Source organism: Leopardus geoffroyi, chromosome D3 (assembly GCF_018350155.1).
Source record: "Leopardus geoffroyi isolate Oge1 chromosome D3, O.geoffroyi_Oge1_pat1.0, whole genome shotgun sequence".
In the NCBI taxonomy this organism is placed as follows: Eukaryota; Metazoa; Chordata; class Mammalia; order Carnivora; family Felidae; genus Leopardus; species Leopardus geoffroyi.
The window spans coordinates 52,384,506-52,456,594 of record NC_059339.1 but is presented as its reverse complement, the minus strand read 5'-3'; the positions used below and the strand labels follow the sequence as shown (position 1 = coordinate 52,456,594).

At 37.0% G+C, this 72,089-nt stretch overlaps 1 pseudogene; it reads right to left on the bottom strand.

Moving 5' to 3' along the window:
• Window positions 1-24,110: 24,110 nt before the first annotated feature.
• On the bottom strand, window positions 24,111-50,905 carry LOC123587483 (annotated as a pseudogene).
• Window positions 50,906-72,089: the final 21,184 nt, after the last annotated feature.

Genomic DNA, 72,089 nt, shown 5'->3' with positions numbered 1-72,089 from the left:
AATGTGAAATTTACCCTTTTAAGAAAGATGTTTATATTTCAGGCTTGTACTTCTGCATCTCCTAGAAATTATTGACCTTTGATAGATGTTAGTCTTTCATATTTAATACATTCTAACTGTGTCACAGATGTCAGCGCCTTGAGAAATACATACATATGAGGAATACGTGACATAACATATACACATAGTAACACGTCTATGATGTGTATATGAATACATACACATGCTAATTTTAGTAACTATCTTAATCTACATATTCTTTCCCTACTGTGGCATACCCAAGGAAGGCAGATGGGTGTGGTCTATCCTTGATATAGGCATTGTCTTTAGATAATTAAAAAAAATAATAAAACCAATTCAAAATCGATATTTTTATCGACATACGTCAATAATTCTAAATACTGTCAATAATAAAACATCTCCTCCCTGAAAATATCTTTGGTCTGAGTAATAAACAAGTGCTAGAGTCACTGCCAAATTTAATTAATTAAACACACACGTATGTGTGTATTTGTGTGTGCATATGTATGTGTGTGTGTTTCAGATTAGTACAATTTATTACTTAGCCTCTAACTACCAACTGTCTCATTTTCTGTGAGGCATTTTCTGTATATCCACTGCCTCATTTTCTCTGCTTTCTATCTAACCAGCTATGGAATATCAACCCATTTTTAACCTCCAAAATAAATAAATAAATAAAATTTACATGCAAATATTTGTGGGTGGGCTTTTCTACTGTTATGCCCAGAATTCGTGATCCCCAAAGACCACCAGGGAGCCGAGTCCGATGCAAAAGCAAAAGAGCCTTTATTCGAGCTAGCTCGAGCTCAGTCCCCTACCTGCACTGACGCAGTGGTGAGATACCGGAGAGAGAGTGAGTTTCAAAAGCCCAAAGGTTTTATTGGGGTCTGGGGGCAGTTGGTGAGGTAATGGCTGTGGCCTCAGCCTATTGGCTGGGGAAGGGTCGTGGCCTCGGCCGATTGGCTGGGGAAGGGTCGGAGTCCTGTTACGCAGGTCGCTGGGCGTGTTTTGATCGGGAAGTTTGAACGGGTGAGCGGGAGGTTACTCAAGGGGAGGAGGTGGGGTCTGAGGTTTCTGCGACTTTCCCGGAAAGGGGTCATGTCGGGACATAGTCACTCAAGGTGGAGGACACAGAACAAGTGGAGTCGGCCGGCGTAGGTCCACCCTTTCACTACCAAAGAGTAAGTTTCTTGCAAACTCCATTCCATTTGCTCTAACATACAAAGAAGTTTAGTTCTTTACTCCCTCTGATTCTACCTTTCCCTAAAGAAGGATCATTAATGTGCTCTGCTCAAAAACAGATAAATTATCTGCTTTAGGTCCCATGATTTAGCGGCACAGAAGAAATAGAAGCAGTTTGGGCATTTGCAGAATAAAGATGAATTCCCAGCTCACATGAGCTGTACTACTGCCCTGCCATTTTGTTATAAATAATATTTCCGCTCCACTATATAGCAATTTAAAGATATTTCATGTTCATAAGAGCAGATTTCAGGACTCTGTGCCTTTGAGAGTAAAGTCAGCCTTGAGAAAAATCATTTAGCTCACTAATATTTAATTTCATTACCTGTAAAAAGGCGAGCTTATTTCAGAATTCCTTGTAAGTTTAAATACCGATGTTGAGGAATCTTGAATGGGACTTCTTATGGCTGCCGTAGTCACGCGCATAAATCATGTTTTATTTTAAGAGTTTTATAGCTACCCAAACAGCCAATGTGATAGTGCTAACAACAACAAAAAGGACATTAATTAAACATTTCCACGCTTTATGTTAAATGCTCTGTATGCATTTCTTCAATTGATCTTGGCCTTTCCAAGTTTTCGGAGGGAATGGAACCACCCTCCTTTGACTTGTTCAAGCCCTTGAACACTTGATTCTTCTATGTCCTTTACCCCTACATGCAATCTCTCAGCGCCTCCTATCAAGCTCTTGTTGGGACGCCAGCAGTAACCTTGTAATGGTTTTCTGCTATTTCCCCTCCTACAATCCATTTTCTGTAGAGCAGTCAGAGTATCAGAGTGAACTTTTAAAAATGCCAATTAGATCATGTTATTGACCTGTTTTAACCTTCCAATGGCTACAGAGTTGCACTAAAATCCATTTTCCTTAGCTGCATTGACCGGAGCCACCCAACGAGAGCCTGCTTGTCCGACCATCTCTGTCACTTCTCTGTACCTCCACTGTAGCCAGCAACCGGTCCTTGTTCTATTTTTCATGAATTCCATGTTCGTTCTCACCTCAGGGGCTTGGCATTTACTGTTCCTTCTTGCCAAGAAAGCTCTGGCCTGAGTGCTTCACACTGTTAGCTCTTTCTTGTTAAATGACACCTCCTCAAAGCCACCTGCTCATGAACGCTTCCTGGAGTATTTTCACAAGGATTCATTGGTTGCTTTTACTACATTATATCTTTTTGGTTTCAAAACCACCTCTCAGATGACATCAGTCCTCCTCAGGTGGATGCCCCGGAGCCATCTGTCATTAGTGCAAAGGACCATGTTGTGTGATTGTGTAAAAAGTGCCGGTTGGAAACAGACGGGTGAATAGATAGCCCTGTATAGTGGGGGGATTTCTCCCAGGGCCTGCTGTACTGTGCAGGGAGAAAATCTGTCACATACATATTTTAGATAAGATATTTTGTTATGCAAAAATCTGGAAATTCAGGATAACTTTCCTTCAGGAGCTCACAAAATATATATTTGAATATGCATCCTTTTACACACATAAAAATACAAAACCATGAATGTGTATCTTGGTCGGTTTTTATTGCGTCTGCATACCCGTGAACCGGTATCCATATTAAGAAACAGAGCGTTGCCGGCTCCTGAGAAACCACACTGTTTTGCACTTCCAGCTACTATTACCTCTCTCCCACTCCCAGGGATAACCATTATCCTCACTTGTAGGAGATTAGGTTAATTTTTCTGGCTTTGAACTTTTTGTAAACAGAATTGTGCTGTGTGTACTCATTTGCTTATGGCCTTTCTTTCCCCCCTCAATTGTATGTTTTTCAAGATTTGTCCATGTTGTGTATAGCTACCTATTTGGGGGGATTGCTCCATAGTATTCCACTAATTGAATAGAGCAAGTGTATTCCATTTGGACCATTTCCAGGTTTTGGGCGTATTAAGAATAGGTTGCTATGGACATTCTTGGACTTGCCATTTGGCAACCATGTTAGGAGTAGAATTGCTTGGCTGCAGAGTGTGCATTTGTTCACCTCAAGTAAATGTTGACAGATTTTCAAAGTGACCGTACCAACTTTACTTCCAAAAGAAGTGTAGCCTCCTTGGAATATTATTATTTTTTTCACTTTTTATGGAAATAGGTAGGCACAGAATACAACATGTATTTAACTGCAGTCATCTTCTTCAAATTATGGTCATTCTACTATATCAACTAAGTAAGAACTTCAAAAAAAGGGGAATGTTTCCTCTCTGCAGTCATTTCCCAAGGGTTATTGGTTTCAAAACAAGATAGAACTCCAAATCTGATAAGTCAGCAGAATCTTGAGAGACAGGAAACGTGACATATGGGAAGACCATAGGGCTCAGGGCTAAAAGGCTCACACTCCAATTTTGGCTTTTCCTTCTACTGACTCTGGATTGTTCACATCATTCTGTCTCTCTATTTTTTTAGTTACTCATCCACAAAATGGGAATTAAAGAAATATTTTATATAGCTAAGTTTTTGTGAAGCTTCAAGAAAGCAATGTGTGGGATTATCTCTCCTTACAAAGAAGTAGAATAATCCCTACTTTAGTCAAGAAAAGATTAACAATGTGGATGGAACTAGAGTGTATTATGCTAAGTGAAATAACTCAGTCAGAAAAAGACAAATATATGATTTCACTCATATGTGGAATTTAAGAAACAAAACACATAAACATAGGGGAAGGGAAGGAAAAATAAGATAAAAACACAGGGGAGGTGAACTGTAAGAGACTCCTAAATACAGAGAACAAACTGAGGGTTGCTGTAAGGGAGGTGTGAGTGAGGGGGTGGGCTAAATGGGTGATGGGCATTAAGGAGGGCACTTGTTGGGATGAGCACTGGGTGTTCTATGTAAGTGATGAATCACTAAATTCTACTCCTGAAACCAATACTACACGATATGTTAACTAACTTGAATTTAAATAAAAAAAGAAAAAATTAATAAAAAGAAAAAAACGACTACTATATTTGATAATACTTACAAATGCCTCAATAGCATGATTTACCCCCCATTCTCTCCTTTCACAAACTCCTGAATTGCCTTTGGAGATCTGTGTGGTTCTTTAGAAACTGATTCTATCCCTGGTCTTATGCATAGATTTGCAATATGTAGGCTTTGCCAACCCATGCTGTTATTTTCCCGACCACAGGAATTATTTTAGCAGGGAGCACTCCAATTACCTCTCAGATCTCTTCCAAGATTGTGGGAAGCCTTTTCTTCATTTTCATTTTTTATAACAGCTTTATTGAAATATAATTCAGCTATGATATAATTTACCCATTTAGAATGTACAATTCTATGTTTTTTAATGTTTTCAAGGAATTATGGAACCATCTTCACTACCTAATTTCACAGGACTATTTCATCACCCCCAGAGGAACCCATTGGTGATCACTCCTCATTTTTTTCTAATCCCAGTCCCTTACAGACCAAGGCAGTCGCTAGATTTGCCCATTTTTGATCCTTCATATAAATGAAAAAAATATAATACGTGGTCTTTTGTGACTGGTTTCTTTCACTCAGCATAATGTTTTCAAAGTTAATTCATGGTGTAGTTTGATTTTTGGTCTGAACAGTCGATGGATACTTTGTAATTACTGCTGAGTGATCTGAGAATGCCTCCTAAGTTAGTATGGTTGAAGATCTCCTAGTAGTCTCCTCTCTTATTGGATTATGCTACACTGTTATAAATCATGCCCTTGTACCCAGCTCTGTAGACGGAGATTTTCCCTCTGTCCTAAACATTTATTTCCTGAGCTGCTGGTGGCCTAAAACTATACTGGCCTTTCTTCTTTGCCCTTCTTCTCAAGCTCATTGGATATTTATGTAAATCTGAATTTTTGTAGCTTTTTCTTCATGCTGACCTTTTAACTTTGATCACTGAGTTGGTCACAAGTGTTACCGTGAATTCACAAATTTATCACAGTGTTAATGATTATTGTAGACTCCCTAAGTTACAAAATGTTAACTTTATGTTTTCCCAAACTCTTTCATTTCAATAGTTTAAAGACTACGATGGCATGTATTTATTTCATGTTTTTAAATTTCCAAAAGATAGGAATAAACCTGGCAGTGTCAGTGTGTTCATTGTTTAAGCTTGTGCAATAATTCGAATGCCTTTCTAGACAGCAGCATCCAAGTACTCCCACTTATGGATCATATATATATATATATGTACATATATATACGTGTATATATATATATACATATATATGTGTATATATATATATATTTGTGGCTGCTCTTGTTATTCAAAACTGATGGTCATTTAATTCACAATGATTTTATTAGCTTTCTACTACTTATACTTACTACTTGTTCAATGGTCTAAAAAGTTTCAATTTGTAATATGAGCTCCCCCAAACTCCACCCTTCAAAAAAACCCCATAACAACGAAGGAGGAGAGGGTGAAAACAATCTACTAGACAGAATGAAAAGGACAAAAAAAAAAAAACAATTATCTCTTTAATTAGATAAGTGTAGAAAATCACTTCAGATATTGCAATATAAATAAATGTCCCTTCTTCTCCATGATTTATATGGTGTTGGTATGAATTTGGTCAAGACTCATTCAACAAAACACATATAAAGTGTTTACTATAGTCATGGCGTGAATGGGCAATAACAAACCAAACAAAACAGAGGGCTTGTTTCCAAGAATGTTACATTTAGAAGTTTGGACAGTTGCCTGTTGTTCTAATTCACTTTGCCAAGACTAAGAAAAGCTGAATTTAACAACATACAATTCACTAAAAACTTTCATCCCCTCAAAATTAGAGTTAATGTTAAAAATCTCACTTCAACTAAAATTTTCCTTGGATATTGTTTTTTTGTTCTAATTTGATGACAGTAATAATCCCATTTAAGGGCATTTGGATTTGATACAAAAGGCAATATTTGAAAGGACAGGCAACATTTTTATTAGAAGCAAACACCACCAAACATACAACAAAAGGCTAAGTATTTCTCATAGTTTGGGGGTAGCTACTTAAAGGTAACATATCATTCAACTGGGATCATTACTTGAAGATCTCCAGCCAATAGCACAGAATGCTTGAGACCCATTCCAGTCGTTGAACACATGCTGGGCACTGTGCTAAGCAACGTTAACATAGTATTTAATCTAACCCTCAAAGCAACTTCAAGAGTTGCTTTTTATTTTTAACCCCATTGCTTAGATTAGAAAACTGAAGTTTAAAGGGATGAGTAATTTATCTGATTGAGGTCATACAATTTGGAAGCTATAGTATTACAGTATCATAATTCAAATTCAGGTCGATTTCCATCATATGGTGACCATGCTGTTGTAGCATGTATTACATCTGGGCAGGAAATGTTTCCAGTTCATATTTCGTTTCTTTCTACTTCTTCCAATGCTTTCTTTGATGTGGGTTTCTTTTCGTACACTAGGTTTCCACAGAAATAACTGTGGTGTCTATTCAGGTGAAGGTAAATTTGTTGTCAAAGTGTTTTACTTCATCATATAGAATAGTGTCATTACTTTAAAGAAAAAAAAAGAATTGTCAGATAATTTGTAGAAGTATATAAAATTAGGAAATAAATAGTGTAATAATTCATTGTTTAAACTTATTTTATCATAGAGCCATAGAACAGTGGAAAAGAGTGAGTGTGTACAAATAGTTTTACTTTTTCCCACTCATTTGTTTTTGGGAAAGGTTGAGATCCAAAGATTTAAAAGTTGTTTGGAGTCAAGATGCAAATAACCCACAACAGAACCAGGTCTCAATTCTTTTGACTCGAATTTCAATGATTTTTAGAAAATTAATTTAATTTAATTCGACATTTAAAAATATTTTCCGGGGCACCTGGGTGGCTCAGTCGGTTGAACATCTAACTTCAGCTCAGGTCATGATCTCACAGTCCGTGAGTTCAAGCCCTGTGTCAGGCTCTATGCTGTTGGCTCAGAGCCTAGAGCCTGCTTCAGATTCTGTGTCTCCCTCTGTCTCTGACCCTTCCCTGCTCACACTCTGTCTCTGTCTCTCAAAAATAAATAAACATTGCCAATTTTGATGCCTTTGATTTCCTTTTGTTGTCTGATTGCTGATGCTAGAACTTCCAACACTATGTTAAACAACAGTGGTGAGAGTGGACATCCCTGTCGTGTTCCTGATCTCAGGGGAAAGCTCTCAGTTTTTCCCCATTGAGGATGATATTAGCTGTGGACTTTTCATAAATGGCTTTTATGATGTTTAAGTATGTTCCTTCTATCCCGAATTTCTTGGGTTTTTATGAATAAAGGATGCTGAGTTTTGTCAAATGCTTTTTCTACATCGATCGACAGGATCATATGTTTCTTATCTTTTCTTTTATTAATGTGATGTATCACATGGATTGATTTGCAAATGTTGAACCAGCCCTGCAGCCCAGGAATGAATCCCACTTGTTCATGGTGAATAATTCTTTTTATATGCTGTTGAATTCGGTTTGCTAGTATCTTACTGAGAATTTCTGCATCCATATTCACTTTTTGCAGATGACATGATATTATACATGGAAAACCTGACAGACTCCACTAAAGTCTGCTAGAACTGATACATGAATTCAGCAAAGTCGCAGGATACAAAATCAATGTAGAGAAATCAGCTGCATTCTTATACACTAATAATGAGGCAACAGAAAGACAAATAAAGAAACTGATCTCATTCACAACTGCACCAAGAATCATAAAATATCTAGGAATAAACCTAACCAGAGATGTAAAAGATCTGTATGCTGAAAACTATAGAAAGCTTATGAAGGAAATTAAAGAAGATACAAAGAAATGGAAAAACATTCTGTGCTCATGGATTGGAAGACTGAATGTTGTTAAAATGTCAATACTACCCAAAGCTATGTACACATTCAATGCAATCCCAATCAAAATTGCACCAGCAATCTTCTCGAAGCTAGGACAAGCAATCCTAAAATTTGTATAGAACCACAAAAGACCCCGAAAAGCCAAAGTAATATTGAAGAAGAAGACCAAAGCAGGAGGCATCATAATCCCAGACTTTAGCCTCTACTACAAAGCTGTGATCACCAAGACAGCATGGTATTGGCACAAAAACAGACACATAGACCAATGGAATAGAGAAGAGACTCCAGAATTGGACCCACAAAAGTATGTCCAACTAATCCTTGACAAAGCAGGAAAGAACATTCAATGGAAAAAAGACAGTCTCTTTAATAAATGGTGCTGGGAGAACTGGACAGCAACATGCAGAAGAATGAAACTAGATCACTTTCTCACACCATTTACAAAAATAAACTCAAAATAGATGAAGGACCTGAATGTGAGACAGGAAACCATCAAAACCTTAGAGGAGAAAGCAGGAAAAAACCTCTTTGACCTCAGCCACAACAATTTCTTACTTGACACATCTCCAAAGGCAAGGGAATTAAAAGCAAATATGAACTATTGGGACCTCATGAAGATAAAAAGCTTCTGCACTGCAAAGGAAACAGTCAACAAAACTAAAAGGCGACCAACGGAATGGGAAAAGATATTTGCAAATGACATATACGACAAAGGGCTAGTATCCAAATCTATAAAGAACTCACCAAACTCCACACCCGAAAAACAAATAATCCAGTGAAGAAATGGGCAGAAAACATGAATAGACGCTTCTCTAAAGAAGACATCCAGATGGCCAACAGGCACATGAAAAGATGTCTTCTCATCAGGGAAATACAAACCAAAACCACACTGAGATATCACCTCACGCCAGTCAGAGTGGCCAAAATGAAAAATCAGGAGACTATAGATGCTGGAGAGGATGTGGAGAAACAGGAACTGTTGCACTGTTGGTGGGAATGCAAACTGGTGCCGCTGCTCTGGAATACAGTGTGGAGGTTCCTCAAAAAATTAAAAATAGATCTACCCTGTGACCCAGCAATAGCACTGCTAGGAATTTAGCCAAGGGATACAGGAGTGCTGATGCATAGGGGCACTTGTACCCCAATGTTTATAGCAGCACTCTCAACAATAGCCAAATTATGGAAAGAGCCTAAATGTTCATCAACTGATGAATGGATAAAGAAATTGTGGTTTATATACACAATGGAGTACTACATGGCAGTGAGAAAGAATGAAATATGGCCTTTTGTAGCAACGTGGATGGAACTGGAGAGTGTGATGCTAAGTGAAATAAGCCATACAGAGGAAGACAGATACCATATGTTTTCACTCTTATGTGGATCCTGAGAAACTTAACAGAGGACCATGGGGGAGGGGAAGGAAAAAAAAAGTTAGAGGGGAAGGGAGCCAAAGCATAAGAGACTCTTAAAAACTGAGAATAAACTGAGGGTTGATGGGGGAGTGGGAGGGTGGGGAGGGTGGGTAATGGATATTGAGGAGGGCACCTGTTGGGATGAGCACTGAGTGTTGTATGGATACCAATTTGACAATAAATTTCATATTAACAAAAAATAAAATAAAAAATAAAACTCTTTAAGAAAGTTTAAATAAATAAATAAATAAATAAATAAATGAATATTAAAAACATTTAAAAAATAAATAAAAATAAAAATATTTTCCTCTTCTGAGCATGTCCTACATACAGAGAAAATGTGAAAATATTTTCATAATAAGGTAGATAAATTGAGACCTAAAAGTTCTATTTAACATCATCATTTAGATCATTTTTATTACATCACCCAGAAAACTTGTTTCATAAAGTCAAGGGATGAAATTATATGCTAAATGTAAACATCTTAATGGAGACTTTTTGAATGATGCTTTAAAAATACACTATTTGCATGTCTCAGCATAATTGACATGTTAGAATTTAATAATAAATCTTTACTCCTTTTCTTCTAAATTCTTAACATGGATTAGAATGATTGTCTTTGTTCCTGCTGTTTTAGAAAAATGCTTCAGTTGTTGTTTGGGGTAAGTGCTTTAATTCTAAAAGAACAATTTACATTTCTAACTCTAACGTTTAAAAATGATGTGTAAAATGGCAGATATTAAGAATAGAAATTCAGTTTTGACAGCCTTTCTTTAATTAAGGTCCATTAAATGAATCTACTTATAAGAATGTTTAATCAGCTGTTTCTCCTGACTTAAAAGCCACGTGCTTAGGAAATATCAAGTTAGAACAAAAGAGAAAATTCTGCATGCCCTTTTGGTTGGACTTATATCAATACTTTAAAAGCTTTTTCCTGCTTTGAAACACAGCATTGGTTTCCTGACAATGATTTATGTACTAATATCCCCAGCATACTGCCTCTTTTTCATAATCATAAAACTGTTCAAGTTCGGATACTAGAGGTAAACATGACAATATAAAACATGCTGACCCTAAGAGAGGTGTTCTCTCACATCCAAACATAGAATAGATAATAATAAATGGTAGAGGTTAAAAAAAATGGAAAGACAAAATCTTTGAGCCCTTTATTTTTTTATTTTTATTTTTTTTGTGCAGAGTTTAAAAACGTGTTTATTTATTTATTTTTATTTTTTATTTTTTTTTAATATATGAAATTTATTGCCAAATTGGTTTCCATACAACACCCAGTGCTCATCCCCAAAGGTGCCCTCCTCAATACCTATCACCCACCCTCCCCTTCCTCCCCCCCCCCCCCCCCATCAACCCTCAGTTTGTTCTCAGCTTTTAACAGTCTCTTATGCTTTGGCTCCCTTCCCCTCTAACTTTTTTTTTCCTTCCCCTCCCCCATGGGTTTCTGTTAAGTTTCTCAGGATCCACATAAGAGTGAAAACATATGGTATCTGTCTTTCTCTGCATGGCTTATTTCACTTAGCATCACACTCTCCAGTTCCATCCACGTTGCTATAAAAGGCCATATTTCATTTTTTCTCATTGCCACGTAGTATTCCATGTATATATAAACCACAATTTCTTTATCCATTCATCAGTTGATGGACATTTAGGCTCTTTCCATAATTTGGCTATTGTTGAGAGTGCTGCTATAAACATTAGGGTACAAGTGCCCCTATGCATCAGTACTCCTGTATCCCTTGGATAAATTCCTAGCAGTGCTATTGCTGGGTCATAGGGTAGGTCTATTTTTAATTTTCTGAGGAACCTCCACACTGCTTTCCAGAGCGGCTGCACCAATTTGCATTCCCACCAACAGTGCAAGAGGGTTCCCGTTTCTCCACATCCTCTCCAGCATCTATGGTCTCCTGATTTGTTCATTTTGGCCACTCTGACTGGCGTGAGGTGATACCTGAGTGTGGTTTTGATTTGTATTTCCCTGATAAGGAGCGACGCTGAACATCTTTTCATGTGCCTGTTGGCCATCCGGATGTCTTCTTAAATTTTTTTTTTTTTCAACGTTTATTTATTTTTGGGACAGAGAGAGACAGAGCATGAACGGGGGAGGGGCAGAGAGAGAGGGAGACACAGAATCGGAAACAGGCTCCAGGCTCTGAGCCATCAGCCCAGAGCCCGACGCGGGGCTCGAACTCACGGACCGCGAGATCGTGACCTGGCTGAAGTCGGACGCTTAACCGACTGCGCCACCCAGGCGCCCCCGGATGTCTTCTTTAGAGAAGAGTCTATTCATGTTTTCTGCCCATTTCTTCACTGGGTTATTTGTTTTTCGGGTGTGGAGTTTGGTGAGCTCTTTATAGATTTTGGGTACTAGCCCTTTGTCCGATATGTCATTTGCAAATATCTTTTCCCATTCCGTTGGTTGCCTTTTAGTTTTGTTGGTTGTTTCCTTTGCTGTGCAGAAGCTTTTTATCTTCATAAGGTCCCAGTAATTCACTTTTGCTTTTAATTCCCTTGCCTTTGGGGATGTGTCGAGTAAGAGATTGCTACGGCTGAGGTCAGAGAGGTCTTTTCCTGCTTTCTCCTCTAAGGTTTTGATGGTTTCCTGTCTCACATTCAGGTCCTTTATCCATTTTGAGTTTATTTTTGTGAATGGTGTCAGAAAGTGGTCTAGTTTCAACCTTCTGCATGTTGCTGTCCAGTTCTCCCAGCACCATTTATTAAAGAGACTGTCTTTTTTCCATTGGATGTTCTTTCCTGCTTTGTCAAAGATGAGTTGGCCATACGTTTGTGGGTCTAGTTCTGGGGTTTCTATTCTATTCCATTGGTCTATGTGTCTGTTTTTGTGCCAATATCATGCTGTCTTGATGATGACAGCTTTGTAGTAGAGGCTAAAGTCTGGGATTGTGATGCCTCCTGCTTTGGTCTTCTTCTTCAAAATTCCTTTGGCTATTCGGGGCCTTTTGTGGTTCCATATGAATTTTAGGATTGCTTGTTCTAGTTTCGAGAAGAATGCTGGTGCAATTTTGATTGGGATTGCATTGAATGTGTAGATAGCTTTGGGTAGTATTGACATTTTGACAATATTTATTCTTCCAATCCATGAGCAGGGAATGTCTTTCCATTTCTTTAAATCTTCTTCAATTACCTTCATAAGCTTTCTATAGTTTTCAGCATACAGATCTTTTACATCTTTGGTTAGATTTATTCCTAGGTATTTTATGCTTCTTGGTGCAATTGTGAATGGGATCAGTTTCTTTATTTGTCTTTCTGTTGCTTCATTGTTAGTGTATAAGAATGCAACTGATTTCTGTACATTGATTGTGTATCCTGCAACTTTGCTGAATTCATGTATCAGTTCTAGCAGACTTTTGGTGGAGTCTATCGGATTTGCCATGTATAATATCATGTCATCTGCAAAAAGTGAAAGCTTGACTTCATCTTTGCCAATTTTGATGCCTTTGATTTCCTTTTTTGTCTGATTGCTGATGCTAGAACTTCCAGCACTATGTTAAACAACAGCGGTGAGAGTGGGCATCCCTGTCGTGTTCCTGATCTCAGGGAAAAAGCTCTCAGTTTTTCTCCATTGAGGATGATGTTAGCCGTGGGCTTTTCATAAATGGCTTTTATGATCTTTAAGTATGTTCCTTCTATCCCGACTTTCTCAAGGGTTTTTATTAAGAAAGAGTGCTGGATTTTGTCAAAGGCCTTTTCTGCATCGATTGACAGGATCATATGGTTCTTCTCTTTTTTTTTGTTAATGTGATGTATCACGTTGATTGATTTGCAAATGTTGAACCAGCCCTGCATCCCAGGAATGAGTCCCACTTGATCATGGTGAATAATTCTTTTTATATGCCGTTGAATTCGATTTGCTAGTCTTATTGAGAATTTTTGCATCCATATTCATCAGGGATATTGGCCTGTAGTTCTCTTTTTTTACTGGGTCTCTGTCTGGTTTAGGAATCAAAGTAATACTGGCTTCATAGAATGAGTCTGGAAGTTTTTCTTCCCTTTTTATTTCTTGGAATAGCTTGAGAAGGATAGGTATTACCTCTGCTTTAAACGTCTGGTAGAACTTTCCTGGGAAGCCATCTGGTCCTGGACTCTTATTTGTTGGGAGATTTTTGAGAACCGATTCAATTTCTTCGCTGGTTATGGGTCTGTTCAAGCTTTCTATTTCCTCCTGATTGAGTTTTGGAAGAGTGTGGGTGTTTAGGAATTTGTCCGTTTCTTCCAGGTTGTCCAATTTGTTGGCATATAATTTTTCATAGTATTCCCTGATAATTGTTTGTATCTCTGAGGGATTGGTTGTAATAATTCCATTTTCATTCATGATATTATCTATTTGGGTCATCTCCCTTTTCTTTTTGAGAAGCCTGGCTAGAGGTTTGTCAATTTTGTTTATTTTTTCAAAAAACCAACTCTTGGTTTCGTTGATCTGCTCTACAGTTTTTTTAGACTCTATATTGTTTATTTCTGCTCTGATCTTTATTATTTCTCTTCTTCTGCTGGGTTTAGGCTGCCTTTGCTGTTCTGCTTCTATTTCCTTTAGGTGTGCTGTTAGATTTTGTATTTGGGATTTTTCTTGTTTCTTGAGATAGGCCTGGATTGCAATGTATTTTCCTCTCAGGACTGCCTTTGCTGCGTCCCAAAGCGTTTGGATTGTTGTATTTTCATTTTTGTTTGTTTCCATATATTTTTTAATTTCTTCTCTAATTGCCTGGTTGACCCACTCATTCGTTAGTAGGGTGTGCTGTAACCTTCATGCTTTTGGAAGTTTTCCAGACTTTTTCCTGTGGTTGATTTCAAGCTTCATAGCATTGTGGTCTGAAAGTATGCATGGTATAATTTCAATTCTGGTAAACTTATGAAGGGCTGTTTTGTGACCCAGTATATGATCTATCTTGGAGAATGTTCCATGTGCACTCGAGAAGAAAGTATATTCTGTTGCTTTGGGATGCAGAGTTCTAAATATATCTGTCAAGTCCATCTGATCCAATGTCTCATTCAGGGCCCTTGTTTCTTTATTGACCATGTGTCTAGATGATCTATCCATTTATGTAAGTGGGGTGTTAAAGTCCCCTGCAATTACCACATTCTTATCAATAAGGTTGCTTATGTTTATGAGTAATTGTTTTATATATTTGGGGGCTCTGGTATTTGGCGCATAGACATTTATAATTGTTAGCTCTTCCTGATGGATAGACCCTGTAATTATTATATAATGTCCTTCTTCATCTCTTGTTACAGCCTTTAATTTAAAGTCTAGTTTGTCTGATATAAGTATGGCTACTCCAGCTTTCTTTTGGCTTCCAGTAGCATGATAAATAGTTCTCCATCCCCTCACTCTCAATCTAAAGGTGTCCTCAGGTCTAAAATGAGTCTCTTGTAGACAGCAAATAGATGGGTCTTGTTTTTTTATCCATTCTGATACCCTGTGTCTTTTGGTTGGCGCATTTAATCCATTTACATTCAGTGTTATTATAGAAAGATACGGTTTAGAGTCAATGTGATGTCTGTATGTTTTATGCTTGTAGCGATGTCCCTGGTACTTTGTCTCACAGGACCCCCCTTAGGATCTCTTGTAGGGCTGGTTTAGTGGTGACAAATTCCTTCAGTTTTTGTTTGTTTGGGAAGACCTTTATCTCTCCTTCTATTCTAAATGACAGACTTGCTGGATAAAGGATTCTCGGCTGCATATTTTTGCTGTGTAGCATACTGAAAATCTCGTGCCAATCCTTTCTGGCCTGCCAAGTTTCAAAAGAGAGATCAGTCACGAGTCTTATAGGTCTCCCTTTATATGTGAGGGCACGTTTACCCCTTGCTGCTTTCAGAATTTTCTCTTTATCCTTGTATTTTGCCAGTTTCACTATGATATGTCGTGCAGAGGATCAACTCAAGTTACGTCTGAAGGGAGTTCTCTGTGCCTCTTGGATTTCAATGCCTTTTTCCTTCCCCAGTTCAGGGAAGTTCTCAGCTATTATTTCTTCAAGTACCCCTTCAGCACCTTTCCCTCTCTCTTCCTCCTCTGGGATACCAATTATGCGTATATTATTTGTTTTTAGTGTATCACTTAGTTCTCTAATTTTCCCCTCATTCTCCTGGATTTTTTTCTCTCTCTTTTTCTCAGCTTCCTCTTTTTCCATAATTTTATCTTCTAGTTCACCTATTCTCTCCTCTGCCTCTTCAATCCGAGCCGTGGTCATTTCCATTTTTTTTTTTGTATCTCATTTAAAGCGTTTTTCAGCTCCTCCTGACTGTTCCTTAGTCCCTTGATCTCTGTAGCAATAGATTCTCTGCTGTCCTCTGTACTGTTTTCAAGCCCAGCAATTAATTTTATGACTATTATTCTAAATTCATTTTCTGTTATATTATTTAAATCCTTTTTGATCAGTTCATTAGCTGTTGTTATTTCCTGGAGATTCTTTTGAGGGGAATTCTTCCGTTTGGTCATTATGGATAGTCCCTGGAGTAGTGCGGACTTGCAGGGCACTTCCCCTGTGCTGTGGTGTATAACTGGAGTTGGTGGGCGGGGTCGTAGTCAGACCTGATGTCTGCCCCCAGCCCACCACTGGGGCCACAGTCAGACTGGTGTGTGCCTTCTCTTCCCCTCTCCCAGGGGCAGGATTCACTGTGGGGTGGCATGGCCCGTCTGGGCTACTTGCATACTGCCAGGCTTGTGGTGCTGGGGATCTGGCGTATTAGCTGGGGTGGGTAGGCAAGGTGCACGGGGGCGGGAGGGGCAGGCTTCGCTCACTTCTCCTTCCGTGATCCACTTCAGGAGGGGCCCTGTGGCAGAGGGAGGGAGTCATACCTGCTTCCGGAGGGGTGGCTCTGCAGAAGCACAGTGTTGGGTGTTTGTGCCAAGCAAGCAAGTTCCCTGGCAGGAACTGGTTCCCTTTGGGATTTTGGCTGGGGTTGGGCAAGGGAGATGGCGCTGGCTAGCACCTTTGTTCCCCGCCAAACTGAGCTCTGTCGTCCCGGGGCTCAGCAACTCTCCCTCCCTTTGTCCTCCAGCCTTCCTGCTTCACGAGCAGAGCTGTTAACTTATGACCTCCCAAATGCTAAGTCCCACTTGCTGTCGGAACACACTCCGTCTGGCCCCTCCGCTTTTGCCAGCCAGACTCGGGGGCTCTGCTTGGCCAGCAGGCTGCCGCTCCACCCCGGCTCCCTCCCGCCAGTCCATGTAGCATGCACTGCCTCTCCGCCCTTCCTACCCTCTTCCGTGGGCCTCTCGTCTGCGCTTGGCTCCGGAGACTCCGTTCTGCTAATCCTCTGGCGGTTTTCTGGATTATTTAGGCAGGTGTAGGTGGAATCTAAGTGATCAGCAGGACGCCCGGTGAGCCCAGAGTCCTCCTACGCCGCCATCTTCCTCGAGCCTCTCTTTGAGCCCTTTAAAGGCTTTTTTTGTGGGGGTAGGAAATAAGAATATTTTAAATTAATATTTTTGGACTAAGGGGATTAAATGTATGGGCGCTTCAGGAATATTAATAATTGGGTGCTTCACGCAAGCCAGGTAAGATGCCATCCTTCTAAACACAAGTTAGACTGTTTTTGTCCTAGAGGCTGAGGCCAAGGCAGAATGGCAGGACCCATGGAGATAGAATCAATGGTTTCCTATATTGTAACTAAGAAATTAGTTCTGTCTGAGAAGTTGCATGCTTTCTTTCAAGAAAGAACTTGAATATAATGGGACTCATCTTTCTCGAAAGACCGTTTAGTGTCCATCTGTTATTGTTCAAGAATAGTCCATGGGATTCTCATTAACCTCCACTCTGACGCTACATGATTTATCAATATCTTCCTTTCAGCTACATCCAATATTCTGCTTAAGATGAGTTTTGGTAAGCACACTGTTGTCCATCCTACTACACTCCAGGGTCTGTGTCCATTTCCTTCCAGCTTGGTATAATTTGGTGGAAGGGGTGACACTCTTATTATCACTGAATTTTCTCACTTTTACCCACCTTTGACTCCAGTGGAAAGTGTGAAAAGGTACATTAGGGGAGCCTTGTTCAAAAATATTTGAGAAGCAAAGCCTTGGAGAATGATACTACAAAGGTCATCTTGGAATTAATAGTCTTTTTCAAGGCATAGGGAATCACTACTTTACATTTTCTTTAAACTATGTAGTTCTAAGACAGCTTCTGGTTCAATTACCTTAATATCTGTGATTTAAATATTAACATTTGACACCAACCTTATTTAATCATCCGTAGTAATTTCATGAAAATCTCCAATAATGTAAAACAGAGAGAAAAATAGACTTAAAAATATTTTTTATTCCACAATGGGAAAATCCATAAAGCTTTTCATAGGAACTTCCAATTCAGTATAACTTTCTTTCCCTCAAACTCTCACTAAAACTCAAACCAAACTTATATCCATTTTATATTTCTAATCTTGTTAACATTGTCCTTTCATTAGTTCTTCCTCACCAGAAGAACTTGATCCTAGATTTCTCCTCTTCGTTACCTTCCAGAGTCAGTAACTTGGCACTTTCTCAGTCTTAAAAATCTCTCTTCTTGGTCCCCTCCTCTTCATCCTCACTGTACCTACCTACCCTAATTCTCTTCCTTTATTCTTCTCAGTTGATTAATTGTATTGCTCTCCTTAATTATCTTCTTTTTCTCAGGGCGCCTGGGTGGCTTAGTTGGTTAAGTATCCAACTTTGGCTCAGGTCATGATTTCATGGTTCATGAGTTTAAGCCCTTTGTCGGGCTCTGTGCTGACAGCTCAGAGCCTGGAGCCCGCTTCGGATTCTGTGTCTCCCCCTCTCTCTGCTCTGCTCATGCTCTCTCTTCCTAAAAAATAAATTTAAAAAACACTAAAAAATTTTAAATTATCTTTCTTTCCCTATGCTTATATTTCTCTAGTCCATGCTCGATATCATCTCCAAGATGATCTCTCCAACACAGATATCTGACTGGTCAACTAAGAATGGAAATATAATTTTGGAAAACTTAATTAGAGAATAATCTGATGTTTTGCAAAATATATCAAATTTTTTCTTAGCGTGAGGCTTCCTTAAATGTTTTATCTCAACTGATTCAGCGTTCCATTTTCCCCTTCTGAATTACTTAGTGTTCACAGACCTTGTCAAACTCATGCTTTCATACCTGATACTCCTTTCATCTGTCATGTCGGCTGCTGATTGTCACCCAAGTGCCTCTTCATCCTGTCAGTCTTAGCTCAAGGCTCCTCTGCTCCTTAAATACATCTTGGATTCTCTCAGATAACAATCAGCAATCTGCCTTAAGTTCTTCCTGCATCTGGCATATAACTTTAATATAGCAAGAATACATTGCATAATAATTTTGGTCAGTGTGCCTATACTTTCTATCTCCATTCTATAAAGTCCTAGAAGGTAGAGGCCAATCTTGCCCCCCATATTTGGGTCCTGAGTACCTAATATACAGCTTGAATGGAGTAGAACAGGTACAAATTTGTACAAATAAGACAAACTTGTACAGTACAAATAAATTTGCCAAATAATCTCTTGTATGGCTGCAAAAATATAAAAAGACATTATAGGTTTTCCAAATTGTGATTAATATTAAATAATTCCTCATTCATAACTGCATTATGATCCCTAGCTCTTAAAATGATTTGTTTGTTTTTTTTTTCCCAAGAAACAAAGTACAACAGAATGCTGAGATTTCCACAATTTTTGCCAATGGTGATAAACAGTAATAAGGGAATTGCTTCCCACTGGTTGTGAGACCATCAGGTAGAAAATCTTATCTCTTAAAATGTAGAAATCCTAAATTCAAATATTTATACTTGTTCTGTGACACCCAAATTGTAGTAGAAACGTACATTTATCTCCCTAAGGCATTAAATGAATGATAAGATACGCATCTCTGTTTTCCCCTGCAAGGAATAGGACAAGATATGTATCAATTTCAAAAACATAGATTTTGATTATAGCAGGTGGATAGTGAATTTCCTGATGAGATAACATAGAGTTAGGTGGTTGTTAGGGATGTAAAAGTGAGCATCGTTTTATGCATCCTTATATTAGTTTTGTTAATACATATGAAACTTGAATTTCTTTTATTTGAAGTGGCAAATTTCACCAACATTTTAATACAAAGTGATAGTGTCAACTAACTATGACTTGAAGATTCCTCACCTGACAAATTGCCTCTTTTGCTAATTGTTATCATCCTCCTGATAAACTAAATCTATGCATACATAAGAGAAATATCATTAAAATAATTTACTCTTGGATCTTTCCTGATCCAGAGAATATTTAAAAAAATTTCTTATGTACCACCCAATGCAAAAAACAAAGTTAAGTTAGTTTTAAAAAGCCTAAAGACATCACATATCTTTAATATACACATATCTTTAAGTATAGACACATAAATGTAATTATAGTCAAGATTAAAATAAGAGGATGGGTGTTTGAGAAGTAGTATAAGATTAAATTGGATACTAAATTTTTACAAAAACTTTCAGAGTTCAAGCACACATGCTGGCTTAGGTGTAATCATATGTGAAAATGATTCTCCCAAACAGTTGCATTTGGTTTATGTGTTTAGAGATTCCCCTTCCTTGTCTAGGCACTGACATCACCAGCCATGTTCACTCTTATGCTTCTCCCCAGTGTTTCACATTGACAAATTAGAAGGAAACATATACTATATTTCCCATTCAATAGTCATTTGGAGTGACATGAAGTATGTTGGAGGGACCAGAACGCCTAGATAGGAGACATATTTCCCAGGAAGTGGGAGGGAATCCATGGACAACTTACCATATTCTCACAGTAGACAGAAGTAAGACTCTCCTGACCCCTTGCTTCTTCTAGCTTGAAGGAGGAAGAGGGAGAAGGAGGAGAAGAAGAAAGAGAAGTGTCAAAGAGCCCCCCCCCCATCCCCTTCTGCCTTCAGCAGACCCAAGGAGAAGGAGGGAGTAATTGTGCATTTTAGAAAAATGTGGAGTTTGGTTATTACTCTGCCTGAACACAACAGTTACTGAAATGGATCATTTGCATCCATTGGAGCCATTAATGTGACAGGAGGCTTTTATAAAGCAGATAATGGCTGGAAAAGTTATGGGCTCTGCTTGAGGATTCATCCAGAAAAGGAGAAAATTAAACCTCACTGAAAGGGTGTGTACGAAGAGCGGAAGAAAAGTAAATAAATTTCATGATGGCATCAGAGAGTCAGACTTGTGTGGTGCTCCAGGTGGAAACTATGGCTGGCAGCAGCCTCAGACATGGCTGCAGTGAGGAAGAAGGGAATTTCGTTTTTACCCGAGTTTATGCAATTCTCTGCATGTGGAGCAAACTAGTAGTTACGAAAACAATTCCAAGCATTGGTTTTATTTATTTATTTTCCCCCAAGCATTGGTTTTCAATGCGGATAAACAATTTACTGTTGTACATAGGAGATGCTAATGTGGTCCTTTTATTCGTCCGGCTCTTTAGTGAGGTAAATTGTAAGATTGGTACATTTTTGAAATCTGTGTTTCAGCTAATATTTACAATGCATTTTAAAATGCAACATTTCGTCCCTAAGATGTTTATATTTGTGGAATATAGGGGATTTGGGGGTAATTTCCATTAAAATTTTATTATATTCATCTATAATTTATAGGGCTGTTATGAAGCTCAAATAAGATAATAATGTACAGTACAAGCCCTTGACAACTTAAAAAATGTTGGATATTATAAATACTATTATTACATTAGTACTAACAATTACTTTACATTTATGACACAAAATACTTTAATTTTATGCCTTTTTAGCATTAAGAATATTAAGACATAAAGTTATAAAAGCATCAATTTATTAGGCTGTATTATTCTGTTTTGAATTTTAAAAGCCATTTGGTAATAGCTTTTATATTTGAATAAGTATAGAAATCGAAATCTAACCATAACACAAAAGGTTACTAGTTTTACCACACTGCTTGACATCTTTTATTTAAATACTTCACAATTTTAAATGGTCTATTGAAAAAGTGGTAATAATGTTTCAGTACATGATAAGATAATGGCACACAGAGAAAGATACAGAAGGTACATTATATGAATAATGGTGAAAAAAAAGTCAGTCTTTATGATTATTGCTTCCCTTTCCCACAATTAGTCAGTTTTGTATGATAGAAACATGGCTTATAAATAACTTAATTTATACAATAGAATCATTCTTAACCTACCATTCTGTGATTGGTCCTTCATTTTATGTTTACTGGTCACTTATTACAATCAGCTTTTTGTGCCATTTCATGTCAATTTACCATATTTTTCTTAATCCCTTGCATAATACTCCATTGTACAGCTTTATAGTAGTTTACTAGATCTGTCTCCTACGTCTTGATATTAACATTGTCAGTTGAATTTTCAAATATTTTTATCTTTGAGAAAGCTGTTGGGTATTTCCTTATAGTGGGCTTGTGGATGTGTTGATTTGCAATATGAATTTTTGTATCTATACTTCTAAATTGCTTTCCAAAAATAGACATTTCCATCTATAAAAATGACAATACCTATTCTGTCATAGCTTCACTAACATAAGATCTTATAAAATATTTTGTCTGGTATCATTTTGGCAGTTTGGAAAATGGGCATTGTTGCTGTTTGATAGTATATATTTTTTTGTGTGTGTATGTGTGTGAATGATCCGACCGTTTCTAAATTTATTCCCATCTTGTTTTCATTTTTTGTGAAATTGTTATTCATATAATTTGTATTTTCTTTAAATGAGATTTAAGAAATATTATTGATTAGTAAGAGTAGTTTAATACTAGATTAGTCCTATGACTCTAGCTCTCCTTTTGTATAGGCAAGAGTTGTCAACATTGCAAAACTATACATAATTTTCTACATTAGAATAATTTTTTACTGAAATATGCTCATATTCAAAATATCTCCTTACATGAAATGACCATAAAAAATAAGAAATAAACATGTGAATTCAGGAGAACAGAGAGAATGGTACTAGGTAATTAAAACAGAATGCTAAAAAATAAAATGACAGAGAGGCACTTGGGTGGCTCAGTCAGTTAAGCGTCCGACTTCAGTTTAGGTCATGATCTTGTGGTTTGTGAGTTCGAGCACCACGTTGCGCTCTCTGCTGACGGCTCAGAGCCTAGAGCCTGCTTTGGACTCTGTTTCTCCCTCTCTTTCTCTGCCCCTTCCCCACTCACACTCGCGTGCGTGCTCTCTCTCTCTCTCAAAAATAAATTAAACATTAAAAGAAGTTAAAAAAATAAAATGAGAGATCAAGAGATTAGGATACAAAGCCCAGGAGTAGCCTATGTTTATCATAATATTGGATAAGTGTGTCATTTGGAGTCAATAAGGATATTATGGGCTCTTTTTATTTTATTTTATTTTATTTTATTTTATTTTATTTTGTTTCATTTTGTTTTGTTTTGTTTTGCTTCATTTCATTTCATTTCATTTTACTTTATTTTATATTTTATTACATCTAAACTAGTTAACATATAGTGTAGTCGTTTCAGAAGTAGAATTTAGTGATTCATCATTTACATACAACACCCAGTGCTCATCCCAAGTGCCCTCTGTAGTGCCCATCATTCATTTAGCCCATTCCCTACACAGCACCCCTCCAGTAACCCTCTGTTCTCTGTATTTAAGAGTTGCTTATGATTTGCTTCCCTCTCTGTTTTTGTCTTATTTTCCTTCCCTTCCCCTACGTTCATCTGTTTTGTTTCTTAGATTCCACATATGAGTAAAATCATATGACATTTATCTTTCTCTGACTGGCTTAATTTACTTAGCAAATACACTCTAGTTCCATCCACGTTGTTGCAAATGGCAAAGATTTCATTCTTTATGATTGCTGAGTAATATTCCATTGTACATATATACCACATCTTCTTTATCTTCATCAGTCGTTGGACATTTGGGCTCTTTCCATAATTTGGCTATTGTTGATAGCACCATTATAAACATTGGGGTGCATGTGGTCCTTTGAATCAGAGTTTTTGTATCCTTTGCATAAATACCTAGTAGTGTAATTGCTGGATCATAGCATAGCTCTATTTTTAATTTTTTGAAGAACGTCCATACTGTTCTCCAGAGTGACTGCACCATTTTGCATTCCCACCAGCAGTGAAAAAGTTTCCCTTTTCCCGCATCCTCGCCAACATCTGTTGTTTCCTGAGTTGTTAATTTTAGCCATTCTGACAGGTGTAAAGTGACATCTCGTTGAGGTTTTGGTTTGTATTTCCCTGATGATGAATGATGTTGAGCATCTTTTAATGTGTCTGTTAGCCATCTGGATGTCTTCCTTAGAAAAGTGTCTGTTCATGTCTTTGTGGATTATTTCTTTACTGGATTATGTGTTTTTTGGGTGTTGAGTTTCATAAGTTTATTTTATAGATTTTGGATACTAACCCTTTATCTGCTATGTCATTTGCAAATATCTTCTCCAATTTATGGGCAATTAAATAACAGATTAAAAGCTATAACCCAAATATGTTGCTACTTGCATCAGAATTAACTCTGTATCAATTTACATGTATAAGTAAACAATAGAAATGCTAGAAGAAAACATAATTTAGTTTCCCATTTTTTGAGTGCTGGTTATCATTTTAAAGATACTATAAAACAAAAAATTCCTACAGAAAGAATATATGACAATAAAATAGACATGCCATTACTGAAACACATCAGAAAATGAGAAAGAGACAACAAACTCCAAAAATATTTGTAACACATAAACAATATTTAAAGAACATATAGAAATGAATTTGCTAAAATAGCAAATGGAGTCATCATTTTAATAAAATCATTTTTATTTTTTTGAACATTGCATTTTGATTAGTCGGGGAAAAAAACCACGTTCTGTAAGCAGATCGTCACCAGAAAATAGAGAACACTGCATTTTATGTAATTTACCTTTTGGAAACCGGGCTGAAGGGTTCTGTGAGCATGAGCTGTAGAGAAACAGCCCTTTCTGCATCATCTCATGGAGTTTCTGCCTAAACTCCAAGCAGATGAAGGAGGTTCTTCTCTCTGACCTTTTCAATGGCTTACCGTCAACCAGCCCCACGTCCCATGTCAGAAGGGGAGCTATACAGCTAAAATGGCAGGCCACTGGGGCAGGCTACAATCTTGCAATGAAAAAGGACAATGGGGCTCCACTGATAAACAGAGATGTGTCTGTGAGAGAATGCTTTATGAAAAAACACTGCAGGCAGGCACACCAGCTGTACATGAGAGGGAACTTGGAAGCATGGAAGGAGGTGAACAACCAGCAGTCTTTTCCTTCTGGAGATTGGTGGTGGTGGTGTGGCTATAATTACTGAAACTTTTTCAAAGGTTTTGCTCTAAATTCTGCATCTATTTGAAATGTACATTTGAAGTGTTTGTAACTTCTGATTTTTTTTCTAAGATATTTGTAATATGTGTTTCTTTGAACTAGGCTTCTCCTCTAGTGTGGGTTTCCTTGGAAGTAAATTTAGTTTCCCATCATTAATCAGCAAATGAGTTGTTTTTTTCCTATAGCTTCCTTGATTAAATGCAAGGACATTGGAATGATGAGTATCCCAGGAGAGAGGAGGAGTGGGAGAGAAGGAAGGAGGGAGAGAAAAAGTGAGGAAGGAAGGAGAAAACACAAAATAGTAGAATATGAAGTTGCTTGCTTTAAGAAATTCAAATCCAAGCCTACAAAAGGAGAAATGTCTGCTGTTTTCTCCCACTTTGTGGTCACGGAAGAGCTGAGTCGGCTCTCATCTAACTGGCAGGAGGAGACCTAAGCTCAGAAGAAACTCATGTGAAGAGGGTTAGTTTGTTGGTCCACAGGGGAAAGTTAGCAGCCAGGGAATGCACCGAGAGGGTCCAGACTCTGGGGTGCTTCACTCAACCTTACGCAAGTTGTGAAAGTTCTGCATGGTCCTTTCTATGGCTTCATCCATGGTGACCAGTGGCTGGTGGCCCATGACCTTTTTGGCTCTCACAGCTGTAATAGTGGAATGTACTGGCCAATGCGACTGGCATTGGTATGAAAGTGGGCTGGAGCTGGATGACAGGACTGATCGCCATCACCAGGAGGGAAAGCAGGGGGGCCAGGTAGCAGGCCACCCAGTAGGGGATGTGGTACTTGGGGGCCTTATAGTTGAGGCCTGTCAGGATGTGGGACAGGAATGTCCAGAAAGGGGTGACTTCATGGTTGATGATGTGAAGTGCCTTCTCACTCAGCCACATCTCAGGAGAGGTACTCTGCAGCCAAGATATGTCTGTGCACCGGGTTCTCCACAAAAGTGAGGTCCACCAAGTTCTCTCCATTTCCAATCACAAACTTCACCTTGCCTTTCCCAGCCATCTTGATGAGGATGGGGACCAACTGGGGGTCTCTTGGGCTGAAAATGCCATGACAGCAGGTGGCCATGGCTAAGAAATGCCTCTCAGGATTGTTGATGCCCAGGACTGCTCTCTCCTGTAAGATTTGGTCTTTGTGTAGTGGTCTGCGGGTTCCATGGGAAAAGGGAGATCTTCAGTTCCATTTTTGATGTTGACACCCTCAAAGATGACACTGGTACTTCTGGTTAAAATGAGTTTTGAACCCCAGCCTCTGTGCAAGTTTCAATGGCATTCTTCGTGCCAACGCAATTCACTCTATAAAAGAGTTTTTGTTGTTACTGGTTGGTGGGGGTGACACACAGTGGACAACTGTCCTATACCTTTAAGAGTTGAGTACAGATCCTATTAGCTACAGGGGTCGCCCAGAAAGAACTGCACCCAGGGATTGTGAAACCCTTGCTGCATATCAAATACATTGATAGAGTAGCTGGCTAGAAACTGCTCCACCACGTGCTGCCCCAGAAATCCAGAGCCTCCTATCACTGTGCACTTATTGGCCCTTCAAATAATGGTTATTCACTTCCCAGTCTCCCACCCATGAGAGCTCCTCTGGCCAGCCTCAGAGTGCTTTCAGCTTGCACCCAAAGACCTCCAGCTGCCAGTGCCACCCTTTACTCTGATGCAGTCATTTTGATGTCAAGGACCTTATTTTTCCATAAACAATTACCTTGTTAATTAATTCTATTTTTCCAGAATAGAAATGTCTTTATTAGCTTGTTCTTCTGACATTGAACCTAATGCACCTTCATTGTAAGCTATTAAATAAAATTTTTAAATAAAAATTTTAATGCAGAAGATTATAATTACCCACAATCCAGGAGTAATCGTTTTCAATATATTTGCAGAATGTCTTTCTAGTTTCTGTTGTTTTTCTCTTTCTCCACTTCTTTTCCTGCCCCATCCCTTTCTCTTTCCCTCCTCTTCACCTTCTAAAACAAAAATAACCTTCATATGTTGCATTTTTTTAGGACTTTCATTTTTCACTTACTATAGTTTGAACACATCCAAAAGCCAACTACATAATCATTTTTAATTCCCACAGAGTACTTTTTTATTGTATGTATCTAGACTATGTGTCTAAATACTGTTGATGACCATTTAAGCTAATGTTATTTTGCACTACTCTAAACAACTCAGGTGTACAAATCCTTGCACCCTTTCCTTATAATATGTCTGATTATTTAGGTTAAATTTTCAGAAGTGACATTTATAGGTCAAAGTATCCACACATTAAATACCATGATGCCTATTGTTAAACTGCCCTCCAAAATGTTGCGCCTGGCATTGGGGTGCTATCATTTTTACTATCATTTTTATTATGTCTTTTTGTTTTTTATTATCAATTTTTTATTTGCCAATCTTATTTTCAGAAAAAACTAATTTAATTTGCACTTATTGAATGGCTAGTGAAGTTGTATATTACTCATATTTTAATGACTATATTTTTTAAATGATCTCATAATTATGTCCTAGACATTCTCATTATCTATTTTCTCCCCTCTTTCTCTCTCTCTTTTTAATTTTATATTTCTCTATTTGACTTAAAAGATTTATTACAATAATCTTTTGTCCTATGCACACAATAATTTTCTCTATTTGAAGTCTACCTTTCAATTACTTATTTTATTATATAACCTAAAATATTTCTCTTAATGATATCTGTATTGGTTTCATGTTTTAGAAAATTCACCCTTCACCATGATTTAAAAAATAGTAACCTAACACATTCTTCTAGAGCCCTGAAAAACCATAATACATGTAGTTTAAGTCAGATGCCTGGACAGAATTCCCTCTCTTGGGAGCACTTGTCTTTACTAGTATCTTTTTCCTTCCCAAATGTAATTTACCTGTTATTCTTTAAATGGAACAAGTAGATCATATAACAAATATGATGGCAAAATAATTAGTGAATTTCCAATGCATTTGGAAATATTGAGTAAGATATAGGGAAGCATTAGTTTTATAGCTTTCTTCCTTCTACTCTTCCTTCCTTCCTTCCTTCCTTCCTTCCTTCCTTCCTTCCTTCCTGTATGTTTATTGAGTGCCAATTTAATGCCATAGGCCCAATTCAAGATTTCAGAGTTATAACAAGGACAAGTAAATTGAATAAAAGACTAGACTAGATTTTTTCAAAGACAACCGAAGAGAATCATGGAAAGCTCACAAAAAGAAAGACGTATGTAGTATGAACACAGTTCCAGGCTATGAGTCAAATGTGCTCAATGGTGACATTTTTGTTTTTCAATAGAAATGTTCCCATTCAATTTGATGAGAGAAAACATAATATTTTTTAGTCAATTCATATAAACTTAGTCAATTTGAGATTTAAAAAAATGAATTTAGGTTCTTCCTCAATTTTGCATTTTTGGGGGAGACATTTTTCCTGGATGTACCAAAAATATCATCATATCTGAAGGAGTGGGAGGCACCCAGTCACTGCTATTGACATCTTTCCCATTAGCTTGTGCTGAGAGACCTCTCATCTGATTCATTCTCCATGGCCACCAACGCATGTCTTTGTAACCACTGCAAATCTTTTTCAGCCAACCAGCTTCGGGTGTCGCACCTGGACACTCCCAGCCAAGGAGCATAGAAGGGTCTGAGGGACTGCGTGCTCCTTATGTCCTATCAGAGCATGTGAGGACTCTCCTGACACTGCCTCAGATTGCTTCCTGACATGCAAGAAACATGTCTCCTCCTGAAGCATCAGTGAGATCAATCTACCCCTCATGTGTGCATACATGGTGAACTTAACATTAGGTAGGGCAAGATTCAGTGCTCCTTCAATGACCCACTCCCTGACTCTTCTGACTTCTTCCCAACTTGCAGTTTCAAGTGTCTGGAGATATCACTTACTGATCAATTATCTATTCACTCTATGCCTATATTGATAGCAAGAACTTGGCTTTTGATGCTGTAAGGATCTAGCTTCTTGTGACTTAAGAAGCTAAATAATCTGCCAAAAGTTTGATTTTTAAACTTTTTATACCAAAGCTAAACATTCATTATTTCTATCTTCATTTCTGCAGTTATGATGGTTACCTAAAAGAGACCAGCCTGCCCAAGCCTGATCTTTTTCTGGTTCTTTTTATTCTGTTTCACTCTTTTTCTCTGTTTACTCTCTTTTTACTTCACACACACACACACACACACACACACACACACACACACATTATAAATGGACAAACTAAATCATATATAATATCCTCCCTCAAAGATCTTAGGCTTGATAACAGGAAGAGCTTAGGTAACACTTAAGTGTTGTGTAAAATCTTTCACTATAAAGAGATACCAAGAGTAAAGAATTTATAAAATTTAATACGCTTTATACTCATTTTCAAGATTAACATATCTTGGGGAGATATTTACAGTGAACTCCTTATATGTTTTGCTTGTTATTTATACTTACAGTTATTTATACTCACAAAATTTTAATTCTGTAAAACATGCTTTGTAGATTTTGCTTCATTAGTTATTAAGTGGGAAAGAAAGGTCAACCAAAGAATGAAACATAGTGTTCCAGCCTCTAGACATGAAAAAATGGGAAGGAAGGACTAAAATCTTTTTAGGAAGGGCGTTTTATTTATCTTTTTATATTTTTCTTATTCTCTTTCATCATCCTGCTTTCACATCTCCTGCAATTAAGCATCAGCAAATTAAATATACTCAACCAGTTTGCAGTTCTGCCCTTTGAAGATGCTCTTAGTAAGATTTTTTTCTGTGTATACAAATGTACTAAAATTAATAAATGCAGAATATATAAAAAAAGCGTATGATGAATTGTTGTCAACTTGTCCAGTTTATATAGAAATGTACCTTTCTTTGTTGCATTTAATGATTGATTTTCTAAGTTAATGTAACTGTAGGTGATAAAATGCCAGAGAGATTAGTATTGGATCACATTTGAGATTTTTTTTTTGGTATTTACCCACAAAATATTTATTGAGCACCCACTATGTGCCAGGTACAGCTGTAAGTGCTTGGGATACTTCAATGAACAAAAGACACACAAATTTCTACAAATCCTGGTCTTCCTCAAGCTTACATTCTAAGGGAGACAGACAATTAGTATCAACAACCAGTCAATTCTGTGTAATTGGAGGGGATAAGTCCTATCAAAAGAGCAGAGCAGGGTAAAGGGGGACAGAAGTTCAGAAGTGGAAAGAAGGTTGAAATTTAATATGAATATGCAAAACATATTTGCAATTATATATACAGCATATGTAATTGCATACATAGTATATGCAATTGTACACACACACATGCATGCATATATATATATATATATATATATATATATATATACACATACATGAAACAAACAAATGATTTTGCCATCTTTGCTTAGGAAGGATCACATTTGAGTTTAAATGTTAGAATTAGATTTAAGTCCACCACCTCCTGTTACTGCTTTATCCCAAATCCAGTTGTGTTGTTCCAACCCTAAATTCTCCATTTGATCCAATATCCTACAGCGCTCACACTAAATATTTTAATATCAGTGCTTCCTTAAAAGTCTTGGACAATCAGTAAGAATCTCATTGTAGGAGAAACACGCAGGAGGTTAAGCCTTGGGTTCCTCCTTCCTGTAATTTATGGTAGTGTAATCGTGGTGAAGTAATCAGCTCACTGCAATTTGTTATTTCAAAGCTATTAATGTTACCCACACCTATAATGAAAAAGTCAAGAATTTTTATTTGAAGTATACTTAAGTGTCTTGGAAAGGATAATCGATTAGTATGTTCATCCCAAATAGAATATCTACAACTTTTTAAAATATTCTCTTTTTAAATCATTGAAATGTTGCTAAGAAAACATAGGAACAGCTATTGAGTACAGTATTAAATTTAGAGCAAGTTCATACAAAAGTGGTGATTTAGACATGACTTTTGGCATAATTATCACTGAAAAATTCTATAAAGCAAATAGTACAGAATAACTTTAAATATATAAGTCCTGAAAATGCAATTACCCACTGAAAAAGGTGCAAATTAGAACTTCTGTGTATGTTACTCTTTCTTTTGGGATATGGTAGTGATTCTACAATCCTATGTGACATGGCTTCTTACTTGCCTATTTGGTTTTATCTTAGCACTCTATTTTTTATTCCTTTAACCCTAGAAATTTAGAGGCAAAGCCTTATAATATATATTTACAGTATATGCATGCAAAAATGCTTTTCAAAGAGTATGCTTTTCAGAAAAGAAGCTGCAGGTAACTTATTAATTTATTCATCAAGTATTCATTTTACATGTTTATTGAGCTCCTAACTTGTTCTATGGGTTCTGGGTAAGGTGATAGGGTGTCATTTTGACATAGGTAGAACATCTTAGTATTGGAGTAATAAGTGAAGAATTACTAGGTAAAGTGAAAGTTAACTTTTGTTGTGTTCCCAGCTTTTTTAAAAAAACTTCCCTGCCTTTATTTGGAGATATGGAAAGAGAGAGAACATTTTAGCAGAGCTGTAGAGATCAATATTATTTTATTTTTGGAAAATAGTGAACCCTGTCTTAATGGAACCTGTATGTTTTATCTTGAAATCTCTTATTGCCATTTCCATACATTCCAGAGAGTTGTTCAGACTGACAGCTGGGGTATCTGGGAAAATGCCTAACTTACACATATCATCTCCCCAATCAATTCTGTGAAACTCTGTTCTTTATACATTTGCCTATTGTAGGCACATGTTTTAAATTAAAAGTAAAAGTAATGATATTTTCACCAGAAAGATGTACATAAGTGGCAGCAAAAAATCTAAATAAATGGCGTGAGAAGACTTGCCAGGAGGAACTCCCTCGAAGAGGTGAATATTGAGTTTGTCATTAACAGAGAGAAGAAAAAAGATGCCGCAGAATTGCCTATGAACCAGCACAGCAATAACAATTTCTAGCTCCTTATGTGTGCTCATATGGATGTCACACCTACCTCTAGAAGAGCTAATATCCTGTTTTCATCACATTTGTTTCAAATGCTTATGTTCCCCTCCTAGTCTACAGGAAAGAAGCCTACAGGGAAGGAAGCATGCTCTACTCATTTTCAAAAAATGAAGGCATAGATGAACAAATGATTGTATGTGTGTGATTAGTTTGCTAAAGAGAGAAGAAAAGCCGACCTTGACAACCATTTATAGTGATGGCTTCTTTGAAACAAAGCTGGCTTAGGTGGATGTGTCAGATTCATATCCTGGAAAGTCAACTGTGAGGTGGAATTTGTTGAGAAGGGTGATTTTTAGGGGCAGCTCTTGGGATCCACAGTTGTGAAAGAAAGGCACTCAGGCAGGAGTGGGAAGAAGGAGATGTTGAGAATGCAATTCCAATCATAGCCTCTGCCAAACCCATGGAGAGAGCTCTGGAGCTAGAATGACCTTTCAGCTTATAGGCCAACTTGATCAGGACTCTGTATGCCTTCGTTGATGAGCCATTGGGTGTTGGGAAGCCTGGGAAGGGAGCATAACCTCTGCAGTGACTCTGTGCAATAAGGCAATCTCTGATGTTCCTGGAAGTTGAGAGCTGTCTACTGTCAGCACTCTGTAACTGGGGCAACTTCAATGATGTACTCCTTCATCGGTAGGGATCTGGGTGGTGTATTACAGTGTCGATTGCAGTGGGGTGAAACTAGATTATAATGACTATGGCAAGTCAGAAAGAAGGATTATCAATGGTGAACAGGTGTCTTTTTTTTTAAAGGCATAATAGCACCATAAAGTTCATTCCATTACTAGTATGCTGGATGCATAGGACTGGGTGGAGAGATCAAAGCTGAGGGAGTTAGTTTAGAAAGTTGTTTGAGTGATTCTGTCGTGAGGCAATGAGGGCTGAGGCCCTGGTAAAACTAAAAACCACGGAGATAACCTGAATTGAAACTGGTGCCTGAATGAATTGAGGGGTTGGAGAGGTCCGCCCCAGAAACTTTTGAGCTTCTATGTTTCAGACACTCTGTGTATATTTTGCACTTAATATGAGGTACACATTATTATAATGTTATTATACAGCACAACGAATAGATACTTTGAGAGTTTAGATGCATTGTCTGAGTCTTTCCGGACTGGGAGGAAGACTAGATTTGTCTGACTGTAGAGACGTACATTTTTACACCTAATCACTGATAGGATAGAGCATACATTTCATCTTTGAAGTGCAGATTGGCTAGAGGATGTGGAAATATGATGATAAAAGAAAATGACACGTGAAATCAAGCCCCGTGTCGAGCTCTGCAATGAACGTGGAACTTGCATAAGATTCTCTATCACCCTCTCTCTCTGCCCCTCCCTGACTTGTGCACACACACACTCTCTCAAAATAAATAAAAAACATTTAAAAAAAGAAAATGAAAGGCAAATATTCTGATTTGTATTAGTGAGGAATGAGGATTTCTAAAAAGATACAAAAGTTTATCAGGTAAGAGAATAACACCCTCATTATGCACTGGAACTATGCTTTAAAGAAAAAATAGTTAAGTCTTTATGAAAACTCTGTGGGACAGATATTATTATAATCTTCATTCTACACATAAGGAAACTGGCTCTTGGGAAAATCAAATAAACTGCTTGACCTCAAGCAGTTAGTTAATGGTGGAACTAGATGTTTTTACATCAAGATTGCCTGACTTTAAAGCCACCAAACATCATATTAAAATTTGCCTCCTTATCAACAGGGCGTATTTTTCTGTTAAGTCATTTAAACAATTGCTAATCTACATCCTCCCCTTTTGAATATTCACCAGTAACATTGCTAATCTTGCTTTTTAAAAATTTGTGTCTGGCTAATTATTTTATGAAATGGGCACCTTTAAAGTCGCCACCAAATCTTCATATAGGATATAAATGTAGGTGTAAGTTGCTTATATTCAGTCAGATTGAGACGTGCTGTGTTAGCTGTCTAGGGCAGCCATGACAGAGTACCTACCACGGACTGGGTGGCTCAAAACAATAGAAATTTATTTTCTACCAGTTCTAGGAGCTGGAAGTCTCAAGTCAAGATGTTGGTAGAACGATGCTGGCTCTGAAATATACAGAGGAATCATCCCTTGCCTCTTTCTAGCTTCTGGTGGTTTGCTGGCAATCCTGGATGTTTCTTGGCTTATCCATGTGTCACTCCAGTCCTCTGTTTCACATGGTCTTCTCTCTGTGTCTCCATCTTCAAGGGGCCATCTTATATGTACAACAGTGATGTTATACTGAAGGCCCACTCTACTCCAGCATGACTTCATCTTAATTAGTTACATCTGCAATAACTTTTTCTTTCTTTCTTTCTTTCTTTCTTTCTTTCTTTCTTTCTTTCTTTCTTTCTTTCTTTCTCTTTCTGTCTTTCTTTCTTTCTTTTCCTTCCTTCCTTCCTTCCTTCCTTCCTTCCTTCCTTCCTTCCTTCCTTTTGAGAGACAGAGAGAGAGAATGTGTGTACACAAGCAAGGGACGGGCAGAGAGAGAGAATCCAAAGCAGGCTTCAGGCTCTGAGCTGTCAGCACAGAGCCTGATGTGGGGCTTGAACTCACAAGCTGTGAAATCATGAGCTGAGTCAAAGTCAGATGATCAACCAACTGAGCCACCCAGGTGCCCCCCCTCCGCCCCATAAATTTACATTCGTAGGTACTGGGGAATATGACTTTAATATATCCTTTTGGGGAACACACAGTTCAACTTATAATACTTGCATACACAAAAGCAACCTGTGTGATCAAAATAATTTTGTTTTGTACCATGTTTGTAAAAAACAAATAGATGAAGCTTTGCTAGGCATATTCCATTATAGCATTCTTTAACTATTTAATCTATCTGTACAAATTAGAATCGGATAGATATCAAATTATTCCTAATGGACCAGAATCTAACACTTTATCTCTTCTTGTATGGAATTCCAACTGATATTATTGAGTGTGCTCTTGTGGGGAGCAAACAACTTTACTGATATTACTTATGATTTTGTTATTCCCTGTGGGTTGCATTTTCTTTTTGCTCATTTAGATAAGTTCCCCTGGAACACAGAGTTGAGACTTGTAGGGTAGGCTTGGGGAATTTGTTCTTCCTAAAGTGCTTTATTCTAATTATATTTTTTATTACTCATATTGTAAATGAGACAGGCTGAAGAGGCATTGCCATACTAATTTTTTTTCAGCTTTTGTCATTTGAATTACTCTCCTTCCATATGCATCTAATTATAAGAGTTTCTTAGATGTAGATATCAAAGAATTTTAATATTTAATTTGCCCCTAGGGATATGATGAGCAAGGTCTTATGTTTATTAAATTGATCTTAGGGCAGGCAGCCCTAAAGTCAGATGCTATGATGCATGATTTGTATTTAGATATCATTAAACCCACGTATAAATTATGTGATTATTTCATACGTCTGTAACATGGAAATTAGACCTCTTACTTGTCAAACGTAATTATCTATTTCTGGGTTTCAGCCTTATTTACCTTTCTGCACATCTTACAACTTCTCTCAAACTCTTTTATTTCTGGCGCCCACCATATACTCACTTGTACTTTATATACTTTAGCATCCTCTTCTGCCTTGTAATCTACTGTCTACCCCAATGAATTTGTATTTATTATAACATACAATCTTTTTATCCTTATGGTTTTGTATGTACTGCAAAATTGTTGCGTATCCATATACCGGTGTTGCCCAAATCTACTTCTCTAGCTTTGATATCACCAAGTCTTTGACCTCAGTTGCCTCCTGGATATACCCTGGATGTTTATATGTATTTTTGAGTATAAAATGCATCATATTCATTATCTTTTCTGCAAAACTACTTTAGTAGTAAAGTAGATATCATTGCTTCCTCAGCTGGCATTGTTTCCGTGTAATTTTGCAAATCCTCCCCCAAAACACAAAGTATATTTGCCCCCTTGGATTCTGGGCTAGCTAATAAAGTAACTTGGTGTGGCCAATGGGAGGCTAAAAGCAAGAGCTTTTTCAGCATGTAGGGACTGAAATGTGCTTGAACATATGCTTTGGCACTTCTATTATTTCCGTGAGAATACCATGCCCTGGCTAGCTTGCTGGTCCAATGAGGTTGTGAGAATCATGTAGAAAAGCCACTCCAGGGACCTTTGTTTGAAGTAGCACCACCCAAACTCAGTAGTTTCACTGATGTGTGAGTGAATTCAACTGGCAAAAGTAGAGGAAACCTGGTAAGATGTGTGAGAAGTAAATTATTGTTTTGGTATCTCACTGATTTTTGTGGTTGTTATAAAGCAAAAGTCATCTGATGCAAAAATTGGTACTTGAAGTGGAATGCTGATAAAAAAACTAAAATATGGGGCACTGATTTTAAGCCTGGATGGCAAGAGAAAGAAGCTGATATAGGAGGCTTAGAAAATGGTAGCCCATATGATGCTGTCATGAAATATTTGTAAAAACTGCCCTTTTGATTCTTGGGAAGACTGATATCACATGTAATAATTTGTAGATTTGGATAAGATGGACTCCAGGCAGAGTGCAGAATGAGAGATCTAACTTCATTTAGGTGGATGTAATCAGGTAATGAAAGTGAGACATGAGCTCAGTAAAGGACTATCCAGTTAGTAAACAGAATGAAGGGGCAATAGAGAGTTTCCACAATGCACTGGTTTATAAAACTCTTTAAAATTCTTCAGGTTCTCTAACCCTGCAAACCAGTAAAATATTATCAAATTAAGATAGGTGCAGTTTGGGGGCAAAGAAAAAATCAAGGGCCTTTAAGATGTAGCTTAGGGATGTAGACCCTAAGGAGTAGTCCTCCTGTGCTTTCCTAAACTATTTAGAAGATTTAGGGTGATACCTAGTATGTCTTGCAGAGAATAAAAGAGCCTCTAGAAAGCACAGCCCCGCAGACTCCTAATGGGCCATACTACTCAAAGCACGCAAAGGTCTGTGGCCTTAGAAATATGGTTCATGGAAACAGAATACATGATAAAACCCACACATTTGTTCTTTTGTGAATGTAGTTGACTGGGATCAAGTAAATAAAACCCCTGGATTTGGGGATGCTTGGCTAAAGTACCACTAGCCAGGGCTAAAAAGGACTGAAGCTGTTTAATATCTAAAATAACTTTTGGGTTCCCAATTTTGCAGGCAGAAATTAGTCAAAGGAAAGAGGGCACATCCTTTAACAACCTCTTTAGAACTGGAGAAAGATGATGACAAAAGACTAATTCCCTTAAGTGGCTGAGAACCACTCCCAGGAAGCAGAACTGGGACCTAATCAAAGAACATTTTTGACTTCCAGAGGACAGAGGCATGGAAACACTTGCATAGCAGGAATTCTGAGTTGCCAAGGTGTAGTGACTTCTGTGCACTTTTTTTTTTCTTCAAATGGGAGTGTGTTTTAGAGAGTTCTCTGGTTTCTATTCCCAAAACTATGTGATGTATGCATGAGGTCAAAAAATTTACTTGTATGTTTTCTTCTCTCTCTCTCTCTTTAAATCTATAGGTCTCTAAATGAAGAGAATACATGTTTAGACTTGATATACTTTACCAGATCCAAGAATTTAAGCCTGATATTATGATTCGTTAAGACTATCAAGGATTTTTGGATAGAGTGGGGATGAGGTTTTTTTTTTTTTTTTTTTTGTTTTTTGTTTTTTTTTGCATGTGGTATAAGTGTGTGTTATTATGGCTGAAAGGACATCTCTCAGGTGTACTTTGAGGAAGAGGCAGAGAACATTTGTTAGGCATCTTCAAGTTCTGAAGGTAGCATATTGTGTACTTGAGAGTATTACTCCAACTAATTTACCCAGTGACATGGAAGGCTGAGAACTAGCTTCCAGTATGGCTCTGAGGCAGATCCAAAGTGTGTTGCAAGGAGCTCTGTCTCTTGAGTCACAGATATAGGAAACCTTTTTGTATGTGTGGTGGGAAAAGATGTCAGGCAAGCTGTAATAGAAAAGTTATAACAAATACTTTTGTGTTTCTAGAGAAAGTCCCCATGCCATATGTAGCACCACTCATAAAGCATAAAGTATTCTGTTGTTTTGTTAAGAATTAATATTGATGAACTGTGTAACCATGAGACATCAAGCATCTATGCCTTCAGAGATAGCCATCATGGGTAAAATGAATCAAATCATAAATTTAGGTAGGCTCAGTAGCAATCCCCTGTTAGATAAAAGTGATATGTCTAGGATAAGCATGATCAATGTCAAAGGCACAAGAAGATGGGGTGCCTGGGTGGCTCAGTTGGTTGAGTGTCCAACTCTTGATTTCGGAACAGGTTCTCACAGTTCGTGAATTCAAGCCCCACATCAGGATCCGTGCTGACAGTGCAGTGCCTGTTTGGGATTCTCTCTCTCAGCCTCTCTCTCTGTCCCTCCTCCACTAGTCTGTGTGCATGCATGCTCTCTTTTTCACAAAATAAATAAATAAGCTTAAACAAAAAAAGGTACAAGAAGTTGCATTAGCAGATGGGCCAGGCCTTAACTATAGTCATCCACCACAGTTACATGCTGCTTATCTGCCTATCTTCATCTTATACCCATGCCAAAATGGAGTGAGTTCTCTTATAACAAGCTGACAGAAATGGGAAAAAATCAAGGCTGGTTCATAGATATGTCAGTTTGGTATGTTGGGGCTAACTGAAAATGGAAAGCTGATGCACAATACTCATACTTAGAAGTGGCTCTGAACGATGATGCAGAAGGAGAATCTGTACAAAAGTTTCCACACTATGCACGTAGTCATCAACATGGTGGAGCAAGAGATGTGCCTAAAGCAAGAATGTAGACAGATTAGTCAGGGGACTGGAGGATAAAGTTTGGAAGATAAGGGTAAGGAGGGCTGTGAAGAGGTGTGTGGATGGACAGATAGGAGTGGGTACAAAGTGTGTAAGGTTTTTGTATCACTCATATAAATGAATGCCTTGTAGAATTGATCCACCTTTACCAATAGAAGAAGCACTAAATAAACAAATAGATAAAATTACACAGCACAGCATAGTTAGCTATTGGCAAACCATTGCTGGCAAATTAAACAAATGGATGCAGTAACCATGATGACAGGGACGAGGGCTATACGTAAACCTGAAAGCCTGGATCACCTCATGAAGACTGCTACTCATCGCTGCTGACTATCCCAATTGCCAGCAACAGAGACCAGTGGTAAGCCCCTGATATGGCACCATCTTAAGAAGGCCAATTTGGTGGCAATATATTCTCTTGAACCCCTTCTACCCTGAAAGCAATTCCTCTTTATGTTTATTTATTTATTTTGAGACAAAGAGAGCACCAGCAGGAGAGGGGCTGAGAGAGAGAGAGGGAGAGACAGAATCCCAAGCAGGCCCCACACCCACAACGCAGAGCCCCACAGGGGGCTCCATTCCACAAACTGTGAGATCATGACCTGAGCCGAGACCAAGAGCCGGATGCTTAAGCGACAGAGCCACCTAGGCACCCCTGAAATCAATTGCTCTTGATTGAGGTTCACACATTGTCTTAGTCTGTTTGGGATGCTATAGTAAAATAAAAAAGACTGGGTAATTTTTTTTTTTCAACGTTTATTTATTTTTGGGACAGAGAGAGACAGAACATGAACGGGGGAGGGGCAGAGAGAGAGGGAGACACAGAATTGGAAACAGGCTCCAGGCTCTGAGCCATCAGCCCAGAGCCTGACGCAGGGCTCGAACTCACGGATCGCGAGATCGTGACCTGGCTGAAGTCGGACGCTTAACCGACTGCGCCACCCAGGCGCCCCAAGACTGGGTAATTTTTAAACAATAGGACTTTATTTCTCACAGTTCTGGAAACTGGAAGTCCAAGATTGGGATGACAGTATGGTCAGGTACTGGTGACGGTCCTCTTCTGTGCTGTAGACTGTGACTTCTTGCTGTGTCCTCATATGGGAAAGGATTGAGCTAGGTCTCTAGGACCTCTTCTATAAGGTCACTAATTCCATTCATGATGGTTTTAAGGACCTAAGCACTTCTCAAAGGCTCCACCTCCTAATACCATCACGTTGATATTTCAACATATGAGTTGGGGGGAACACGAACATTTATAAAACACATTCCAAGTATGCATTTTCCTTTGCTTCCTGAACTTTGAGGACTTACAAAGACTTTCAGCCATTGACACTGAATGCTTCACAACATCATCTCAAACTAAGGCATCCACTTCTTTTTTTTTTTTTTTTTCAACGTTTATTTATTTTTGGGACAGAGAGAGACAGAGCATGAACGGGGGAGGGACAGAGAGAGAGGGAGACACAGAATCGGAAACAGGCTCCAGGCTCTGAGCCATCAGCCCAGAGTCTGACGCGGGGCTCGAACTCACAGACCGCGAGATCGTGACCTGGCTGAAGTCGGACGCTTAACCGACTGCGCCACCCAGGCGCCCCCTAAGGCATCCACTTCTTAGCAAAGAGGCACAGCAATGGGCAGAAGAGCGTGGGTTCCACACTGGTCTATCACATACCACACTCTGAAGTTGCCAACCTGATAAAATAGTTGAATGGTCTTTTCAATATTCTGCTGATGTGCCAGTTTGAGACATTACCCTAAAAGAAAGGATATTGTCTTTCAGGATGAAGTATACACTCTAAATAAATAAGCAATGGTAAACTATTGAGTTCAGGAACCAAAGTGTGGAAAGTACTTGAGCAGTAATTTTTAAAGAAAACCTACAAATAAGTAAGAAAAGAGTAAAAAAAAAAAAACAACTCTGAAAAAGTATGTGTAGTTTTATTCCTAAGATTCAGTGAAGCACAGTTTTATTTTCTAATATATGGTAGGCTGAATCTAAAATAGCTCCCAGTGATCTCTGTCTACTGGTATTTATGCCCTTGTGTAAGGTATAGGCTTAGTGACCTACTTTTTATGAATAGCACATGGCAAAAATTATAGGATGTTGGTTCCTAGATCAAATTAAAGAATATAGTGACTTCTGTCTTGTTACTTATTTTCCCTCTCCCCTTTGCTTACATAGTAGTATGTTCTCCATGGCAGGGAAACAAGGATCTGAAGCCAAAAGCTTGTGAGGCACTGAATCTTATCAAAACCATTATTGTGAATTCACTCCAATTCAAGTCTTAAAACAAGACTACATCTTCACAGGATTAATTGCCATCTTAACAGTGTAAAGTAGTGTCTTATTGTGGTTTTCATTTGCATTTCCCTGATAATTAATGATGTTGAACATCTTTTCGTATACCTGTTGGCCATTTGGATGCCATTTTTGGAGGAATGTCTGTTCAAGTCTTTTCCCCATTTTTAAGTTATTTTTTGTTTGTTGCTATTGAGTTGTAGGATTTCCTTATATATTTTGGATATTAATCTCTTATCAGGTACATGGCTTACAAATATTTTCTTCCATCCCATAGTTTGCCATTCATTTTGTTTATTGTTTTCTTTGCTGTGCAGAAACTTTTTTGTTTGATGTGTATTTTTGCTTTTATTGCCTGTGATTTATTTTGATGTCCTCCAATAACATCATTGCTAAGACTAATGTCAAGAAGCTTTTACTTTTTGTTTTCTTCCAAGAATTTTACAGCTTCAGGCCTTACATTTCAGTTCTTAGTCCATTTGAGTTTTAAAACAACTTTTTAATGTTTTATTTATTTTTGAGAGACAGACAGAGACGGAGCATGAGTGGGGGGGGGGTGGGTAGAAAGAGAGAGGGAGACACAGAATCTGAAGCAGTCTCCAGGCTCTGAGCTATCAGCATAGAGCCCAATATGGAGCTTGAACCCACAAACTGTGAGATCATGACCTGAGCAAAAGTAGGATGCTTAACCAACTGAGCCACCCAGGCACTCCCAATTTGAGTAGATTTTTGTGCAATCTTGTGGTCCAATTTTGTTTATTTATTTATTTTTGCATGTGGATATCCAGAGTTTTTTCTATCCCACTTATTGGAAACCGTCCTTTCCCAGTTGTGTATTCTTGGCTCTCTTGTCAAAGATCAAGTTTTGTCAAAGATCAGCTGACCTTATATGGATGAGCTGATTCCTAGACTCTCTAATCTGTTCCATTGGGCTCTATGTGTATCTTTATGCCAGTGCCATACTGTTTTCATTATTATAGCTCTATAACTTTGAAATCAGGGAGTGTGCTGCCTCAAGCTTTTCTCAAGATTACTTTGGCTACACTGGGACTTTTATCATTCCATATGAATTCTGTTTTTTTTTTTTTCCTTTATGTACAATATACCATTGGGATTTTAATAGGGGTAACATTGAATCTATAGATCGCTTTAGGTGGTATGGACAATAACAATATTAAATCTTCCAGTTGATAAACAGGGAATATCTTTCCATTCAGTTGTGTTTCCTTTAATTTCTTTTATAAATATTTATAGTTTTTAGTTTAGAAATCTTTCACTTCTTTGGTTAAGTTTTTCCTAAGTATCATATTTTTTTTGATGCTATTGTAAATCAGTTGTGTACTGTTTGTGCGAACATAAAATGCTGTGGCAGCCTTGGAAGGCAGTAGGGAGGGTTCTTAAAAAATTAAAAATAGAACTACCATATGATCCAATAATCCCTCTTTTGAGTGTATATTCAAAAGAACTGAAATCAAATCTTAAAGAGACACCATGTCTCTTTTCCATGTTCAGTGCAGTATTATTCACAATAGCCAATATATGGAAATGAGTTGTATGTGTCAACCAAGAAGTAAAGATAATATGGTATATACATACAATAAAATATCTTTCAGGCATAAAAAAGGAAGGAAATCCTGCCATTTTCAGCAACACGGATGAAGCTGGAGGACATTACGGTAAGTGAAATAAGCCAGGCATAGAAGGACAAACACTGTATGATTCCACTTGTGTGAGGTATCTAAAATGGTCAAACTCATAGAGGCAGAGAACACAATAGTAACAGGGACTGAGATGAGGGGGATATGGACAGCTGTTTTTCAAAGGACATAGTTTCTGCTATACTAGATGACTAAGTTCCAGAATTCTAGTATACAACACAGTACCTACAGTTCGCAATAGAGGTATTGTGAGCTTCAAAATGTGGTTAAGAGGGTAGATCACGTGTTAACTGTTCTTGCTACAAAAATAAAAACAGAAACAGGGACATGAGATAATTTTTGGAGGTGATGTGTATATTTACCTTAATTGCAATCATGGTATCACAGGTGTTTGCTTACGTCTAAACTCATCAGCCTGTACACATTTAATATGTACAGTTGTGTGTAAGTTGTGCCTCAATAAAACTACTAAAAATAATTTTAAAAGTAAGACTACAGTTTTGTCCAACACCTTCATTGCAGCCTTGTGAGAGGCCCAGAGCCAGAGGAACAAGACAAACTATGCCTAGATTCCTGACTCACAGAAATGGTGCAGTAAAAATGTTATGTTAAGCCACTAAGTGTTAGGTTAATTTAATGCAAAAACCTTAGGGGAAAAGCTTTATTTTTTCCCAGTGAGAATGATGTTAGCTATAGGTTTTTCATATAAAACCTTTTAATGTTGAGCTATGTTTCGTCTTAACCTACTTCATTGAGTGTTTTTTATCATTTATACTTTGTCAAATGCTTTTTCTGCTTCTACTGAAATGATCATATGGATTTTATTCTTTCTCTTGTTGATGCCATGCATCACACTGATTGATTTGTGAATATTGAACTACACTGGCATCCTGGAAATAAATTCCTTTTGATCATGGTGAATTAATTTTTTAAATGTATTGTTGGATTCAGTTTGCTATTATTTTGAGGATTTTTGCATCAATATTCATCAGAGATATTGGCTTGTATTACTTTCTTTTCTGCTATAATGTCTTTGTCCGGTTTTGGTATCAGAGTAATGCTGATCTCATAGAATTAACTTGGAAGTTTTCCTTCCATTTTTGGAATAGTTTGAGAAAAACAGGTATTAACTCCTCTTTAAATGTTTGGTAGAAATCAGTAGGTTGTCTTAATGCTTTGTTGATTATGTCCTTTGCTGTGCAGTAGCTTTTTATTTTGATGTTGTCCCTACAGTTTATTTTTGCTTTTGTTTCCCTGGCCTCAGGAGACATGCCTAGAAGTATTTTGCTATGGCCAATGTCACAGAAACTACTGTCTGTGCTCTCTTCTAGGATTTATGGTTTCAGGTCTCATATTTAGGTCTTTAATCCATTTTGAGTTTATTTTTGTGTATGGTGATAGATAGTGGTCTCGTTTCATTCTTTTGCAGGTAGCTATCCAGTTTTCCCAACACCATTTGTTGAAGAGACTGTCTTTTGCCCATTGGATACTCTTTCCTGTTTTGTCAAATATAAACATATTTGACCAACAAACATAAACATTTAATTGTGGGTTTATTTCTGAGCTCTCTATTCTGTTCTATTGATCGATGTGCTATTTTTGTGTCAGTACCATACTACAGCTTTATTGTACACCTCGAAATTTGGGATTGTGATACCTCTATGTTTGTTATCCTTTTTCCTTTTAAATTTTTTTTCATTTATTTTGAAAAAGAGAGAGAGAGGGAGAGAGAGAGAGAACAGTGTAGGGGCAGGGAGAGAGAGAGAGAGAGAGAGAGAATCCCAAGCAGGCTTTGTGCTGTCAGTCCAGAGCCCAATATGGGCTCAGTCAAAATCAAGAGAAAGACACTTAACCAGTTGAGCCATCCAGGCACCCCTTGTTCTTCTTTTTCAAGACTTTTGGGATCTTTTGTGCCTCCAAACAAATTTCAGAATTATTTTTTCTAGCTCTGTGATAAATGATGTTTGTATTTTGATAGGGATTGCATTGGATAGTATGGACTTTTAGCAATATTTTGTTTCCCAATCTATAAGCACGGAATATTTTTCCATTTGTTGGTGTTATCTTTAATTTCTTATATCAATGTTTTATAGTTTTCAGAGTGCAGGTCTTTCACCTCCTTGACTAAGTTTAGTTTTAGGTATTTTATTCTTTTTGGTGCAATTGTAAATTGAATTGCTTTCTTAATTTCTCTTTCTGCTTCTTCATTATTTGTGTATAGAAATGCAAGCGATTTCTTTACATTGATTTTATATCCTGAGACCTTACTGAATTCAATTAGTGGTTCCAGTAGCTTTTTGGTGATTCCTTAGGGTTTTTTTATACATGGTATTACATCATCTGCAAATAGTGAGTTTTACTTCTTCTTCTTTTTTTTTTTTTTTAAATTTTTTTTCAACGTTTATTTTATTTTTGGGACAGAGAGAGACAGAGCATGAACGGGGGAGGGTCAGAGAGAGAGGGAGACACAGAATCGGAAACAGGCTCTAGGCTCTGAGCCATCAGCCCAGAGCCCGACGCGGGGCTTGAACTCACGGACCGCGAGATCGTGACCTGGCTGAAGTCGGACGCTTAACCGACTGCGCCACCCAGGCGCCCCAAGTTTTACTTCTTCTTTACCAATTTGGAGGCCTTTTATTTCTGTTCGTTGTCTGATTCCTGTGGCTAGGACTTCCAGTACTATGTTGAATAAAATGTCAGCTTGGTTCCCGACTGAGTCTCAGCCCTTTCTACCATTTTTGATGTGACCTCTCTCTATGTGGCTGTGGAGAGTCTGTTCTGCCAGCCTTTGGGTCATTTTCTAAGTTATTTATGCTAATGTGGGTGTTATCTAGTTGTATCCATGGGAAAAGGTCAGTGTAGGGTCCTCTCTTACACTGCCACCTTTCCCAGAAGTCCTACATTTTCTTAATTCAGGATGTCTCTACCATTTTGGAAAATTTCTAATAATTTCATTCCATCTGCATCATCAATACCTGTATAGTCAGTTACATTCATCACATTTTAACTATATTTCGACTCAGAAGTTAAAAGTTTAAAAGTTTAAAGTTTAAACTTTAAAGCTTAAAAGTTTAAAAGTTATTAAAGCAAACACGATCTAAACTTAGTTCTGCATACAGGCAAGACTGAGGTAAACAGTAAATTGTTTTTCCTTAACTAGACATTCTCGACTAGTCATACTTGAGGATTTTATTTTTGAGTATTCAATCAGGTTTGATAGGACCAAAGTGATACACGTGCAGGAATGCTAAACACGAAGCAATGATCTAAATTTGAAGTATTTCTTTTCTGGTCTCTACATCTGAAATGAGAAATGTGCTCCTTCATTTCTCTTGTGTGCTGGGTGACAGATGGGAGAAGAGCTTCCTCTATGTCTCTCCTGCAGTCTCAATGCCCGAGGGTAGTGTTGCAGTCCCCAAATCTCCAGCTTCATAACTTTCAGATGTGCTATTTCTTTGAACACTTCAGAGACGTGCAGCGAAGTAACTGAAAGGATGCTCAATTCCATATCTCAGTCTACAAGATGGCTTGGGATGTCCTGTCCTCACCTCTGAGGTAAGCCATGCATGTTGAAAGGTGAACCTTTGTGCTACCTCTTAGTGACTTCCTTCCCTCTATAGCCCCGTGAAACATTTTCCCCTATGGATGTATTACTCCCTGCTTTCCAAATTGGTCATGGACATGAGTCATCTTTGTAAAATTCTGTTTCAACCTAAATGGAAATTTCTGGCACGTAATCAGGCAAATATTTCTGGCATGTAATAGCAAATATCAAAAACTGACCAGAGGAGAAACCTTGTAAGATGAGATACATATGAGGTTTATATGGGAGGACTATTTCTATGCTAATCAAGCTCAACAACTATTTGTTAAATGAATGATTTTTTTCCCTTTTCTTATTTCCTTTCTGAATCTTGGAAAGTTTAGCCTGTACAATTTGTTATCCAAAACTTTGAATTTTTTTACAGATATTAACTTGAAGGTTTTGAAATTGAGACCAGGTGGTTCAATCCAGGGCCTTACATTTGGAATATTGGATTCCCCTAGGGTAACAGTCTGTCAGGAAAACATTTATGCAACACAAAGATAAGTCCAGATTCTTGTGCCAAGATTTGAGGGGAATGAGGCTCTCTGCATGAACTAATATAAAGTTCTGACTGCGTTGATGAACAGAAAATGGTGAAATTGTAAATGCATAGCTATTATGGAGATGGAGACATTGCCTTTTAGAGATTTCTTCTGGTTTCATTCCACTCTGGGGATACAAGATCAGGAATATTTTTCACCAGTTTAACATATCAGAGCAGTGTAGAAATACTGTTCTGGCAAGAAAGGTTTTCCTATCTGTGAAAGTTTCTAAGTTAACAAGATTTATTTATCCTTTAGTTCACCAGCATTATATTGAACAGAGTTTGTCTCCACTATCCGTTTCTGCACACGTGCTGTCAAACCTCTCCATATTTTTCATATTCCTGTTCATGTTTGGGGACTTTTTTTTTCTTCTCTAAAATCTCTGGATTTTTCACTCATATTGATTGCTTCTTTTTCCAAAAATTTTGTTTATTTATTTATTTAAAAAAATTTTTTTAATGTTTATTTATTTTTGAGACAGAGAGAGACAGAGCATGAATGGGGGAGGGTCAGAGAGAGAGGGAGACACAGAATCTGAAACAGGCTCCAGGCTCTGAGCTGTCAGCACAGAGCCCGACGCGGGGCTTAAACTCACAGACCGTGAGATCATGACCTGAGCCGAAGTCGGATGCCCAACCGACTGAGCCACCCAGGCGCCCCTTAAGTTTATTTATTTTTGAGGGAGGGAGGGAGAGAGAGAAAGAGAGAGAGGGAGAGAGCTTGTGTATGCGAGCAGGGGAAGGGCAGAGACAGAGGCAGAGAGAGAATCCCAAGCAGGCCCTGTGCTGTCAGCGTAGAGCCCAAGGCAAGGCTCAAACTCACAAACTATGAGATCATGACCTGAGCCAAAACCAAGAGTCAGTCGCTTAAGGGACTGAGCGACGCATGAGCCCTCGCCAAATTTATTTTTGAATGAAGCATTTATTCTAAAATACTTGCTTTCTGAATGCCAGAGCGGACAATGACTGTGCTGTGGATTTAGGACTTTGCACTGCAGCTCCAAGCTCTGAGTTCCCAGACAGAGTCCATGTTGCCATCCTCAGGATACCCAAATTCTTAGCCTGTGGCTCAAGCCCGAAATAGAACTTGTTCATCCCAATGAATTTGCTTTCCAAAAGGCAGAATGTGACCCTGCCCACTTAGCTGGCTCCATCACGATATGGCGGTCCTCCCAATAGGCAAAGAGCACAGTTACTACATACTCTTAGAGAAATAGAAAAAATAAACTTTTGGTCATGAGTCATTATTTAGAAGTATCACTTTGATATTCTTTAACACACGTTTATCTTCTAAATTAATTCCCCAGCCAAAAAATAAAAAAAAAATCAAGTTTTCTATTCCTATGTATTACATTAAGTTTCTTAGCATTTTATGCAGAATTCTAACCCTGTTTTTAAAACAACCACCACTTTTCTACACAAACCCAATGCTCTGGGTTTCTCATGCTTTCACATTTTGTTACCATTGCTATGTCCTCTGATATTTATAATACTTTGGTCTACTGATTCTTTTTTTTTTTTTTAAGATCATTTAATTTTTATTTAAAAATGTATTGGAGTACAATTAAAATGCAAGGTTATATTAGTTTTAAGGTGTACAAATATTGATTCATCATCTCTATATATTACTCAGGGCTCGCCGCTCTAAGTGCAGTGGTTGTTGTTATACGTTATTACCACATTATCGGCTATATTCCATATGCTGTAGTTTTCATCTCTGTGACTTACTTATTTTATAACGAAGTTTGTGCCTCTTAAGCCCCTTTATCTATTTCACCTACCTGCCCCCCATCTCCTGCTTCTTCTTTAGCCATATGTGGTCTTACCTTCTCCATGAAGATTTCCTAAATGACTAAAGCTCTTTGGATCACACCGATTTAGATTTTAATATACAGTGTATCATGTTGTAAAACTCAGAAGACTCAGCACAATCTTCCTACCTTTGCTAAACAAAAAATGCCTTAACTTCCACATACGCATAATCAATTGTCTTACTGATTTTTCTGGAAGAGTTCTATAAATCAATCTCTCAAGTCATTACATTGGCAATTTCTGACAGAAATAGTACTTCTTTGCCCAACATTATCATAATTCTCTTGAGTGAAATCAATACTGTAAGCTCCTTGTCTAGTCTCTTAGTTTGTTTTGGAGTTATCACAAAAATCCAAATTACTGTAGTGAGCAAATTGAAGAAATACATCCAGGACGTCAAGGTAACCTGAAGTTGGTGAGGAGAAGAAAATAACTTCATCCGATCAAAGTTTAGGCTTTCCTAAAATTGGTTTCTTGGCAACGAAATCTTAATGGTGGAAATAGTGGCAATTAAGAAAATAATTCATTAGCTATGTTCACTTCTATGACAGATAGCTCTTTAAAGAAAATTATTTTTCCTTACTTGAAGTTAAGGCAGTAGTGTGGCACTACATATGTCCGTCAGTTCTCTGAAATGCTCTGAAATGTTTGTTTTTCACCAATCAATTCTACCAAATCAGGATTTATATGTGCAAAGTTGTGTCCCACCTATTTTTCTAAGTTTAAATTTGGTGCAGTGGTTGAGCCTCTTTTTTTTAAGGACAATAAAAAATAAAAATGAGTTTATAAAAAATTGTTTTTTTTCTAACTTTTGTATTCATTCTGAAAAGAGGCAGTCTAATATCAAAATTAAACAGTTATATCAGAGTGACACAGGACTAAAAGATCATTGTTCTGAGCTCTTTAGAAGAAAGAAATTGTGCTTTTTTGAGAAGACTACAAATGAAGTGTTCTCTGCTCTTTAAATAAGAACTGATTAAAAGATGACTTAAATAGAAGCTCTAAAACAAAAGTGGTTGCAACATTGATAAGAAGAAACAGATGTAGCTAGTATTCCTTGAGTTAACACAACTGAAATTCTAATACTGAAAACCCACATTAACTGTTATATTTTACAAATATATATATTAAAAAACAGTCTATGCCCACATGTTTGAATCTTCCAGATTGACCTTATTGACCAAAAATGCATTATCTATATCAAAACATTTATGAAAAAAATGTACTAACATGATAACCATTCCAATGAGAAGAATAGAATGAATATAAGTATAAAATCTATAGATAATTCAAAACCCAGTAGTATTTTATAACAAAGTAGACATTCAGTTATTTATTTCATGCCTTCCATACTAGAATGTGGGTGGATTCTATGTCTTTCTCATTCATCATTATATTCCTAACACTAGATCGGTGTCTGGCTTATAATAACTACATAAGAATATTTGTTCACTGAAACAAAACAGACTCATAAATACAGAGAATAATTTGGTGGTTGTCAGAGAGGAGGAGGTGGGGGAGATGGGTAAAATAGGGGAAGGGGGTTAAAATTTTAAGGTAGAAGATTTCTTTTCTTTTCCTTTCCTTTCCTTTCCTTTCTTTTCTTATTTTATTTTTTAAGCCCATTTACTTATTTTAAGAGAGAGAGCAAGTGGGGTAGGGAAAGAGAGAGAGGGGAGAGTGAGAATCTCAAGCAGGCTCTGCACTGTCAGCACAAAGCCCCATGTGGGGGCTCCAACTCAGGAATGGTGTGATTATGACGTGAGCTGAAATCAAAAGTCAAATACTTACCCTTAAGATTGAACCATGAAGGTTCCCCAAAGAAGTTTTCTTAAACAGAATAGAAAAAGCGTCAGCCGTAAAAAAGATTGATAAGGTGGACAACATTAAAATTAAAAGCTCTGTTCGTCAAAATACACATTTAGGCAATGAAAAGACCAGACCCAGATTGGGAGAGGCACATGTAACTGGCAACACATGTAACTGGCAAAGGACTCGCATCCAGACATATAAAGCATATAAAGAATGACTACAAATCAGTAAAAAAATAATAAAATAAAATAAAATAAAATAAAATAAAATAAAATAAAATAAAAAAATTTGCAATCCAATTTAAAAAAATGGGCAAAAGGCTAGAAAACACTTTACAAACGAGGGTACCAGAAAGGCCAACTGACAGATGGACAGGTGTTCCACCTCCTCATCAGGGAAAACCGTACCGGAAGCCTCAGGTGGTGGCACCGATCACTGCCAGAGTAGTAAAATCTGCAGAGTTGGCCGAGATCTGGAGTAGCTTTTGGAAGCTCCGGTGGGAGTGTGAACGTGTGACCGTTTCGGAACGCTGCCTGCATTTTCTCTACAGCTGACGCTGGCAAACCCAACGGTTCCACAACGAGGGGTGCCCCGCAAAGTGCATTCACGTGTGCGCCGGAAGACATATACAAGAATGTCTGAATAACATTCTTCATAATCGTCTCAAACTGGACACATCCCAAATTCCAAAAACAGTAGATCGGATGGAGTAATTGTGGTGTATTCAAACAATGGACTACCATAAAGCGAGCGTGGCACAAAATAATTACATATTGTGATTCCCTTTATGTAAAATTCAAAAATCAAGAAACAGTAACTTCTGGGGTCAGAAATTAGGACAGTGATGACTTTGGGAAGGAGAGGTAGTGAACTTCAAAGGTACTTGGTCTGGATGTTGGCTACCATGGTGTGTTTATTTTGTGATAATTCAGTGAGCTGTAAAACTTGTGACTTGCATACATTTATATGTGTGTAACAGAAGTTTTAAAAAAAGGAATATTTGTTGATTAATTAATGGATGAATTAATGAATGAATATTAAACAATTGTAAAAATAACAAGACCTACTGTTTTGTGCTCAATAAAAGACCTGTACACAGTCTTGATTACACCAGCTTTCTATGAATTATGGTGACTTTTTAGGTAGAATCAAAACAGCTCTCTCATATGATAATATTTAATTAGGTTTTGTGTTTAGTAATTTAAATATTTGAAAACAAGTCTAACCTAAATTTAAAAACAATAGATTCTATACAATGATTACAAGAATATTTTATTTCTCCTCTTTCTTCTTTTTTTCCTCTCTCTCTATTTAATTTTTTTAATATTTATTCATTTTTTTAGAAAGAGCAAGAGACAGAGCCGAGCGGGGAGGGGCAGAGTGAGAAGGAGACACAGAAACCCAAGCAGGCTTCAGGTTCTGAAATACCAGCACAGAGCCCAATGTGGGGTTCAAACTCACCAACCCTGATATCATGACCTGAGCCTAAGTCATACACTTAACTGAGCCACCCAGGCTCCCCTTTTTTCTCTAAATGTATTAATTAGGGTTTTGAGGAACATACAAGTGCGATTTCAAATTTATTGACCATAGTTTACCAAATTGCAAATCTTTTGGTCCCATTGAAAGATAGCTGTATTTTTCGTTAAATTTACCTTAAACCAACTCACTATATTGTTTTAGCCTCAAGTTAGGGGAACTCTCAAATCAAGAACAAATGCCCATAAAATCATAGTTTTGAGGTAGTAATTATCATTGCTCTAATGGAAAAATTAAATAAGTATGTAACTATTAAAATAAATGCCCTTCCACAGAAACTGGGAGACTACAGTGCTATTTTTCTTGGTGTTTACTTTTTAGTGGGATATTTCCCAGGTCTTTGAAAAAGACATTTTTGGGTCCTTAAGGTGGCAAAAGCCTAATTAAACTTTTAAAAGGATTTACAAATTTTTCAAAGAGACAGAGTAAGAACTTATTATAAGTTTTCTAAAATAAGTGGTATGATATGGGAGGTGAGGAATCGCTTTCCTTATTTTTAACAGGGAGAATAAAGCCTTTTATTTTTAATTTGCATTTGCCTTTACATAAGTATAGCCCAAATTAATAGTAGCAGAGTAGGGACGAAGGGCTACTAGCAGAAATTTCTGATTTTGATTCCAAGTTTCCAGTCCCAAACTTCATTAGACTCTTTTCCCCTTTAATCATATTTTATTTATTCTTCAGTGAGTTCAGGTCCTATTTCAACAGTCAAGCTTGCACAAAACCCCTTAGGCTGGGTTACCTTTCCTCCATGACTAAATCTTTACATATTTATTATAACAGATGGTGCATAATAATTCTTGATAATTAAAGTGTGGTCACTGGAGCCGAATAAAGACAGGATAAATCGTTGCTTATGTTATATAATGGAAAGAATGCAGAAGATGATACTGAAGGTTGCAGTTATGTTCCAGCCTTGCTGTACCAACTTGCTAAGTAATTATAATATCTTCTTCTATGGGTTACTGCAAAGATAAAATGAAATTATGTGATTAGCACAGTGTAAACCAGAGAGCAAAAGTAGGTCTGAATGGAGCTCAAGGAATGTTGCTGGGTTAAATACATTTTCAAAATCCTTCCAAGACCTAGGATTTCATGCTTTGCTGATTTTGGATTTAGGATAATATTGCAGGATTTACTTCTTTAATTTCAGCACTTCTTTTCCTTCATGTCATTTTAAGTATTTACACTTCAGTTTTATTTGTTGAGTTCCTTCAATTTTTATGACATGGATGCTCACCTTTGTGTGTGGAATCAGATTAATTAGGATCCATTGATGTCTCAGATTTATGTAAAATTGGAAATGGGCCTAATGGACATCTGGTATGAAAAACAAGTTGAAAGCATGTTATCTCCTTGGTGACAAAATAGATTTGATTTAGAACTACTAAACAGTATTATTCTTTAGAGGTTTTCCTTTGATTTATTTTGTATTTATTTTTAATCCAAACACTTGATTTTACCTGATAGAGAAGCAAAGTAGATAAGTTGTATTTGAGGATGCAGCATTAATTGATTCTTAAAACCCTTCTTCTCCATAAAACTTGAAAATATCATATAAAATACCAATTTCATTTCTAACCACATATTGGAAGATAACATTTTCTGATACAATAAATTAGGACTTTTCCACCTTCTAGAGAGTGTATTTTCTTGAGCATTAGACACATGCTTAGATACACCAAGCAAATTAGAACCCCTGCCCTGGAGATGCCGAATAAACGCTGTCCGAGAGAGAAGCCAATAAGCATAGTTTCAAGATATGTTTACGTAATAAACTATTTTTGAAAGCTATAAATTATTTCTGCCTCAATTTTTTTCTGATTGTCTGGCACAAATATAACATCTGAGAGTGCAGTCACTTATGCATATTTACACGAAGAGTAATCTGGTCAAATATCAGTATGATTAAATATAAAGAAGTATTTGCTAACAGCAAATATATTTAAGTTCTTATACAGTACCCCTTAGGAAAAAAAGAACAAAACATATCTTAAAAGAGGGCTTTAGCAATATATATTTTTTTGTTTTTAGAGAGTTCATCTTTATTACTAGCACAATATTATTAGCACATACATGAGTTTTAATATTATCATTTTTGTGTCTGGGTTGAAGTCAAAAGTATATATGTATTTTTATTATTTTATTTTATTAAAAAATGTTTATTTAGGGAGTGGGGGAGGGGCAGGGAGTCAGGGAAAGAGAGAGAATCCCAAGCAGACTCCCTGCTGATAGCACAGAGCCCAACTCAGGGCTCCATCTCATGAACTGTGGGATTATGACCTGAGCTGAAATCAAAAGTGGGATGCTTAACCAACTGAGTCACCCAGACACCCCTATAAAAGTATTTTTAAAGTTGAAATTAAAACAATCAAGTTGAGCTGTAATTGAGTAGAGAATGTAAGAAAGTGACTGATAAGAAAAATTGGTTAAGTGATGAAATCTATTAGGTTTAGATAATTTAAATTAAAACGTGAAATGATATAATGAAAGATAGTTTGAAAATAAGGTGACCAATACTTTACATTTAAATGTAGCAGGTAAAAATTCCATAATTATAGTTTTGAAGTATCAGACACCCCTCTGGAGACCAAGTGAAAATCCGATGGGCCTGGGTATGTCTAAGCAAAATGGATGAGACCAGAATCCTGATTTGTTGCCAGTGTTCTAGCTACATGAGGAATGAGGAGCCTCTGAGGAAAATTCATTCAACCAGAGGGAAGAATAAGCCATAAATACTAAACATGAATTTCTGAAAAGAATAGATATTTCAAGTACATCCTTTTTGGTATTATTGAATTATTGGCCTATGGCCAGTACTGTGGGAGCAGAAGAAATACAACCATGAGGGCCCATTAATAAACCATTATGGGAAAGTAGAAACCAAGCATTCCTTTCCCCCACTTTACCACATGCTGCTGTCAGGGCACTGTAAGTGGCTAAAACCACAGAAGTCACCAAAGGGACACTGTCATCATGGTAGCATTCTGGGAGACTCTGTAGTGCTCAGGAGGAGCTGCCTACCCATCCTGTCACCCCCTACACTGCTTAAGCAACACTGTGCTAGATGAAATAGATGTATTTCTAGGTGTATATGAGGAACCCCTGAATCAAAGAAATACTCAGGGGAAAAATTTCATGCGACCAATAATCCTTCATCAGAAATATTAAGGCAGGGGCACCTGGGTGGCTCAGTCAGTTAAACGCCCAATTCTTGATTTCAGCTCAGGTCATAATCTCACTTTTTGAAATTGAGGCTCCCCGTTGGGCTCCGCACTGATAGCATGGAGCCTGCTTGAGATTCTCTCTCTCTCCCTCTCTCTGCCCCGCCTCTGCTTGTGTTCTCTCTGTCTCTCAAAATAAATAAACAAATATTTAAGAAAGAAAGAAATATTAAGGTGATGGTAAAGAAAAATGAAGCTATTCCTCTTAGTAAGGCTCTATCCCTAAGTACAGGTGAGGCCTAAGGAAAGTGGAAGAACTTTAGAGTAAGTGATTGAATATCCCTATCCTCTAAGAGGAAATAGTTGGAGAAGTTTTCATAAAAGTCTCTTTGGTTTTTGCATGATTTTCCAAGAGCCTCAGTATTTGAGGAAGTGTGATGAGGGAGGGCTTGAAGAAGGTTGTTGGGTGGATAGACTTTGGTCTACCTGGGTAGGCTCCTGAAAGGAGCTGTTGGCAAACACATATTGCACACTATGGACTTTCCAAGGCTCAGAATATGTTTTCTTTACCCCAGTAAACCTCGCTCTGTGATTTCCTTTGAGAAAGTTGTGAACGAAGAACATTGTAGCTTGGTCTCTCCTAGAACCTCAGGGTCATAAAAGGATTTTTGAAAGTATCAATGGACTCTGGTGGATAAGGTTAGAAAACAAATCCAGTAACAGAGCTGCTTCATACAAGAAGTAGCTTAGAGTAGCAATCTCTAAGTCTATGTGGGTGTTATGGACTTGGTTTCCTTTTGATCCAAGGGTCCTATTAATAATAGCAACTCAATGAAAAATTTGGTAACCCTTAGTATGTGCCTAACAATCTGCTAAGTACTTTATTCACACTATCTCCTTTATTCCTCATAATCACCTTATGAAATAGCCATTATTACTATCCCCTTTTAACAGATGAAGAAACTGAGGTTCATAGGTGATGGATGACTGCCTAAATTGTCACCATCTTTTAGATGCCAACCACTGTGCTAAAAATTTCACCTGCATCATTAAATTTAATACTCAGATCCACTGTTTAAAGTGATGATTTCTAAGACTTGAGCTATATTAAATGTCCTTAGATATGGTTTTATTTCTTTCTTTATTTTTTTTTAAATGTGTTTCTTGGAAGCTCAGGCTTACAATTCAGGTGTGTTACCCAGGGGGCTATGTTAGGATAGGAACTAAACTTTTCTGAAGTTGGTGGGTCAGAAATACATCTATTTTCTTTCTATAGAATTAGATCTCTAAATGTATTTGAACATAATCTCTAAAGATGTTATGTAATATAACATTGCCTTATAGCAAGTATTTAAAAACAAGGAGGCTTGCTTATAAATAGCTGGTTATTTTCTCACTTCTTTTTTTCTCAGCACATTTCTCTTCAGTGTTTGGTATCTTTCCAGAGCTAATTACCCATTGTTAAAGAAAACATTGCACCAGAAAAGAGGAGTATGCAGAAGTTGATGTTATTCCAGTATTATTGTCAGCAAGAGGGGAGAGAACACAGACCAAGTCTGAATAGTCAATTCTGCTGAAACAAAGGGTGGAGTGTTTCTTTAAGTGCTGAAGTGAGTTAGTGGAAAAGACCTGGAATACATTGTGGGGAAGTTGATCAATGGTATAAGTGAAACGCACTGAGTTTTCCCTGAGTTTGTAAATGTGTTTATGACTAGGTCATCTGTGTTTGCTAACTGACTCTCATCCAAGGTAGGCTTCTGACCTCCCACAGAGACTGGGAGGGTGTTAAGTCCTTTCATAATGTTTATGATTTAAGGAGATGGTTTTCAGGTCTTTGAGAAAGATGTTTCCTGAGTTGTAAAACTTGCAAGAGATGGGGAGAAGATTTACATATATTTCATAGAGGCAGAGAGAGAAGTTATAACTGTAAGTTTTCTAAAGTAAATGCTCTAAGAAAAGGGAGATCAGGGGTTATTATAGTCAGAAAGAAATCTGTCTAAAGTTTAGTCAAGCTGAGAGGACCTTGAAGACCATCTCGATCACCATCATCCTGACGTTTTTTGATGTAGCTGCAACCTTCTCAGGAGTGTTTTTTGCAGTTTTGGTCTTTCTTTCTTTCTTTCATGTTTATTCATTTTGGAGAGAGACAGAGACAGGACGCGAGTGGGTTAGGGGCATAGAGAGGGAGACACAGTATCCAAAGCAGGCTCCAGGCTCCGAGTTGTCAGCACAGAGCCGGACGCAGGACTGGAACTCATGAGCAGTGAGATCACAACCTGAGCCGAAGTCGGAAGTTCAACTGACTGAGCCACCCAGGCACCCCGAAGAGCTCTTTCTTTTTAATGTTTATTTATTTTTGAGGGGGGGTGGGCAGAGAGAGAGAGAGGGGTGGGGGACAGAGAATCTGAAATGGGTTCCGCACTGACAGCAGTCAGCTGATGCGGGGCTCGAACTCAGGAACCATGAGATCATGACCGAGTTGAAGTTGGATGCTGAACTGACTGAGCCACCCAGGCACCCATAAGAGGAGCTCTTAATATTCTTATTGTCCAAGCTGAGAGAGCATTCCAGCTATCAGCTTTCCCACAAATCCAGGCAAACAAGTTTGAGACTTAAGATTTATCTTTGCTGCTTTTTAACAACATCTTTATTTCATGCTACATTTAATCCAGTTGTGGTTGGCTGTCCTGGAGGCAGCCTCTATTTCCCCTCTCTGCCAACACTGAAACAACATTTTTGTAACATTAAAAAAAAACTGATTTTGCAACATGCTAGTGAATGATGTAGATTTTACTAAAGAATTATCGGGAGACAAAGGATAAGAATTTAGGTCACACAAAACATACAATCCTAAGTTCCCTCAAAGGCCCCCTTCCCAACATCCCTTTTGTACTTCCTGTGAACATCTGCCCTTCTGGAACAAAGACAAGGCTTTCTTTCAGGTTTATCAAAGATTACCCCAGGGCCAGGAAATGGAGACACAGTCTTTGTGTATGCCTACCAAAATAACCGCCCCACTCTCCTCAGCCCCCAACACAGTGGATTCTTCCATGAGGAGATTTCACTGCTAAGGTGAGGAAGATAGTTCCATATCAGTAGTTATATTAAGATCCTTCTTCTCTAAATGTGAATAGTACTTTAGCAGCTGAATAACTTTTTTCAAATCTATAAAAACTTGAAAGAAAAGTCCTGAGGAAAGAAATGCCTACATAAAGTTATCATTTCCAAGACCCTGAAACTTTCAGCCAGAGCTAAATCACTGACGCGTGATTTTACTGTGAATTCTGGCTCTTCCTTACTCATGCATAATTAAGTTACATTTCTTAGCTCCTCATGATTCTGCCAAAGCTCTCGGGCAAATCAACTCAACTTTCCCTGAGTCCTTCCTGGTATGTGGCTAAAGCTCAGTTTTGTTTCCCTTTAATGAAGAATTAAATCATAGAATCCATAAACTAAGCCAGATCATAGAAAATTTAAAGCAGGTCATTATAGTCTAGTGACTTCACCAATCCTTTGTGCCTTTCTTCCTTTTCGTAAAGCAGGTGATAAAGTAAGCTTTTGCTGTTCAAGGATAAGTAATTCTCAGGTATTATTTTTGGATCATAATACTAGTTCAGCAGCTACAGTGCTATAGGGTTAGATTCTAAGAAACTTCTTAGCAATAAGTTGTACACAGACAGAAAACCATGACTTTCAAAGAAAGAATAAAACCCATCATCACCATGTTATGAGCTTCTTAGTGTCAATAGGCTCCTACTTAGGGAATGAATGTAAGATACTCTTTTAATACTAAAAAAAACCCAGATCTTTTGTTGTCTTTAAAATAGAAAGTTGATAAGACTATTAACGGTTGGTTTAAAATCTCCTACTAAAAATTTCAACTCCCAGTTTGTCAATTTGTATTCTAATCAAGCATTGTATCATTAATGGGTTTAAGTTCCTAGAGAAATCCAGAAAGGCTGTTTTAATCTGTCATATAGCTGATAAAGTGTATAGATACAATAAAGTGTAATGGAACAAAACCTATTATTTTTTTTCTTCCAAGTATCACTATCCAGTCAAGGTATTAAAGGCATGAACAAGATAAGTAATGTACACATTGTCTGGATGGACTAGTTCCACATAAAAATTGTTAGAAAGTTTCAGAAGGATAACTGAGGTTAAAAGGTAGCCTAATCCCTTAAATTTCCTGCTGAATATCAGAAAATAGGAGGAAAGATATAGAAACAGGAAAATAATGATTACAAAGGAGAAATGATATTGTAGAAAATTAAACAGTACTGTGGATTTTTTTACCCATTGCTTATTTATTTATTTATTGAAGTAATCATTTCTTTTCTTAAATTTTATTTATTTTTTTAAATTTAAATCCAAGTGAGTTAACATTTAATGTAATAATAATTTTAGGAATAGAATTTAGTGATTCATCACTTAAATATAACACCCAGTGCTCATCCCAACAACTGTCCTCCTTAATGCCTCTCATGCCCTCAGCCCTTCCCCCCCACCCAATACCCCACAAGCAACCCTCAGTTTGTTCTCTGTATTTAAGAGTCTCTTACGGTTTGTCTACCTCTCTGTTTTGATATTATTTTTGTTTTCCTTCCTTATGTTCATCTGTTTTGTATCTTAAATCTACATATGAGTGAAATCATATGATACCTGTCTTTCTCTGACTGACTTATTTCACTTAGCATAATTCACTCCAGTTCCATTCATGTTGCAAATGGCAAGATTTCATTCTTTGTGATCGCCGAGTACTATTCCATTGTATATACCCATTTCTTATAAGAAAATTTAAAGTAACATTCATCCCAGTTAAAGTAACTGTAAAAGTAGAAATAGAAATAGAAGTAGAAATTTGCAGGAGAACAGGGTGGAGGGTACCAGCTTACTATCCATCTTCCACTTGCTATCCATTCAGTTAGCCATGTTTTTAGAGGGACAATCATAAAAGTTGGAACCACGAAAAAGAATTTCTGCCAAGGAAAGGAGATGGATAAGACATGATCAGTGAGAGTAGTTCTAACAGCAGTCCCTTATTGAAAAGAAGGTAGACAGAGAGAGAATTGAATAACATAAAAGACATAATTCTTCAAGGGCAGCACATCTTGGCTCAAATATCTTCCTAGCAGTTTTGTAATGCGGAAAATGTAAAGGAAAGACACACAGAGGAAATACCTCTGTGGAAGCAGTCAAGGGGAAGTGACAGCGGCACAGGGAAGAGGTGATGGCCAGAAGAGTGGAAGGTGGGGACATAGCATCTAAGATGGTGTGGAGTGTTTTTTTGAGAATGGATCCCATTTGCCATGTTAAGAGCTGCCTCATGTAAAGTTCATTCTAGTAATTTGGACATCATTAGCCGTTTTTTGATAAATAGTTCTCATATATTGACAGGGCCTGGAGAAAATATTACAGAAGTTCCTAAGTACATTTGTTAGAATTTGCACCATTTCTGAACTGTATTATATAGCAAAGTGGAAAATGTAATGTAGAGCAAGAAGTTGGGAATCTAAAGATAGCACAAAATTAATAAAATGTTGCACAGACAAAGGACATTCTCATATATTTCACCATGTTTTGAAATAAGTTTTGGGTTATTTTTTCTCATATTCTTTTTACGGAAGGTTAACTGTAGCATGTTCAAGTATTTGGAATATACCAATTGCTTAGATGGAAGGGTAAATTTTCATGCCTTGACTATCATTATATAAGTCAAAACATAGTTTTGATGGGTTTACACTTATATTTTTATTATCTCTTTTTCAACATTGTATGTGGACGTATCATTATTTTGACAATTTTAAACAGTTCTTCAATTTAGGCTCAAGTAGGAGAAATATTAGAAGCTGCAACAGATTTCAGAATTTAAGTACGATTCATACTCTCTAAGGCAAAAGAAAATGACATGATAAAAAATCCGCAGAGAACTCTGAAAATATTAATGTGTTCCCTACATAATCTTTTATATGAATGTAATGAAAATTTAAAAAATCATGGGAGGGAATAATTGCTTTTAAAATTGCTAATGAAAATTCGCTTTGTAGGTATAGTCAATTATGCAGATTTTGACTACAAAAAGACACATGTCCACTTTTGAAATATTGGAAGGGTTTGGTTTTTGCCTTTAGCTTTCGGCCCTTTCAGTGATAACACAGCTGAGGTGGATATACATATCTTAATGACTCATTCCCTGATGAATGCAACTCTGTCCAATAAAACAAGGGGTGTTTAGAATTTTTCATAGCAACCAGATTCCACAAGAGCTGCCTGATTTAGCAAAGCATTCAGTCAGAGAATGTGGCTGTCTTTGCAATAAGAAACAACGTTTAGAAGAATACATTGTAATTAAACTCTAGGACTTGAATATAGCAATTATATGTGGAAACTCAACTTTTCTCTCATAAAGATGAGATGTAAGTGACCTATGACTGCCAATCTCTTTTATGCTTTTAATAAATAGCATGTTCAACTTTACATTTTTACAAAAAGTTTATTTATTTAGTCAAGTTCCCTATATGGATGCTTAAATTAAATTTATCTCTAAATTCCACATAGATCATGGTCAGGGTTTACACCTACTCTAGTGGAAGAAACTTGTTCGAGCACAGAGACAGACATTCATCCAATGAATTTGGTGGTGGCAAACAGAGGTGGGTGGTACTTTCATGATGGCATGTCCCTGCCCAAATTGTCTTTGTATAAAATAGGTCATTACGTCTTTTATTTTTACTTAAAATTTTTTTAATGTTTATTTATTTTTGAGAGAGAGAGAGAGGGACAGAATGTGAGTGGGAGAGGGGCAGAGAGAGAGGGAGACACAGAATCTGAAGCAGGGTCCGGGCTCTGAGCTGTCAGCACAGAGCTCGACATGGGGCTCGAGCCAATGAACCGTGAGATCATGACCTGAGCTGAAGTGGGTGCTTAACTGACTGAGCCACCTAGGTGCTCCTTATTTTTACTTTAACAGCAAGTAGAATCTATGTGTCTTATTATACTTCTTTGCTAAGATTTTTGATGATAAAAATATTCAATTAAATCTTTAACTGCCACTAGGGGCATGGATAATGAGTAATTGTATTCTCCTATGAAAACCAAAGATTTATATTTTAAAATTTTTATAATTTTATTGACTTTTAAAGTTTTAAAACATTGTTCCCACATTGACAATAAATTTCATGAGTAATCATGAGTTGGCAGTAGATGCTCTTAAGTCTTTTGTCTTTTTAATGTCTTTATTAATTTTTGCACAATAATAATAGAAAATCCACTCGCAGTAATTCAAGCAGTATATATTAATGCCTAAGAAAGCAAAGGAGAGATCTCATGACAAAATAAATTAGATTAGTATAATCATCATATTTATAGTAATAGAGAAATTTCTTTTCATTATTGGCTGGTTAATCACATATGAATAAAAACAGGGACTATAATCAGTATAATATTTTGGAAGTACATCATGCCTGTATTCTCATATAATTGAAATTAGAGATTCTAAATAATGTATCACCTCAACTGTGCTATTAAGAAATTTATTTAATGTTTACTTATTTTTGAAAGAGACAGAGACACAGAGTCTGAGCAGGGGAGAGGCAAAGAGAAAGGGAGACACAGAATCTGAAGCGGGCTCTAGGCTCTGAGCTGCCAGCACAGAGCTGGACACAGGGTTCAAACTCACAAACAGTGAGATCACGAACTGAGCCAAAGTCAGGTGCTTAACTGACTGAGCCACTCAGGCGCCCCTTGGCTGTGCTATTTTAAAAGTCACAATTATGTTTAAATGTCATGATTTAGAGTTACATTAGGATACACGTACATGAGATATGCAATATTTCCTATTTACACTGAAACATCCACTGACTTAAAAACTGATTATCCTTAATTTTTTTTTTCATTTGCTCCATAAAATGTAATAATCTGAATTACTTGGTCTAACCTATCATGCTGTGGATGGAATAACAATGACTTGCAACAACTTACACTAGTAGATCTCTAGTCTTAAAAAATTAGAATATGTTAAAAAGAAAAAGGCTTGGGGCATCTGGGAGGCTCAGCTGGTTAAGCATCTGACTTCAGCTTAGGTCATGATCTCATGGTTCATGGGTTCGAGCCCCGCATAGGGCTCTGTGCTGACAGCTCAGAGCCTGGAGCCTGCTTTGAATTCTGTGTCTCCCTCTCTCTCTCTGCCCCTTCCCTGCCTGTGCTTTGTCTCTTTCTGTCTCTAAAAAATAAATGTGAAAAAAAATTAAAACAAAAAGAGAAAAAGGGTTGACAAATTTCATCCACAGTTAGAAACCAGAAAATGATGGAATGTCAAAGCATTTAAATAATCTTTCAAAATAGTGGGTGGCATGGTTAATAGAATGTATGGTATTTGGGCTCATATAATATTACATTATATAGATATACTATAGTATACAAATAAGACTATTTTTCTACAGTATTCTCATAGTAGATTTAGGTTGTGTGCATTTTAAACTTTTTTATATAAATAATGTTGCAATTTACGCTTATGTAACATCCTTTTCATGCACATGTGGGATTATGGCATTGCTTGGTCAAGTTTTGTACATTTTCAGTTAGGCTAGCTGAAAAACATACTCTCCAAAGTTTTACTTATTTGTACTTCATAACAAGTGCTTGAGAATTCGAATTACCCCATATCTTCACCAGTACTTGGTTTTATGTGACTTTTTTGTTGTCATTGTTAACAGATGATTGTGAAATACTGTCTCACTTTTAAACTTTTTGTATTTATTTTGAGAGAGACGGAGAGAATGTGAGCAGGGTAGGGGCACAGAGAGAGAGGGAGCCAAGCAGCCTCCATGCGAGTGCAGAGCTCGATGTGGGGCTTGAACTCACAAAACCACAAGATCGTGGCCTGAGCCAAAATCAAGAGTCATATGCTCAGCCGACTGAGCCACCCAGGCGCCCCAATACTATCTTACTTTTGTTTTACCTTTGCTGATTACTAGAGAGAATGTCATTTACCTTTGCTGATTACTAGAGAGAATGAGAGAATTTACTCATTGGCTATTTGGATATCTTCTTTCTGCTAATTTCTTGCTCATAGGCTTCTCCCATTTTGTGATAGGTTTAGATTTTTCTCAGTGTTCATATGACTCCATTATATAGTTTGATAATTAATTTCTTGTAGGCTAGAAGTTTTAAAAATATTTTTTCTACAAAGTTGTTATGAACATTTTGTATCTAAGTTTTTAGGTTCATAAACTTTGAGGATTGTTACATTCTTTTAATAGATTGACTTCTTTATCATTATGAAAGGATCCTCTTTATCCCTGGCCATGTTCTATGCTTTGTACTCTGATTTATTAGATATTTATATAGCCAAGTTTCTTTGGATTAATATTAGCATGATATATCTTTTCCATTCTTTAAATGTTAATCCATGTCTTTACATTTAAAGCATGTTTCTCATAAACAGCATACAGTAATGTCTTGCTTTTATTATCAAATTTGAAAATATCTGTAGTTGAAAGGGATTCTTAGGCAGTGTATTAATACAATTATTGATAAGATTGGTTATCTTTCTTTTTGATTTTTTTTAATTTGTTCTAACAGTTCTTTATTTCCTTCCCCTTTTTTCTTCTTTTAGGTTAAATATTTTTTTATGATTCTATTTTATCTCATTTGCTGTCTGGTTAGTTATAATTCTTTGCTTTGTTTGTTACTTTTGCATTTGTATTAGGGTTTATAGTATACATCTGACGTCTGAAGTTATCACAGTATATCTCAAGTGGCATTATAGCATTGAATGTACAATATGAAAACTCAGTAGTATACTTGCATTTCTCCCATCCCTGTCGTGATGTTATCATATGTTTTGAATTAAATATATAATAAACACCACAAAAATTAACATTAATTTTGTTTAAACAGATCATTACTTTTATTTATTTATTTTTATTGTTTTCAAACTTTTCTTTAAATTCAGTCGGTTAACATATAGTATAATATTGGTTTCAGGAGTAGAATTTAGTGATTCATCATTTACATATAACACCCAGTGCTCTTCCCAACAAGTGCCTTCCTCAATGCCCTTCACCCATTTAGCCCATCCCCCCACCCACCTCCCCTCCACCAACCCTCAGTTTGTTTTCTATTGTTAAGAGTCTCTTATAGTTTGTTTCCCTCTTTTTTCCCTTTTCCCTATGTTCATCTGTATTGTTTCTTAAATTCCATATATGAGTGAAATCATATGGTATTTGTCTTTCTCTGACTGACTTATTTTGCTTAGCATAATACACTCTAGTTCCATCTGCATGGCAAGATTTCATTCGTTTTGAGGGCTGAGTAATAATCCATGCTATATACAATGGTAAGTACTTTAAAAAAGTAAAATAATAGCCACAAATTATATATCTTTCATGCTGTTACCGTTTCCAATATAGTTCATTCCTTTTTTCCTTTTTGCTGTATATTAGGTTTCCATGTGGAATCATTTTTATTCTGCCTGAAGAAATTTTTTTTTTCACATTTCCTGTAGTGTGAGTTTGTGGTTATCAACTCACACTGTTTTTCAGACTTCTATGTCTGAAAAACATATGAAGCGGCTTTGTTTTACTATAATTTTTTAAGATCGTTTTTGTTGAGCATAGAATTCTAAGTTGACTTTTTTTTCTTTTTATACTTAACGATGTTTGCTGCTGTCTTGCTGGTTGTCTTGTTTCAAACAACAAATATGATTTTTTTTACGTTTGCTCTTCTGTGTTTGACGTGTCTTTTTTTCTGTGTGATTTTAGGATTTTTTTTCTTTATCCACTGGTTTTGAGAAATTTTATTATAATGTGTGGTGGTATAAGTTTTCTCATATTTTTTGTGATTGATGTTCATTGAAGTCTTGTTTTTATAGTTTTCATCATATTTGGAAGATTTTCAACCATCATTTCTTCAAATACTTTTTCTATATTCCCATCTCTCTCCTCTCTTTCAGGAATTCTAATTATATGTATCTTAGGTCACATAAATTTGCCCCACACTTCACTGATGTTCTGTTCATTTTAAAAATTTTATATTACCTCTGTGTTGCATTTCAGATAGTTTACATTATTATTTCCAAATTCACCGATTTTTTCCTCGATATTCTAATTTCTACTATCTCACTAATCCTATATAGTATATTTTTCTCTCAGACATTATGGTTTTCATTTCCAAATTGGATCTTTTATAGTCTTCCATGCCTCCACTTAACTTTTTGAACATAGAGGATATAGTTATAGTGACTAATTTTATGTGTTAGTGTTCTAATTTTAATAGCTGTGACAGTTATGAGTTGGTTTTGATTGATCAATCTACTCCTTATTATGGGACATACTTGCTGTCTTTATGCAAGTCTGCATTTTTTTCATTGAATTTCAGACATTGTTAATTTTAACTCATTCATCCTGGGTATTTTTGTATTCCTATAAATAGTTTTCAGCTTTGTTGTAGTATGCATCTAGATACTTAGAACAGTTTTATCCCTTAAGTTCTTGATTTTAAGATTTCTTACATGGGACCAGGCCAGGACTCAGAGTGTGACTATTTTCTACTTCAGAGGCAAGATTCTTCTGAGTACTCTAGCCGATGTCCAGCAAGTCATGAGTTTTTCTAGTGTAGCTAATGGGATCAGGCACTCTTCTCTATCACATGTAAGCACCAGTACCGTTCTCTTTAATCCTTTTGGACTGCCTTCTGCCTTAAGGTAGTTTCTTTATGTGTGTTTGCTTATCGGTACTCAGGTGAATAATTATTGGGGACATATCTTGAATACGCTCTATGAGCAGCCCTCTGCTCACTGGTACTCAGTCCTGCCAGCTCTAGCCATTTTGGTCACCCTGAACTCTCAGCTCAACACAGGTATCCTGCTGACTTTCCTGTATCTGCACTGTGGCCTGGAAATATTCTCAGGTTAGTAAGTTGGGACAATCATGGGACTCATAATGTTTGTTTTCTGTCTCTCAGGAATCACCTTCCATTACTAGCTGATATACAGTATCTTTAAAATAATTATTTCACATATTTTGTGTTTTATTTATTTATTTTTGGTTGTTCAAGACAAGAGGGCAAATATGTTCCACTTTAGTCTATCTTGTTTAAAAGTGTGACTCATGGGCACCTGTGGCTTAGTTGGTCGAGCGTCTGACTTCGACTTACATCATGATCTTGAGGTTTGTGAGTTTGAGCCCCATGTCAGGCTCTGTGCAGACAGCTCAGAGCCTGGAGTTAGTTCCAGATTCTGCGTCTCCCTCTTTCTCTGTTCCTCCCCCACTTGTACTCTGTCTCTGTCTCTCTCTCAAAAATAAATATTACAAAAAAACTTTTTAAGTGTGACTCAGCATTCTTTCCTTATCTAGTCTCTAAATAAGTTGCAGAATATTGCATTGTGATGTGATTCTTGAGTGTTTTGCAAAGCTCACCTCTAAAACTATCTGGACTTGTCAGCACCTCTGTGTGTGTGTGTGCGTGTGCACGTGTGTGTGTGTGATTTTCTTTAAATTCCGTGTCTTTTATTTATATGACATATAGATAGATGAATAATAGTGTATATTCAGGCATTCCACTGTTTCTTAATCAGTTTTATCAGGTTGTATTATAAAGAAGCTTGGGAATATAACTTGTTATTTTTCAAATTTATCAAAATATATTTTCTTATTTTTAAAGTTTTACCTTTAGCTATGGTAATGTCTCTTCCACTTCTGGTAGTGAGTATTGGTTCCTTCTCTTTGCCTGGATTCCCAAAAACATAGAGTCTGAAACAATGGTTAATTAAGTTCAAGTACCTTATTGGGGGGTGCCATCCAGAAGACAAAAGTTAAGGATAGAATGAGTGCAGCAAGAAGGAAACAGAGCTAGTGCAAAGATAACATTATTTAGTTGCCTTCGATCTTAGAAGATTGGTTACTCCGTCTCTTCTTACCATAACAAATGCGCCTCTGGAACACCCATCTGGGAGAAGATCTAGGGAAGGACTTACCTATCCCTTCCTTTTACTCATCATAACTCGTACAAATAGTAGCAGGCACTACACACAAACACGAATTTATTACCGTTGTCAGCCAACAAATTGCCAGCTCTGATTTACATTTTTCTCTTCATTTTCAGCCCCAAGGACTTTGATTGCATTAAAGGGGCTTAACTTTGCATTCAAAAATAAGCTTTCTTATGTATTATCTGGCATAACTAATTGTCTTCTGAGAAAGGGTTTTCCTGCCATGTTGTTAGGAAATGAAGAAAAACGTACATATTTACAATGTTGTGGGTATTCTTTTTCACTTTCTGGCTATGAAAACAAATGAGGACAAAATGATCCAGATATAGTTTACTTTCCATATCACTTTGAACTGAAAAGCTTTCAGTAAGCAAGCGGACATGCTATGCGAATCAGTGTTTTGTGACAGGAAGGTGAAATAATCTTCCATGCTTAAAAAAGGTTTTCTTTTAAATAACATTTAAAAAAAATTTCATTTTAGAGAGAGAGCATGAGCAGGGGAGAGGGGCAGAGGGAAAGAAAGGAAATCTTAAGCAGGCTCCATGCCCCAACACGGGGCTCAATCCCACGATCCTGGGATGATGACCTAAGCCGAAATCAAGAGTCAGACGCTCAACTGACTGAGATATCCAGGAGCCCCTCTTTTAAATAACATTATTTTTATTTTTTTGGATATATTTAATCAAATCCTGCTCATTCTATTCCTTAAATACTCTGACTCACACATTGGAACATAGTTTTCAAATTTCCCTTAATTTTATTTATACCGTATATTTGATCGACATTCCGTAATTCTGTCATAGATGTTGTTAAATAACCTAAAATCTCTGCAGAGGTTGGTTTTTAAATACCATTTACTAACAAGATTCCAGAACTCCGTGGTGAAATGGTTGATTCTAGGGAATATAGAAGATATGCCTAGAAATCAGAAAGTAAAGAAGTGCTCAAAAAAGGATGCAGGATGGCCCATGTTAAAGGGGCTCAGGAGTGAATTTGAACATGCTTCCAATGGTCAAGTCTGGATCAGTTTGTAAAATAAAATAATGGTAGCAATAGAAAACTACCCACAGAATAACCTGGATATCTAAGACTCTCTTGGTATAAATAAATAATTCAAGAAATAATAAGAGGATAATGTTTAGTCCTTTCTTACAGTAGAATTCCAATTGATAAATGTAGAAGAAGTAGGAGGTGTCTGCCTGGCTGAGTCAGTAGAGCATGTGACTCGATCTTGGAATCATGAGTTTGAGTCCTACATTGGGGATAGAATTTACTTAAAAATATGTAGAAGAAATGGAAACAGGGAGTTATAATTAAATAAACATCATGGCCATAAGTTTTGCAGGCAAAATCATCACTGGATGCTGAAAGTAGTGAGCTAAAAATGATGAGGGACAGGAAATTTATACAGGCCCAAAATATCATCCCACACTTATCATTACAAAGGGTAAAATACTAACTTTACAGTGAGGAAATCTGGTATACACCACCTTTAGTGTGAGTTAAATTAATATCACCAGTAATGAGACATCTTCCCATCCTATATCTCCTAATATATCCACTAAGAAGGGCCCAATATCAATTTAATTATGAAAAGCTCTCAAATATTCCAAGTTGAAAGAAATTCTACAAAATAATTTATTAGTACTCTTCAAAACTGTCAAGGTCACAAATGGCAAAGAAGGACTGAGGAACTGAAGGAGACTAAGAAGACATGCTATCTTAATTCATCTTGGGATCCTGGATTCGATCTAGACCATAAAAATGGCAGTGTAAAACCGATGAAATTTGAATTCAGTTCTGTGGATTTTTAATAGTGATGTATTAATGTTAATTTCCTGGTTTCAATAATCGTATTCAGACAAAGACGTTAATATTATGAACAGCTGTGTGAAGGCATATAGGAAGTCTTTCAAAATAAAAGGGAAGGTCCTTAAAGTATATATATAATACATGTATATTATATACATATAATATATACATGTATAACATATATGTATGTATTTAATTTAGGATTTTTCATTTTAAAAAATTATGTCGAGACTCTTGAGAAAAAGAAAATCTTAGAATACCTTATCATCTTCGGCAGAATAAAAGCCAAACCATGTAGTCATCTAACCCACATCTTGGGTTATCCGATTCCTCCACATTTTGACAGACTCATCTGCTATCAATCAGTCTAGGCACAGCTTCACCTCTGGCTAAAACAAATTGCTTGCAATTTTCCCAATGCTCGATGCTTTCTCTTACCTCTAGGCTTCTGTCCAACTTCTGTTTGGAGGCTTATTTGTTCCATTTTTTTCCCCCATAGTTAACTTGACATATTCTTTAAGACTCAGTGCAAAGATTCCCTCTTTTCATCAGGGTTACGTAAACCATCTCTGTTCTCGTAATAGCTGTGATTACATGTGCCCTATAACTTACAGTGGTTTGTAATTTATGATTTACTTCTCTGTTCCTTCCACCAACCTATGAATGATTTTAAGACAGAGATAGTGTCTTTTGTTATGGGATTTTGATACACAGTAGTACCTGGTATATAGTAATGACACAACAATGATTCGTATAATGAATGTTTGGGCCTTACGTAAAGTGAACCAATAATAGAGAGTAAAATTGTTTTTATCCCATTATTTTTATAAAGGAGGATGGTATGTATTATTAGGATGTCACTGAAGATGCAGCTGAACATCGATTTAATATATTTCTAGGTTTTTCTTCTCACTAATAATACAGCTTTGAAACCACGTGATCCTACGTACAGACAACAAAAAAAAAAAAAAGAAAAAAGAAAAACTATTCTGGAAAAATCATGAATTGGAGATTAAAAGTTTAAAATTCAGTTGAAATTGCAAGTTAAACATACTGCTATGTTAGCTCAACTGTATTCTTTGTATGTTAAATAAACATCATGGCAATAAGTTTTGCAGGCAAAATCATCACCGGATGCTGAAAGTAGTGAGCTACAGTATGTGCTAACTTTATTTTCTTGTTTGTTCCTTCTCCTTGTCCTCATATATTTGGGTTATTGATTGACAATTTGCTTAATTCTTTGGGGGCCCTGCTTTGCTCCGTTAATCTTCTGGAAGTTATCCAGTATGGCAGAGAGGAGAAGCATATGTGCCACGGAGTTAGACTGCCCTGGTTAAAATTCTAGCTTGGCCAGTTACTGTGTGGACACGAGGGAGTCAATTAGCCTCTCTGTGCTTCAGTTTCCTCATTTATAAAATGAAAATAATAATAGTAATTAGCTCATAGGATTACTGTGAGGATTAAATATTATTACACAGGACATACTTAGAATAATGCGAAAAAAGCCCCTGGCTCATAGTAAAGAATCATGTAAGTGTAAATTATTATCATAATTGCTATTTGTCTTTCATCCAACCTTGCTACTTATCATTTCCTTTCAATACATTTCCTAATTACCTTTGTGGCTACAAAAAACTATGATTAACAAAATCAAGTAAAAATATCTATTTAGAGTATCATAGGAATGGAAAATTTGTGGGAAGTGGAGGGCTTAGTAGCAGACTTCAACCATCTGAAGGGCTCTTACGTGAAAGAGATTGGAATTATTCGCTATTTTTCAGGGACAGTATGCTAAAGTGTATGCAAACTGCAAGGAGACTTACTTTGAATTTCTCATAAATAGAAATGACAAAAATGTAACTCCAGGAGAAAGGTTTCCTTTTCTAGAAGTACAGGAGATAACCTTTAAACTAGATGACTTCTGAGATGTCTTTTGATTCTAAAGATCTATATGATTGTGAGTAATATTTTTAGGCAGAGAAGAATCTATTTATCCCTTCAATAATGCTATAGGTCCCCAGTTCTGTTCTGTTTATCAAGAAAGAGAAAATCTGTCTTATAGTGAACATTGAGAGTGGAAAACAGGGAAGTTTTGGCATATATTAATGATAAGATTTATGCCCATATCCACAAACCATCTTTCATAACCAGTGGTATGTAATCTATTGGTGAATCGAAGATACATTATAAAGTGGTGTATTACTTATTAATAACTCCCTAAAAAGTTCTTTAATTTACTTTGGTTCATAAACTTCTATGTTTCCAAAAGGAATTATAAGTTTGTGGAGGGTAAGTAGAAGAAATAAGATAGCTGGATCTGTAATGTGTTCCTTT